We start from the raw sequence: 72,089 nt of genomic DNA, 5'->3' as shown, positions 1-72,089 counted from the left end.
ATTGCATCCTTGAAATACAATGAAAGATTAAGTTCAGAAGTTTTTCTCTGTAGTCTAGTGTCTTTCTGCAGCTGTTTGTCCTTTCTCATCAGCATTAAGAAAGTTTAATGCTAATAAAGCATTATGTAATCTGTGTTTGGGGGTCTTTGCTCCCCTCGCTTTTTATGGAGCATTTCTTTTTTATTGTCTTTAGATCTCTCAACTACTGTTTGGCCTGTGGGGTTGTAGGGTATATCAGTTACATGCTTTATGTTATTATATTTGAAAAAGTATTCCAATTTGCTGGAGACATAGGCTGGAGAATTGTCAGTTTTTATTTGTGCAAGTATACCCATAACAGAGTGATAACAGAATCAGCCTTTTCGGAGCTAAGAGTAGTAGCCCATTGGAACCCTGAAAATGTGTCTATGGTATTGTGTACATATTTTAAACTCCGAATTCTGGAAAGTGAAACACATCCACTTGCCAAATTTTATTTCTGTCAATACCTTTGGGATTAATGCCTGCTCTTAATGGCATTTGATTATAGAATGAACAGTTGGGGCAGTTTCTTATTACTTCCATGGCTTGTTGTCAAGTGATAGAAAAATTCATTTTTAAGCCCTTGCTATTAATTCTGAATCTTCTAGTACACTTCCTATTAATAAAAGATCAGTCTAATCATTGCATTGAGCTAGAGGACCTGGCAGACCTGTATGAGATCTGATGTGTGTTATATATATAGGATGAGTTCTATTTCTGATAGTTTCCTGCAATTGTTTAAACAATGATATTAATTCAATATCATCAAGAATAAATTCGGTGTTCTCAATGTCTAAGTGACTCTCTCTGCATACTGAGAGTCAGTAACTATATTAAGATGCTCTGTAGAATCCATAAGTACCATGAAACTGGTATACAACTCTGCCTTTTGTACAGAGTTGTAAGTGCTTTAAACTACTTTACTTATATTTCCTGATTTATAACCTGCCTTTCCTGATATAATTGCATGAGTTTAGAATAGGAACTCTAGAGATTGCTGTTTTTCTTACAATACATGGAAGGATCCAAATTATTTTCTTTATGAATTTGATTCTCTCTGTTTTGGGGTAATTGTTATTAATTGTTCCCAAAAAGTTACTGCAAGCCCTTTACCATTATCTTTCCATAATGGAGAAATTTCTTCATTAGTTAAAGGTACAATAATTTCTGTTGTGTCCCTTCAATTAGTTGACAAAGCGTTAATATTACTTTTAAAATCAAATCAGGGTTCTTTTCTATACATGTCTTAAGCTTTTTATTCTGTTTATGTGTCAGAAATATCCATTCTAGTATGATATCTTCCATCTGCATCAAAATCCCTGAGGGGTATTCTCTAGATGGAAAAATAACCAGAATGCAGTCTAGTTTTTCCATACAATCCACATGTGCTTCTAGTATTCTTTTTTCCAGCCATTCTAATTCTTTTTCAACCTCAGCTAATAATATTCATGGACCATTCAAGTCCTCGTCTCCTTTTAGGACCATTTTTAGGTGTTTGAAATCATGCCCTTTTAATCCAAAAATTGTAGTTGAGAAATATCTCCTAGTAGTTTTTGAAGATCACTAAGAGTCTGGTAACGATCTCTACTGATCTGTACTCTGTGTGCTCTAAATTTTTGTAGATCTACTTTATAACCCAAATAGTTAATAGAATCTCCTCTCTGTATTTTTTTCAGGGGCAATCTGTAATCCACAGTAAGGTAAACTTTCCTTCAATGCCTCAAACATCTTTTCCAACATTCCTTTTATCAACATAATGGTAAATTATGGAGTGTGGAAATCGTTTGCAAATTAGTTCCAAAGGTTTTTTTGCACAAAATACTGGAATAAAGTAGGACCATTTAACATTCCCTATGGCAAAATCTCCCATTGAAATCTCCTAACTGATTGAGAACTGTTATATATAGCCACTATGAAGGCAAATTTTTCCCTATTTTTTCTGGTAAAGGTATAGTGAAGAAGCAATCTTTTAGATCAATTACTTTAATTGGTCATCCTTTAGATATCAGAGAAGGTAATGGCATCCCAGGCTATAGAGAGCCCTTAGGTTGAATCATTTTACTGATGGCTCTTAGATCAGTAAGCATCCTCCATTTACCAAAATTCTTTTTGATAACAAATACAGGAGATTTCCACAGACTTGTAGATTCTTCAATATGTCCAGAATTTAGCTGTTCCTACACTAGCTTTCCTAAAGACTCTAACTTCGCAGAGGTCATAGGCAATTGCCCTAACCAGACAGGTTCATCTGTTAGCCACTTCAAGGTTAGGACTTTTGGCTCTCGTATCCTGTTTCTATTCAGCCTGTATTGTTGGCATCTGTTTTATGTAGTGCCTTACAATATTTTGTCTACTACCAAGAGCTTGTTTATGATTCATATCTAATACAGGAGGAATGCTAATCTGGGTATTCCATTTCGTAATAGATAACAACCCCAGAGATTTATAACAATGTCTGTGACATATGGCCTCAGTCTTCTTCGTTGTCCTTCCGGAGCTATACTGTCAACCCATCTTGTTCTTGGTTTTACTTGGGATAGGGTTCCAAATCCCTAAGAATTGAACGTTTACTTCTTGTAGAGGCTATCTGGACGGTCATGATTTTTCAGTTATTATGTGGACATCAGTTCCAATATCTAAAATTCCAATAATCACCTTAATATTCACTTTAACTGGCAATTTGGGCCTGTGATCCTGTATAGAAGTTTGCCACAATATACGTTTTTTTGTTTCCTCCAGTTACAATTGGTTCATCCTCAGTAACTAATCTATCATCCAGAGTGGCATTTGTCTTGACAATAGGCAGTGGATCTTCTAATTATCCTGGGAAAGATTGCCTTCCTCTGTGACTGGGAATGACACGACCACTTTTGACATGGTGGCTTTCAAGAGACCCCTCAAGGAGTTTCCCAAATGTAAAGGGTTACCTCGTTTGTCTGTGGTCAACCTACATTCACTGATCCAGTGGCACAGTTCGCAATTTCTCCTACATAATCCAGAAGGCTGAGGCCTTCTGTTTGAAATTTCCTAGGAGCATTTTTTCTAGAAATGCTTTGCCTACAATTCCTTCTTAGATGCCCTATTCTACCACAGTTAAAGCATCTGGAATTTTGATGTCTTTTTAAACCTCTGGAGTCTGCCTCTCCTACCCAAGCTTCTGTATCACCACAGTTAAGGAATTTGGCATTTTGGTGCCTCTTCAAACCATTAGAAATCTGTTCTCCTACCCAAGTTTCTGTATCTTGATCTATATACTCAAGGGTAGCTATATACAGGACCCATTCCGATTTTATTTTTAATAGCCAAAGTACCTATTTGCATTGTGGATTTGCATTCCCATAAGCTAAAGATTCCATAAGTATTCGCCTAGAATCTGAATCTGTTACCTGTAATTCTACTGCTCTGGACAATCTTTCCAAAAATTCAATGAGCCTTTCTCTTGGACCATGTACTACTTAGGTATAGGATTGTACTATCTCTCCTGGTTCATGAACCTTACCCAAAGCATTCACAGCTGCTGTATGGCATAAAGACAAGATGTGTTCATCATATGCAGCCTGAGCCTGTGGCTCAGAATAAGCACCCTCACCAAGAATCTTATCTTGGGGAGCGCCATAGCCTTTTTTTAATTCTTGAAGCTCTAGGACTTAGGCTTCTTTCCTCCATAAAGATCTCCATTGTATTTGAGATGAATTTTCAAGCACCACTGAAGCCAATTGGCTCCAATCTTTAATAATTACTCTTTTTGTGGTTGCCCTTAGTTCAGGAGCTCTCTAATATAGGACAAATGAAGACCACATGAAACAATGGCTTCTTTGATTCTTTTCAGGTTCTTCATTTATATCGGTTCCCATTGATAATCAACAAAACCATTTTGGCGTTTCTTTGTTGCTGGTTTTTCAGTCATGGATAATGGAAAGACCATAGGAGAGGGCATAACAAACTTAGGGAGTTCTACCCGGCATCTGAGAGGTATAGGTAAACTTCTGTCATGACCTGTTGCTTGTATGTCTGATTCTAGTTATAAGATATGAGTTCTTCTGAGACCTGCAATCTATTTATCCCTAAGCTCTTGAAATTCTTGGATCAAATAAATTTCTGAGGACTTCATAGAATCAGTCAGTTATTTTGGATTCATCATTTATACACAATTCCAAACATTTAATATTCTCATCCTTATATATTACCTGATTGGCATGTAAGTTGCCTTCCAGAAACTGAGTTCTATCTGTTAGCTTGTCATTATTCTGAGGAATGGAACAAATTCTTTCTGGTAGTATTTCAATCATATGTTCTAATCTTTGTATTTTGTTAGTGAAATCATCAGACATGGAGCAGGTTTTTAGTTTAAGTATTTCAACATTATGTTCCACTTCTATTCTGTCTGTTGAATCAACAGATATGGAACACATTTTTCCTGAAAGTAATTCAAAGTTATGTTCCATATTTTTCAACCTGTTTATCAGATCTTCATTATCATTTTGAATATTCTGAATCTTTTTTACCAACCCTTCCTTACCATTCTGTAAGAAATTTTCTATTGTCTGAATTCTTTGTACTAGGTTTTCATAACTATTCTGTGATGACTATATCATTTGTATAAATTTGCCATTTTTTACCCTATTCTCGAACCATTTCTTTAATGAATTATGTGGATTACCAAACTGATAACCACTACAGCCGAAAGAAAGTATATTCCAGGTAGGTCCTCATCCCCTTCCAATATCTCATCCATACAAGAAACAAGAAAATTCTGAATATTCTGCATTGTAATATTATCTGCCATAGGTATACAGTAGTTAATCTTATTACCAGCCCGAACTACCAGAATACAAAGTTTACCTTCAGAGATTTCATGCTGGGGTGTGGATTTTACTTGCAGTAACTGTGGTTGGCCAGTAGGTGGTGGAGGCGTACCACCAAACACAGTTCTGTTGCGATATTTTTCCCAGAAGAATCTGAAGAATTCTAAGTAGCTTTTACAGAAATTTAGCTAGCAGGATTTTGTTAAATGGAAGGGAAAGAGCCTCATGCAGATTTTGGGGACCTGTGAGGAGGGAGGGTCAGAGTTCGATAGACTGCCAGTAAGGGAGATAATGGCTGAGAGAGAAATCTCCAGAGACCACAGAACCTTACCAGCAGGCAAATGCAGCCGCTTCTGGGAGCTCATTCTGGCCTTGAGCAGCAGGGGAATCAGGAATCGTGCCTTGCCTAGCAGTTAAGCTTCAGAGTGGGAACATACAAAGTGGTGGGGAACCGTCTGTTTGCTGGATGCAGCTCAGTGATATGTCCGGAGCCAGAGAGGCAGCCAGTGTTCAGGCTGAGGAAGAATAGCTGCTTCCAGGGAAGCTTCTGAAGCCAGGTTCCCATACCAGCTTCTGATTCCAGAATGATGCTGTAAAATAAATCGCACATGTGATGAGGGTATAGGTAAATATTTATTGTGGAAGGTATTTACAAGAGAAACTGGAAAGCAAGGTGAGTCAGCAGCTTTCCGAGACCGGATTGGAACCCCAAAAGAGAGCCTGCATCTCTCCTGTACAACATTTTATTCCCACATCTGTATGTTCCTCTAGGCACGCCCAAAGCAGGCATAGTCAGAGGCACAGGTATCTAAGATCTCTCCCTACACCCATCCCACAGCTTGTCTTTCCCTCTTTGGAAAGTAAATATTAAAGTCAACACTAGAGATCATGTTGGAAGTTGACCAAATCAATTAGACAACAGTGCTGCTGATTGAAAACATTACTTTGACAAACTAACCAATCATTTCCCCTCCTTTCATTTGTTTTATATGTGAAAATGTTCCCATATGTAAAAATATCTGACTTCCTTCTCATATTTATTTCAACTGGAAAAGGCTATAAAAGTAAGGATCAAACTCACTCTGAGCTTAAAATGTTCTATAAATTATTCTGTGATATGATCATTTATTAAATTCCAACTAACTTGGATCAATGTAATTGAACATACTGTTCTAACTCCAGATGCTCTGGCCTATAACTGAATGAACCAAGCAATCTTGCCTGGGTTTTAGGATTTCTGAAGAAACAGAAATGTCAGGAATTCAAGATGCGGACTCATTTCAACACTAGTAAACTTGGATTACAGTAGTTTTGCATTTATTTAGGAAGCAACTATGTTTTCTCATAGAGTGCAAGTCTGAGAAGCAGGAATATGTAAGTTCAGTTATAGTTTAGACTCATTGTAAGGGTACAAACTCAAGATCCAAGTTTCCCAGAAGAAACAAGACAGAAATATTACAGAAAAGTTGTTAATTGTGCATTAAAGGACAAATGGCATATTAGAAACACAGGTCAATATATCAAGCAATGGACTCTGGAGTGCAAGAATTAGAGGGTAAGGAAATTGTCCCATGGAGTTCTGTAGGTCACAGGCTCTTGTCTTCATTCAAACTGACTGCCCCTAGGTCTTCAAATCTTTTCTTTTCAGTCTGTGGTTGAAGAAGCCAAATATTACCAGGGATTTCCTGTTAATACATCCAATGTAACCTCAAATAGTTAACTAAGAAAATGTTACTAGAATTCTGTTACCATACCCAAAAGAGATGAGGAAGATTATAACAATATAGAATCATTTACAGATTTTGATATTCTTTTTCAGCATGCTGGACATGAATTTCAAATAACCTAGCAATGTAAAACATTGTGCAAAACATGATATGTTATACATCATTTTATTATATAATTCTCATTGTTAGTATTTTCAGTACTCACCATTGTTGCACTAAGTAGTTTATATGTAATTAACATTCAAGAACTCTGAGTCATGTTTTCTGAAAAGTATAATTTCATATTATGTAAAGACTATTATACACAAACACACATTTATTCCTGAACATCGTGCTTGTGGGATATTGTGTTTGTGAGTTTGGATCCAGTACAACCTACTCATCACTTTGCTTCATTTGATTTGTTCACATTTATACAATCACTGGGCTTTGAATTACAATCAACAGCAACTATTGTTTCAATAAAGGAGCATTGCTCCAAATACCTTAATTCATTCAAAATGTGAATTTGCTACAATTCTGACTTGATCTCGATGAAAATACATGTAAGACTGTTGCAGGTATCTTGGTCTTCCTGCATTCAATGGTAAAAGTTGTCTGTAGACTAGTTACAATATTTTAATCAAGCACATGAAACTCTCTAAAATTACGTATTGTAATCCTACTCTGTTTCTGTAATTTCAGTATATTCATCATTTCAGTAAAGAATGTAGAGTATAAAGGGCCCTGTGTCAGGTTCTGGAATTTTTGGCTTTTAGTTATTACCTACTTACTTGAGAACTTCCACTGAGACACAAGGATATCAAGTGAAAGATACCAGAATGAAGGAAAATCACTTTCCAGTATGGCCCCATGGCAGTATCACAGAGAACTAACAAAACAGCCAAAGTCCCGGAGAATCATACACCAGGTCAGATGCGTAACCTGGAACTAAGTCCTGTTTGGATTGAGAACAGGGAAGAAGCATCAAGAGATTGAGGTAAAGTCCTCTTTGGATTTATTTTCTTTCTGTTTTCTTCACTTAAATATCTTTGATTACCATGTATTTGTCCTCTGGTTCAAAATTAACTTAGAACAAAAAAAGTTCAACGCTGAAAAATAATAAAGTGTATAATGTGAGATAATATGGAGAACTTCTAAAAATATCCAAATATATGACTGCATGATGGAGATCTTAATGGCAAAAGAAACAGGACTTCTTTATCTGGATGAAATATTTGTTAATCGACATTTTTTCTTCCATTCCTTCTCTCCTCTTACTCCTTTGGTCTCTAGAGAACTGAACTGTCAGACCCTTATTGTTTTTTTTTTAACAAAAGAAAAGTGTATTTCAACTTTATGAGGAGAACAGCTACATAAAACATCAGGAAACGTAAGTTCTTTGAACATGAACAGATCCCAGTAAACATATGCTTCCCTCAGTGGCGTTGGCCAGAAAGTCTGCTTGTGCAACTAAAACAGGCTTGCCATTTAGAGCAGGTGGGTTCTGCTATCGTTTTTAGATTTCTTCTTTTTAACAGTTTTCAGGAATAAGAAAGTAGGTGTTGCCAATTTCCCTTCCTTAGACAGTCATTTCAGTTCCTTTTTCAAGGCCTGTAACCATATAGAGAAAACATCTCAAGATGAGTTTATTTGTTAATGAACATCACATTTTTAACACAAATATAAGGACTTGAAAAAGCAAATAAACTAAGCAGTTGCTTCCGTAACACAGGCTAAAAGGGCTGTTCATGGATATGTCACAGCTTTCAAAGCTACATTGACTTTTAGCAGAAATTTCCTGAAGAAATATGTGGTGAAATAGATTGCCCAGAGGATAGATGTTGTTTGCTTTTGGTGTTTGGGGTGTATAGTGTGGGAGAGTGGTCCTATCAATGGTATTGTGGGTAATACAGTCATCTGAGCACATGGCACTGCATGGCTTTGAAGTGTTTAATGTCCCTCACAGGCATATAAAATCATTACCTCATCATAAGGATTTGGAACACTTGCATATTGACCACAACCCTCTTATGCACTTGTGCAGGTCTCTCTACCCCTTTTCGGCTTTGCCTTCATCTTTGACAATCTTCTGTTGTTACCAGAAAATAAAGTCCCAAAGCTCTAGTGTTTGTCAACTTGGTAACGTTGTTCCAATCTATTTTTAAAATCATTTATTAGTCAGACTAAAGCATGTAAGTAAAATCCATGTCAATATTGAAGCTTATAAGCTTATTTTTTATATATGTGTGTGTATGTGTACACACATATATATATACATATATTTGTGAGGCACTATATCAAATCTTATGTATGAGGAAACCAATTTGGGGTAAAAATAATTTAAGTAGGCAGAAAAGCAATTCCCATTTATTATCTGTTCAAAAGTTGAGCTCCAAATGTACTTCACTCTCTGGGTCTCCAAACAAGCTCCTTACAGTTTGGAAATGCTAAAATTCAGATAATATAACAGTCTGTGTATGATAAGACTTGAGGAAAATAGACAGTTGTACAGAAATTATTGCTTTGTAAAGGACAGGGAATTTATGTTCTGGACAAGGAATTTGTATTCTGGTAAGATAGAGCTTGTACAACTGGGGTCAGGGATTGGGGAGACATGAGGGAGACTTGCAAAGAATAGGCAAGCCTGTGAGTACAATGCCAGGAAAACGGGATATGTCTGTGATGGATAGAATTTCATACTGCTCTCAGAATATTCTAGAAATTGTTAACAAAGATTAAAAAGTAAGGAAAGCAAAACAGTGATAAGACGGAAAACAGCACTTGTATTGGAGTAGTTAGAATGTCATTTGGGCATTTAGAGATGAGGATATACCTGAAGGATCAGGTAGTGTTTACTGCTGGGAGTAAGACCACACCGTAAAGATATGAAGTAGGTTCAGTTCTCAATAGGATTCCTTACCCTGCTTTCAGTGCTTAATACTTCCACCTCAAACATTCTTGGTGATTTTCCCAGTGAAATAAGGCAAGGAAATGAAATAAAATGTGTAAACCATATAGATAATGGCCCCGTATTTTCTTAATAGAGAACCCTAATGAATTTACAGAAAGTTACCAGAAGTAATAAGTCAGCTGAATAACTACAAGGCAATTATATAAAAATAAATTATATTTAACATTTAAAAACAAAATAAGAGGCTTTATAAAAAACATAGCAAAAATACAATGCAGTTGTCCCTGCTGCTTACCCTCTCCCACAGACCTACTCCTCCTCCATTTCCCTTCAGAGAACAGCAGACATCCCAGGGATATCTACCAAACATGGCATAACAAGTTACTATAAAATTAGACAGTAATTAAATTTTCATTAAAAATTATAAGCACTAGAAGCAAGAAACATTGAAATTGTTAAATATGATGTTTTGTGCATTTAGATTACTTTGTTTGATACTTCTTGCATTTCCCTTAATTGACCTTTCTTTTGTGTTAACAGCATAAATGTCATACATTTAACCTGTATCTAGTATCAAATAACCTTTATCACATGAGAATTATCTCAATATTGTATTTATTAAAAACCACCTAGGAATTTTATAATTTCACTTATTTAATGGCAATAAATACATAAGTTGTGCGGGTCATAACATTAAGGTGTAAAGACAGACTGAAATGTTAAGAAATATCCACTTGTTTCAAGACTACAAAGTCAAACTGCCCTTATTCATGCATATTTTTGGTCAAAAAAACCACACAAATACTGTAACTAGTTGTAGCCACTATTTAAGACACCATAAGAACATTGAATGTGTTACTGAAAGTGAGGTGACAAGATATTAAAATGTTATCTTTTGAAGGCAATTATAGCATTGTCCCTAAAGGACTGCATATATAGGACTTCGCAAAATGTGTGATAAAGTTTGTCATAATTAAATAGCTTCCCTTTGCCTGAATCAGCATCTGGGTTAATTCTTCTAGAATCATCATTATCTTTAAGCAGATAGGCTTACATTCAATAATTTATTCATTGGCAACAATGAAAAAATACCATTTAATTATTATGAAGTGGACATTTCCAGGTAAAATTTTTACAATTTTGAGAGAAATGTTCTCCAGTAGATTCTTAATAGTATTTGAATACTTACTTCAACACATAGAATTAAAACTTAAGTAGTGCAAGGTCAGATTCTCTTTGCATGGTGGATTTATTTGATGATATCCTCAGCATTATCAACTTTTTATGCTTCATGAATTAAAGGAGACTTGTCCATTTTTAAGAAGATGGGATTGCTCCAAGGGAAAAGTGGTGTCTAGAAAAAGCATGTTTTTAAACACTGGGCTGCAGCCATTAATCTCATTCAGAGTGGTCTTGAGCAGTTCTCATTAGATTTCCTCCCTACCCCATGGCCATGATGATTCCCAAAGATTAAACTGAATCACAAGCCCTACCCCCCAGAACTTCATCAGAGTCTGCTTCCTCGCTGTCATAACAATGTCTTTCTCAACTAATTAGGTCTCTGCTGTGCATCCTATTTTTAATTCATGGATAATATGCAGCCTTGCCTTGGTAACCTACACTTCTTTCCTATGATCAAAACTTCCTTCTCCCTTTAGGCCCAGGAATTATTTCTACTCACTGAACCAAGCAAGGCCTCTTCACTTCTCTGACCTCTACATATCAACTCTTTATCTAGGACTAAACATGTCATTACTCTACTGTATCATGAGTATCTGTCACTCCCATCTTGCCTATCACTGGAAAAATGATACCATTCTGTAATGTCTAGTGGCCAGGGCATCTCCAGTGCAGATCTATCATGTGTTCTATTATATCCTAAATGAAATCTAATGATAGATTACATTGTGCCTTTACATTCCATTGTTGTTAGTGTTGATCATGTTAGCAACTCTAATGACTATGTAGAAACATGCTCAAGCAGACAGATTATAACAAGATTATTGTGAATGTTTACAACAAGATTATAATCTTTTTTCCAAGAATGTCTACTACAGCACTACAAATATCTGTATCAACAAGAACTTCTTAGTAAGGGCTGGAGAGATGGCTCAGCAGTTAAGAGCACTGGCTGCTTTTCCAGAAGTCCTGAGTTCAATTCCCAGCAACCATATGATGGCTCACAACCATCCGTAATGAGATTTGGCACCCTTTTTTTTTGGCATGCAGGCATACATGTAGGTGGAACACTGTATACATAATAAATAAATCTTTAAAAAAAATAAAAACAAAACAAAAGAACTGCTCAGTAATCTCTCGCTCCCTGGCAGAGCTGTCTGTCAGTGTGAGAGAACTAGGAGCACATGATTCTAAATCAAAGCATGAATCTTCAAAAAGACATACAGACAAATGACAAAAATCATATAGCATTTAAAGAAGGTGATTATGTTAGATTTTATTTGGTTTCTATAGATGCAGTGGGCTTGGAGGAATACAGTAGAAATTTTGAAAAATAAACTTCAAAAATCTAGATTATGGGCAAAATTGATGCTCACTTTTACAACATGACCAACAAAGACAGCTCAGGTAAAAGAAAGACTTTGGCTTAATTTGCGTGTTTTGAAGAGGTGACATAGGTTGGAACTTCCTATATGCATTGATAAAGGTCTTGCTAGTTTCTTTGCCTCAGTGAAAACTAGTTTTGCAGGAGGTGTGTGACCAACCCAGTATTGAATAGAGAACTGCTAAGGACTAAGGAAACCAGACAGAGGCTGACAAAATTTATCATTAAATATAGGCAGATATAAAAGAAGCAGCAAGCTTGAGGGCAAGGAATAAAGGTTAGAGCAGGTTATAAAACAGTTATTACTGGTTATGTCAAGTTTTAAATATTGCAGGGCTTTCAGGTAAGTGCTGGCAGGCAAGTCCAACCTTTTGGCCTTACGACATGATATTGTCATCAACAAAGTTCACACTTGAGAACTGTATTATGGAGTTATAAAAGAAAATCCGCCCAAAAGTCTCATAAGGTTTTAAGTATGTTTATGATTTTGTGTTGGGTCATATTCATAACTCTTTAGGAGCTGAGGGGACCCTGCAGACTGCCAGTTAGACACACCTGTATGAAAAAGTGATATCATGAATGTGGATTTCTCGGAAACCAGGTGGATTAGATGCCGTAGTGTCATGGTACAACAGCAGAGATGAAGATTTCAATGGGAAGTGAGAGGCAGCTGTGTCTCACAAATTTTAGTGGTTTCAAGGCATAAAGCACAAAGGCCAGCCATTTGATTGATAAGCAAGAGGTCCCTGGTGGCGTTTTAAGTGCTGCTCCTACGGTATGTTGGGGTAAGTAGGAGACCAACTCTGAATACTAAGAAAGGATAATAAAAATCAAATTGACTCAGTCAATACTTAGAAGAAGTTTCATACCTTGTAAAAATTCTTAAAGATTCTTAAAATATTTTTTTAGATTTGAGAAACAGGAAAACTAATAAGCTATTTTGTTAATAATTAAAAAGTATTCAATCTAAAAGTAACTTACTAATATGATCTATACTTTAAATAGCATTTTTACAGTACTCCCTAGATCCACTCCTAAATATATATTCTGATCAGGTCAAAGAAAAGACATATAAACATGTGTACAAGAATGTACTGTCAGTGGACAAATTGGAAACAGCTTTAAGAGCCGTGATACCAACACTGAATTATTTATGTGTGGACTTTAAAAGCAAGCTCAGTAAAAATAGAGAATAGACTTGAGGTTACTGGAAGCAGTTTGGGCAGGGATTTTGAGACCTTGATCAAAGATACAAATATTGAGTTAGAAGGTCGTACCAATTCTGATTATGTATTCTATGATTATGATACAGTCTAGTGACTGTAATTAACAATAACATATGTTCCAAAATTGTTGTGAGAATTTCTGTATCTACACTGTCTCCATAAAAACAAGTTTCTTAAAGGATTGACAGGTCAACTTATAATAATCTAATCTTTAGAGAGAGCGCATTACAATATACCTAATAATACAAATAATTAATTTGTCAAGTAGAAATATAATTAATGTTTTTAAAGTTAGATACAGTTGATTTTGAAGACCAAGACTTATAAAAATTATTCTCATATATTCTCATATATTTCACCTAAAAATGAAAATCAATATATATAAGTTATGAGAATTGATCAACATAAGAATGTTTAAGCAATCCTTGTATGCATTTTTATTTTAAAGAATTAATTTGGATGCAGCCGAGATAGAGCTTAGCAGGAAAGATTCAGAAGCATGCTGAAAACAGTTAAGAGGGCACTAGATACTACATATTTCTGGGATTGCCATCCTGGTAGTAACAATAGGGAAGAGAATACGAACTTTAAGACATTGAGAAGTAGGCATCAAAGAAACTCGTTATGGAGTTTGCTTTCAACATGGCAAGAAACTGCACTTGCCTAGACTGATTGTTGCTGTATAAACTGGACATGCAGGACCCACAGGAAAGTGACTACTAATCTCAAGCAGTCCTTCAGGGTTCCTGCTTCACGGAAGAGTCTATGAGACTTTCTGCAGGACAAAGAAAAATGAATGACAGACTGCCAATGCAGATGGACACTTTGAAATTTCCTGCTTTGCTGATAAGTCTTCTGGACACATTGTGGCCTTATGGGCTGAAGATGGATGCCCTAACATTACAGAGGAACTTCGGGTGACTGTCCAGGTAGCAAGATGTCTCTGTCAATTCTAGTGTTTATATATTATCCTTCTGTGGTTTTTGATGGAGTTGAAGACTGATAGTTATAATCATAGTTTTTCTTAGTTATGATAAAAGATCAGTTACATATAAGACTTTAGACTCACAAAGATAGGATAGATGATATTTTCTTTAAATCTTACTAAATGTTAATGAACAAAATATTCTAACTATGTTCTTACTTGATAACTGTTCTGTTATATATAATTTGACTATGTTAAAGTTAAAACCTTTCTTTTTATTTAGACAGAAAAGAGGAGATGATGGGAGATGTCATTCTGAAATCTGTCTCTTATTGGTTGTTGAATAAAGCACTGTTGGCCAATAGGGAAGCAAGATAGGTGGGACTAGGAGTTGAGGAGGATTCTGGGAAAGAGAAACACAGGGAGTCACAATGTAGCCTCCAGAGGAGTAAAAGGTCCAGACCCTTTCTCCGGTAAGAGAAATACGCAGATTAACAGTTATGGGGTAAATACTTAAGTCAGTGATAGCCAGTAAGAAACCAAGCAAATGCCCAACAGCTTCATAAGTAATATAGCGTCATGTGTTATTTGGGGACTGTAACTGTGGAAGGGCCCAGGTGGATGGCGGGGAAGGGAAGGCTGCACTCTACAGAGAGGCTAACAGAATTTCATGTAATGGAGTAAATGAGATGGAGCTATCAATTATACTAATTGTTTTGGCTCTTGAACAATAAAAACAATCAGCTAATTGTGATAACCTAATGCAAACACAACGAATATCCCTATGCTTCCTTCATTGTGTGTGTACTGTTCTTGTATGTATAAACATATTTACATGTATGTGCATGTGCTTTTGCTGGTGCACATGTGTGTGTGTAGAGCCTGAAGGTCTACATCAGGTGTTTCCTCAAACATTCTCTCCAGATTTTTTTGAAACAATGTCTTTCATGGGACCAAGAGTTTGGTTACTGGATTGGTGAGCTAGGCAGCAAGTCCCACGGATATTCAGCCTAATACTGGGGCTCAGGCATTCGCATCTACTCTTAGCTTTGCACATGGGTACTGGATATGAGAACTCAGATCCACAAGCTTATTCACAAGCACTTTACTGACTAGTCATCTCCCTAGCCTCTCATATTTCCTGCCTAAGTGTTCAGAAGTAGCCTCAAGATTTTGCATAGTTATTATTAGTGGTTATATAATTTTAGGATATCATCTTCTTATTTGATTATTTCTTCTCAATCTCCTTCAGTATCAGTAGAATGTGGTGATATTTATTATTTATTAAAGCCTGTCTGAGGATTCAGAAAGTAAAGCCAGCCTCAAGCTATAGAGATCTGGCAGTGATGATACACACCTTTAATCCCAGAAGTGGTAGAGCTAGGTGATGGTGGTACACACCTTTAACCCCAGAAATCAAATTAAGAGGTAGGCAGATCTTAAAACCACAGTGTCTACACTAAACTGATTCTACCTAAAAGAAACAGCTCACACAAAGGTGATCTCAGCACTTGGGATCACATGCCTTTAATCCCAGCACTAGGGAAGTGGAGACAGGAGGACATGACTGGGCAGAGAAAAGAATATAAGGATAGAAGTCAGGAATTCAGAGCCTTTTGCCTCTGAGGATTCCTGGAGACAGGATTGCCATTTCAGCTGGGTAGAGGTAAGATCTATTGGCTGCTTTGCTTTTCTGATCTTCAGCTTGAAGCTTGAACCCTATTATCAGTCTTTTTTTTATGTTACAGTAGAGTAGCTTCCATAGTCAAAGTCATTAATTGATACACTCTCTCCAAGTCATTGGCTTTAAAACTTTATACTGTGACCAAGAGTAAAATCATTTTAAAACCTGCATTGCAGCATAGAATATATGCATGTTTTATATATAATTAAAACTACTTATAAGACAATGCTTATATTACATGTAGTATTCATATAGTGTATGATATTTGCTTTCAATTCAAAGTATATTTTTAGTCCTTTCATTTTCCTTATCACTTACAAAGAGGTATTAGTCCACTATGTGAAATTACAGTTTAAGAAGTTCTTACCCACTTCAGCAACTTCAATTTTATGTTCATTAAACACAAATTTGAACCCCTTATAAAAACTGTCTTCTCAAGATCAGAATTCATAAACTTCCCAGTTTTACAACTACAGCAGAAGACATTACAGATCATTCAAAATCATTGCATATAAGCCTACACATCCCTGAAACCTGTCCCATGCCCAGTAATTCCCACCTCAGCAAGTAGGTAGCATCTGGACATTGCATAGAGAATGGGGAGTTATGTTTGTGGCATCTGACACATCCTTCTTTATATTCAACTGTTTGAAGGTCCCATCTACTGCACCTTTTTAATATTTCCTAAGTGTATGCTCATATTCAAACCCCTGTTAATGGTGTCTTTAACCCCACAACAACTTCTCAGACTACTTCTATGGATTTTCTAGTTAAACTAAACCCATGTTTCAATATCCAGATGAATTCTGAAAAAAATATTTTTTCATCTTTAAAATACTGAGCTTGTTCATGAGTCTAATAATACCATTCTCTTCATATGAAGTTCACGCCTCCCATTATCACACTTAGGTTTTTCTCTCTTGATCAACAAACACATTCCTCCCTGTCCCTTTGTCCTCGGATTCTGCTATGAGTGTGGATTCCACAGTCATGGTCATGTAACTACTCTTCCTTCCCAATCATCACTCAGTACTGAGGAACATAAATGAAAACTTAGTCATTCCCTTTGTACTAGGTAAAAGCGTATTGCACAAATTCCAATCTCCAACCTTCTTCTAACAGAACTAAATATACTGCTGAAGTTGTCCATTATTAAACATCTCTTCTTTAGTACATATAATCATTATTTCAAGGGTCTCATTCATCACAAAAATATTCCTTGGCATATCATAAAATAAGTAATCAAAGAGTATTGAAATAGTGACTTTTTATGTCTAAGAAACACATGAAATTAATGTCACATTTTCCCAACACTTTGTTAACATACTCATGACATAGCAAATCAGAAGAGGGATCTAATTTTGCATGTCTCTTAACACTGAGTGTGAGACTGATAGAGAAGTATGTACACACTAGCCTTGGTAATAATTATATTTGCATGCTTACGAATGTATGAAAAAATAGTGTTAAAATGATGCAACACATATTTTTTTACTTTTTTTACAAGACATATATTAAATGAAGCCATGACATATTAAAAAGTAATGCCATATAAAGTTAATTCATAAGACATGAAATACATGAAGATATAAATAGAAATCATTATAATCATGGCATATTTTATCATGTCCTTCCCTTTGCTTAATATAGATGAGTGTGTTTTCTGTTATGTAATTTCTATTTAACTCTTGGTTTTGCAGGGTAGTCATGGAACACTCCTTTAGCCCTGCACTCGGGAGGCAGAGGCAGGCGGATATCTGTGAGTTTGAGACCAGCCTGGTCTACAAACGCTAGTTCAAGGACAGTTTCCAAAGCCACAGAGAAACCCTATCTCAAAAAAATCAAACAAACAAATTAAAAAACAAACCTCTTGGTTTCCTATTATCTGCTGAAAATTCTCATTGTAGCATATATTTCATTGTGCCTATTAAGCATTCAGCTCCTTTTCGATAAGCTCCATTACCTGAATTCCCCATGGTTCTGTTTCAATTACCCACTATTTGTTATGGCTTAAAATCACATTGTTATATCTCTTGACATGTCTGGTTAATTTTGATTGACTGGTGAATATTGTATGAGAAAATGGAGAAAAAAATAAGACTTATATAATGTTATTTTCCTCAATAGAGAATTCACTTGGCATTTGCCTGACTCCTGGGAAACATAATTCTGGAAGAGCTGTGATCCAGCTTAGCTCACTAAGATGATTTAAAGCTGAGGTACAGTCCCAGTTAAGTCATTTCTTCTCCTGGATAACCATTATTCTAAGAGAGCTGCCTTTCCATCTCAACACGCAAAGAGCATATTTGTGAGGATATGACACCTGATAGTGCCTTGACTTCACTATCTTATCTTTAGCAATATGAGATAGTCATCTCAGAATTTCAGTGTCCTCCAAAACAGACAAGTCCAGGATAAAAGTCAACCCTGGTGGGCACCTGGTGAACTCCTGGTCCTGGGTCTGTCGTACCTTGATCAAGAGTTTCTCCACTATCACCCCACATCTTCACGTAAGAGGTGCTTCATCAACAGCAGGCCAGATCAAGGCAAAATCTCCATTTGTCCTGCTTTCTGATTTGTTATGTGTCAGAAGATTCATCAGGCTTACAGTTCACCATCACCAGAAGCATGAATTTCTTGAATTAATGTTGAAAAAAGTGATCCATGGGAAATCCTACAGGAACTGAGTTGATCCAATTCCCTTTATGATTCTTTATACTCATAAGGGTCTTGCTGGGAGAGATATATTTTACCTAATTGCTAATTTTCTTGCTTTGTAATCCATACAAGTTTGAAACGCAAACATTTTCCCTCTGAATTTGAATCTAAATAGAAAATTGAAAAGCATCGTTCTGCTGGCAGCAAGAAATTAATACCTGGTGTTACTTTTGTTTTCTCCATTACAGTCTGTGGATTCGAGCCATGCTTTTTTCATTCTTCCGAGAAGACATTAAAAACCAAACCTGTTATTATCAGACAATGACTGGGTAGAATGGCATCACTTTTTATATCAGGTACTCTACCATTCACATCCAAGCCCTTTATTTTATCTTCAGACTCAGAATTATCTTGAGCTCTGTAGTGGTCATTATGAAACATTTCATAAAATGTATCCAGTGTTGTCCAATATTTTATAGCAGACACACATTCACTTCAGTTTTCTGAGACAGTGAAAGAAATCATTTGTATTGAAAAGTTACATGAACAGTATTGCTTTCATAACAAAGCGAACAGTGATAACTACATAAAGAGCTATGAATATTGCCAAATATCATGAGTTAATTAATATGTTCTCAACAAGAAATTCCTTCAAGAACTTATCTGTGACCAATCCCTCCTTTAACCCAAAACTTGAATATCTGGGTAAAACATGCTTCATGTTGAATTTATACTGATCTTACTGTTAAGTGGGTCAAACCTGTTCCGTGTTGTCTTTATACTGTTCTCGCTATTACTAGGGACAACGATGCAATGCATATTGTTAGAGTCACCATGAGTTTAGTTCTTTCTTAAGACTGCTAACTAGAAACTCTAAGAGCCATTCTAAATTATGAAAACAGCGATCATTCCTCTCTCTGTGGGTACTCTCTGGCTGCTGTCTACTCTTTCGTTTTGACCACACATTGAATCTACCACTTCTTATGACTACTTAAATGGTTTAGGTGCTTTCATCGCCATAAACTTAAGAGATCCAGCATTCAGGATTTACTACATCTGAGTGAGTCTAATGGGAGTAAGAAGTGCTCATTCTTCTGTGTCTGCAGTAAAACTTTTGTGTCAGTGAAGACCAAGACTGTCAACTATAGTATTTTCACAAACTCATTTTAGTAATAATAGAAGTAAGCATTGCATCTTATTACACAGTAATTGTACTTTTCTCAGAAAGGAAACCAGAATTTGTTGAGTGTTCAGACATGCCTAAACTACACATTTTAAAACTGAAAAGATTTCTTATCCCACTCAGCCTAACATTAATGTGTATCAAATAGAATTTACATTTTGTTCATGGGCCAACATCAATCTCTATGTAGAACTCTCCTACTTTAGGATGAATAAATAAGCAACAGCCTGGCAACAGAGAGGGAAAAATCATAATCTGCAATATGAGAAGGAGAATCATCTGAGAGAAAATTGTACAATTTTAATAAGTACTTTTACAGGCAATAGAATAAATATTTGGAAAGTTTGTACTTTATTCAGCTATAAGACAAATATTGTGTTCACCGTGAAACATGATTAAAAAGTCTTTCAAGATATATGAATAAAGGGAGTTCAATGAATATAGAAAAGGAATGAAACCTAGCTAAAATGAGATTTAAGAATTAACATCTCAGTCAGTTTTCATTAAAAAGAAAGTTGAAATGAATGAGTGACAAAATGAGGAGCCTTCATAAGAATCTAAGTAAGATAAAACACAAACAAGTGAAAAAATTTAGGACAGTAAATAATAAATTTTTAATTTCTTTAAAAAATCTGACTGAACCAAACCCTCTGAATGTGGGTGCCAGTTAAGAGGCCTGAGAAGTCTATGGGACCTCTAACAGTGGAAGCAGTATTTATCCCTAGTGCACAAATGGACTTTAGGATCCCATTCCCTATGGAGGGATACAATTGCAGCCCAGATACATGGAGGAGGGCCTAGGCCCTCCTCTAAATTATGTGACAGACTTTGATGATCCTCCGTGGAAGGTCTCACTGTACTTGAGGAGAGGGTGGGGGTTGATATGCAAAATGATTGTTTCTAAATAAAAAAATAAATAAAAAAGTTAAATTTGAAAAAAAATTCAAAACTCCACTTCAGAAGTCATTAATTTAGAGAGGAGATGTTAGATATGGTGAGGTAGGAGCTATCTGGAGATGACAGTGATGAAGCTACACGCGTTACTTCTGGGGAAACAGAGCCTGAAACTGAGGTGGACTAATGTCTCATGCGAAAACCAACTTTAGTCACAGAACCAAACCACTTATACTCTGAGAGTTAAGAAAAGTCACATAAGCAAAAAGCACACCATCACAGGAGCAGCATGCTGCAAAAACATGTTTTCCCATAAAGGCATATAAACTAACAGCAATAGACAGTTATAATGAATAATCTGAAGTAAACTCACTTCTATCCACTACATCTGAGAGCAGCACCAAAGCAGTCTGAGAACAGTCCTGTGTTTTTTAAGAAACTAGTGTCACAAGGCTTTTCTGGTTTTCTTGAAGTTTTCTAACAAACACCAGAATTTTCAAGTGACTCCATTCTTGGATAGTGTACCAACACTACACAGTATGTATGTAAGAAATTTTCAAAACTAAGAGAGTGAAAAAAGTGCATAAAGAAGATAAACAACCCATGAATTATAGATTCTGTTGAAGAATCAGAATAAATAAATCAAATGTAATAATCATCAGTACAATATAAATAATATTTACTATTAATATAATAAATTGTTCCCTTGGGGAGATTCTTTTTGCAGACTGTTCTGACCACAATAGTATGAGAAATTGCACTTAGTATAAACTTAAACAGAAATAACCTTAGAATTAAAAAAAACTTAACCACATTCGTTAAAGAAACATTATTATAACTTAAATCTCATCTAAAGCCCCACACAGTTATAGTGGGAGATTTCAACACACCACTCTCACCACTAGACAGGAATACCAGACAGAAACTCAACAAAGAAGCAAAGGGTCTAATAGAAGTAATGACCCAACTGGGATTAACAGATATCTATAGAACATTTTATCCACATAAAAAAGAATATACCTTCTTCTCACCACCACATGGAACCTTCTCAAAAATCGACCACATACTTGGCAACATATCAAACCTCAGCAGCTACAAAAAAATTGGAATAACTCCATGCATCTTATCAGACCACCATGCTTTAAAATTAGAATTCAACAACAACACAAATTGCAGAAAACCTACAAACTCATGGAAATTGAATAATGCTCAACTGCACCATCCCTGGGTCAAAGAGGAAATAAAAAAAGAAATTAAAGACTTCCTCAAATTCAATGAGAATGAAGACACAACATACCCGAACCTATGGGACACTTTGAAAGCAGTGCTCCAGGGGAAGTTCATAGCACTAAGTGCTCACATGAAGAAACAGGAGAACAGTTATACCAGAGAATTAACATCACAGCTGAAAGCTCTAGAACACAAAGAAGCAAACTCCCCCAGGAGGAGTAGACGCCAGGAAATAATCAAATTGAGGGCTGAAATCAATAAAGTAGAAACCAGGAAAACAATACAAAGAATCAATGCAACGAAGAGTTGGTTCTTTGAGAAAATCAACAAGATAGACAAACCTTTGTCCAAACTTACCAAACAGCAGAGAGTGAACATGAATATTAACAAACTCAGAAATGAAAAGGGGGATATAACAACAGACTCTGAGGAAATCCAGAGAATCATTAGGTCATACTTTGAAAACCTGTACTCCACAAAATTCGAAAATTTAAAGGAAATGGATGACTTCCTGGATAGCTATCACTTGCCAAAACTAAATCAAGAACAGATAAGCAATTTAAATAGACTTATAACCCCTATGGAAATAGAAGCAGTCATCAAAAGTCTCCCAACCAAAAAAAGTCCCGGTCCAGATGGCCTCAGTGCAGAATTCTACCAGAAATTCAAAGAACAGCTTATACCAATTCTTCTCAAAGTGTTCCACACAATAGAAGCAGAAGGGTCTTTGCCAAACTCTTTCTATGAGGCTTCAATAACCTTGATCCCCAAGCCACACAAAGATACAACTAAGAAAGAGAACTTCAGACCAATATCCCTCATGAACATTGATGCAAAAATACTCAATAAAATACTGGCAAATCGGATCCAAGAACACATCAAAACAATCATTCACCACGATCAAGCAGGTTTCATCCCAGGGATGCAGGGATGGTTCAACATATGAAAATCCATCAATGTAATCCACCATATAAACAAGATGAAAAACAAAAATCACATGATCATCTCACTAGATGCTGAAAAAGCCTTTGACAAAATCCAACACCCCTTCATGATAAAGGGCTTGGAGAGATCTGGGATAACAGGGACATACTTAAACATAATAAAAGCTATATACAGTAAACCAACAGCCAACATCAAACTAAATGGACAGAAACTCAACGCAATTCCTCTAAAATCAGGAACAAAACAAGGCTGTCCACTCTCTCCATACCTTTTCAACATGGTACTTGAAGTTCTAGCTATTGCCATACGACAACAAAGGGGGATCAAGGAGATACAAATTGGGAAGGAAGAGGTCAAACTTTCACTGTTTGCAGACGATATGATAGTTTACATCAATGACCCAAAGAACTCTACCAGGGAACTCTTACAGCTGATTAATACCTTCAGCAAAGTGGCAGGCTACAAGATCAACTCAAGAAAATCAGTAGCCCTACTATATACAGATGATAAAAGGATTGAAAAGAGAAATCAGAGAAACATCACCCTTTACAATTGCCACAAACAACATAAAATACCTTGGGGTAACGCTAACCAAACAAGTGAAAGACCTGTATCGTAAGAACTTTGAATCTTTAAAGAAAGAAATTAAAGAAGCCCTCAGAAAATGGAAAGATCTCCCATGCTCTTAGATAGGTAGGATCAATGTAGTAAAAATGGCAATCCTGCCAAAAGCAATCTACAGATTCAATGCAATCCCCATTAAAATCCCAGCACAATTCTTCACAGATCTTGAAAGAACAATAATCAATTTTGTATGGAAAAACAAAAGACCCAGGATAGCCAAAACAACCCTGTTCAACATGGCAACGTCAGGAGGCATCACCATCCCTGACCTCAAGCTCTATTATAGAGCTATAGTCCTGAAAACAGCTTGGTATTGGCACAAAAATAGACAGGTAGACCAATGGAATCGAATTGAAAACCCGGGTATTAACCCACACACATACGAACATCTGATCTTTGACAAAGAAGCTAAAAATATACAATGGAATAAAGAAAGCATCTTCAACAAATAGTGCTGGCATAACTGGAGACTGGCATGTAGAAGAATGCGGATCGATCCATGCTTATCGCCATGCACAAAACTTAAGTCCAAATGGATCAAAGACCTCAACATAAATCCAGCCACACTGAACCTCTTAGAAGAGAAAGTGGGTGGTACCCTTGAACGAATTAGTACAGGAGACAGCTTCCTGAACATAACACAACTAGCACAGACAGTGAAATCAACAATTAATAAATGGGACCTACTGAAACTGAGAAGCTTCTGTAAGGCAAAGGACACAGTCAGCAAGACAAAAAGGCAGCCCACAGAATGGGAAAAAATATTCACTAATCCCACATCTGACAGAGGGTTGATCTCCAAAATTTACAAAGAACTCAAGAAGCAAGTCTCCAAAACACCTAAGGACCCAATTAAAAAGTAGGCTGCAGAACTAAATAGAGAGTTTTCAATAGAGGAGTCTAAAATGGCTGAGAGGCACTTGAGAAAGTGCTCAACATCCTTAGCCATGTGGGAAATGCAAATCAAAACAACTCTGAAATACCATCTCACTCCTGTCAGAATGGCTAAAATCAAAAACACCAATGACAATTTATGCTGGAGAGGATGTGGTGAAAGGGGGACACTCCTCCATTGCTGGTGGGAGTGCCAACTGGTTCAGCCACTTTGGAAATCAGTATGGAGATTCCTCAGAAAAATGGGAATAAACCTACCACAAGACCCAGCAACTCTACTCTTAGGCATATATCCAAAAGATGCCCATTCATACAACAAAGATGTCTGTTCCACTATGTTCATAGCAGCTTTATTTGTAATAGCCAGAACTTGGAAGCAACCTAGATGTCCCTCACCCGAAGAGTGGATAGAGAAAATGTGGTACATCTACACAATGGAGTACTATTCAGCAGAAAAAAATAATGGAATCATGAGATTCGCAGGCAAATGGATGACACTAGAAGAAACCATCCTGAGTGAGGTAACCCAGTCACAAAAAGAGAAACATGGCATGTACTCTCTCATATATGGATTTTAGACATAGATCTGGGGAGTGCCAGCCTACAATCCTATGGCCAGAGAGTCTGGGAAACAGAAACTTCATTTAGTGCCTGATCGAAGAAGAGGCAGACTCCCTTGGTTAAGTACTGAGCTGAACTCAAGAAAGCCAGTAACAGAGAGGGAGGACTGATGATCAAAGGGATTAAGACTGGGCTGGTTTAACCCCCAGAAACAGCTGACCAGACAAAGGTTAACTCTTGAATCCCAGGCATCAGCCTGGGAAGCCAGCATGGGACTGATCAAGACCCCCTGAATCTGGGTGTCAGTGAGGAGGCCTAGGTAATCTATTGAGCCTTGGGCAGCAGATCAGTACCCATCCCAAGTATACACACGGATTTTGGATTCCCATAGAACAATGTGAGGTGCATTCTCACCCTGAACTCTTGGGGAAGGGTCTAGGCCCTGCCCTATATGAAATGACAGACTATGGACACCCCCATTGAGGGCCTCACCCTCCCTGGGGGAATGAGGGGATAACGGGGGGGGGTTGGGGGGAGGGCACGGGAGGAGGGGAGGGAAAGGGAGAGGGACCTGGAACTGACTTGTGAAGCAACCTTGTTTCTTATCTAAATTTAAACCGGAAAATAAAATTTAAAAAAAAGATAAAAAAAACTTAAACACAAGCTACTTCTTTTTAAGTAGATAAATAAAAAGTTCTCCATATTACAGAAAACAGAATGAACATATTTCATAACAAGAAAAAAAGGAAACATTATTAGTTCCATGTGTATTCACTTATGTGTTTCACTATATTCTGAGAACTTTAAACATTGTCATACAGCTTCTCACAGGAAATCAGGAGATAGGGGTTCTCAGTCCTTTTGAACCCAAGAACATTAAGTAATGACTTCCCTCACTCTGCAATGAAATGATGAAGTCAACATTTTAAAGTTAGCCAGACAGTGCCTGGAACTGCACCTAAACTAGTGTGAAGCATCATCTGAATTTATTTTGAAATATCATAAAATATCTCAAATAAATGTTATAGTTGACATAATATAGGCAAATACTGATCACAAAAAAAAATTGAAATCAATTCCCTCAGATTGAGAATTTAAAATACATCAACACACATCATCGTTTGGGTCAGGACTCAAGTTTCCCAACACATGCAATGGAAAGGGAAATGTAATATGACTGCTTCCCACATGAAAAGATCCAGGGTTTGGAGGGTGCCCGGGAAAATGTGGTTTTCAGCCTCTTACCATTATCTCTTAGTGTTTACTTTACCCATTCATAATCTTCAGGTGGTGACTAAGATGTGTTAAACTATGGCCATAGTCATGAAGGATTCACAAAAAAAAAAAAACAGTGATTATATATCTTTCTCTGAACCAATCACTAGTCATATCTGGGGGATCACAAGTGCCCTCCTGTGGCTAAGTAAATAAATAGATACGTAAATGAATAAATAAAATTAGCGTGTGCAATTAATGGCACCTGAAGGTGAAAAGAATCACATCCAAAAACAGACAAAGCCAAATCAATAAAAGATGTCTTTAACCATTGTTTACAATGGCAAGAAAATATGAAAGTTAAAATAAAAAAAATAATCAAAACACATAAAGCATAGACAAAATGTTTCAAAACTAACAAGCTTTTAAGCAAAACCTACCAGCATAATAAGATATTTGTATTGGTGAAGGTTAAATATATAAGGAAAACATAACATTAACCCTGTTGAAAATATAAAATGAAATATTGTTAAGGTGAAATGAGAAATTGCTATAACAACAATTATAATAAGTGAAGTGATAACACAATAATTTTCTAGTAAAAATATCCTGTGAAAGTATGAAGATCAGGAGATATCTATCACATGATAATAAAATGATATGTTTAAACTACATAGCCTAGCAAATTTATATTTAAATTCTTTATAGCATATTCAGAAGTTAGTCATAAACTTGATCATATAATTAAAGACAACTTTAAATTTCCAGAAAATGAGTTATACTGGCTAGAATTACATATTAACAAAAAGTTTTATATTAGTGAATTCAAAATAAATGAGAAAATGTAAAAATCTTAAAATTACCAACCTTATATGTCTGTTTCTAGGATTTGCTGAGACGAATACTAGGAAAATGGATACATTAAGTTAATGAGTCCTGTGATATTTGATTAAGTGAAATAATTATTCATATTTAAAATTAATGACCAAGTCAATAAAGAAAACCATGAAGTAATTGTACTAAGTTTAATAAAACTTACCCTAATCAACTTAATTGTGTGCTTTTAAGATCCTAATTCAAGTTTCATTCTATACCACATCTTCAGCACACAAAGTATTTCATCACAACTCTTCAAATAAGATTGATCTCATTAGAAGATACCAATCATACCTACCCAATGACACAGACAATAAAATTTGGCTAAAAGCCTGCATCCAATTTGACTTCATGCTAATTGGAATTTATACTAATTATTAAAATGCAGAGGATGTAAATTTTTATCTAAAGTCATCCTCAACTTCAGCGTATTTCAATTAATCTTTACTCTTCTATGATAACACTTTTTTTTTAAACTTCTGAGATTCACTGAAGTTCCAAAATACAATTAGTTTTCCCAAAGAACTTGGCAAAGCCTGTCCTAGAGGGCAGTGAAGGCTGGCTCTGTGCCAGAAGATCACCATCACTTTTAGCCCTAGCAGTACCATGTGCCATGCTGCAGGATGCAAATTTCAGCTTCGTTTCCTGCCAACGACTGAAGTTTCTTTGCAAAATCTATTTGGTTTTATTATTTGCACTTGAAGCAAAACCCAATCATTTGAATCAGCTCAATAAATACTAACTAGCAAGTCAACCACTGAAATTAGGGTAAAAAATGGGTGAAAGTGGTCTATTCTTTCCAAAGTATCCCACGCTGACACCTTCCCCATAAAACTAGCTGCTCAATTTACTTGAAGATTTCCATAAATGATCCCAAACAAGTTAAACAATGACCTCATTTAAGATATCCTGAACATTTACTATAGAATCAGCACATTTTTAATATTTAACTATCCATTACAAAGGCTCAATAGAACTATGGTACTCCAATGAATGTATGCAAAACGAATGTTTTAGTTGCCTAGCAATTCGAAAAAAAAATAGATGAGACGCTTTGTATACTGTTCAGACATTTTCGTTAAACGTATTCCTGCCGTGCAACGTATTAGGCCAGTGAGCCTTGTGAACAGGATTTTAAGAGTCGGGAGATGTGACTGTGTTTAAGATTCCTTTTTCCAGTCACTAGTTCATTGTCGGCAGCAGCTACAGAGCGGCTTGCTGTGTATTCAGAGACCGCCAGGAAGTTAGTTCTGCATGACTGAGTCAGCACTGTAACCCAGAGAATGCGGATCGCCTGCTTCCTTTAAGCAATGGTGTATCCCTTGTTGTGACAATTTGAGATAGTGTAACTGATGCAAGTAATTGTCTTGTCACTGTATTTCATGATAAGACTAAGTTACCTGTAAAAAGTGACCCATGTTATACATACTATGGGAAATTTAAATGAAACCTGCAGGCACTTTTCTTCATGGTCCCTTCCAAACAGCTTATAAGACAGTTGGTGGTTTGTATAGCGTCGGCAAGTCTTCTCAACTACTAGAATAGAGAAATAATGTCTGCATAGCAACTACAAGGATAATGGACCATTCAAAATTCAAGTAATTGTTTTAAACTAACTCAAATGCTTTTGTTTCCATGTCTTTCAAAACAACAACAACAAAAAACTACATTGTAAATATTTTTCAGTAGTCCCAAATTAAATTAACAGTAGTCTCATGTTTATCTATTACCCCACTGCTGTTCACAATCTCTTCCCATCCCCTATTCCATAAACCATTCATTTCTGATCATTTATTTAAAAGATAATAAAAACTGTTCCTATGCTCAGCCCTATATATTAGGTATTTTTTATTAAAGTTCTTTAAGAATGCTCTTGCACATGGTTAAGATTGGGAAGGATAAAATTCTCATTATTATAACTATATGAAATGTATTCAGAAATAATCCTGAAACTATCTTAGATGTTTCCTATACTTCCTAAAGATATAATATGTGTCTATAATTTTGGAAAATTTTATTTACAGAGCTATGCACAAGGGCATATGAACTTACCTGAATTTATAGATAAAATTAAAGCCTAAACAATTTGTGAGTTGATTCTAGATATTTTAGGGCCAGATTCTTCTTTTCATTTTTCAGTGTGCACCAAGCACACATATGCATTCACATACCCGTGTGTGTGTGTGTGTGTGTGTGTGTGTGTGTGTTTATACGGTCTATAACACACAGGTATGTAAGTACAAATGTACTTGAGCATATTTCTGAAATTCCAACAAATATTTAGCTGTCAATTTGAATCCTGGGGAATCAGTATGAAAATATAATCAATAAAATAGCTCAAATTTCCAGTTCTAAAGAAGCTTACTTAGCATATACTTTGTGGATGAGACAATTGCTAATTCCAGTGATGAGAACAGAAGTTGATGACCCTGCTCATATTTTGAAAGTTGTTCCCATAACAACATGAGAGACATCAATTTATCTGTCAGTTAAAATATTTTGTATGAAAGAACATGACAAACAAAGCAATTCATAAAAATGTTAGCAACTTATTGTACACTTTCATATTTTTTCACATTGATCAAATTCCAATTCATGATGGGATTATGAGCTTCTTAATGCAGAAAAATTAGACATATATGTTTGTAAGAACCAGTGACCTTTTCACCATATTCAAACTGTTTATAGTTTCTAGAGCTAAAGACACAGAAGGTACCATATGTTACTCAGTTACACTCCCTCCTGTAAGTTGTAAGTACTCAACTTTCTTTGCCCAAGAAAGGCTTGATACTAAGTCTACAAGCTATAAGCTCATGTGAGTTTTCATTCACTATCCTATTTTGTCTTTGTTAAGTGAGCTAAAGTTCCTGTGATAGGCTTATAATCCTTGAGTCTGCCCCAAAACTGGTTGGGAAAATGATCTCTTGATGGTTTTAAATGACACCCATTTCCTTATTAAGAATTAACAGGCCTTAGACTATTCTGGAGTTTTTACTCAGAAAAAAAGACAAGACTGGGAATATATCCTAGTGGTGCAGTGCTTGTCTAGTATGTGTGAATTTAATCCCTATATCTGGCAAAAACAGTAACAACAAAAATTTTAAAACTCCAATACAAGAAAATAGGGCCGTCAAAAAGAATCAGTTGGTAAATGCACTTACTACAAGCCTAGTGGCCTGAGTTGAATACCAAGAATCCACAGTTAGAAGTATCTCTATTGTAATTCCTGAAAGTTGTCCCCTGACTTCCATACAGGTATGACAGCATGCAGTCACCCACAGATAAAATAATTTTTAAATATTACATAGTAAAAAGGAAAATAACTTTCTAGCTAACTGAACAGTTTGACCACAAAGCTGCTCTGATCTAAATACTGGATGGTCCAGGACCAATCATGAATGTTTTATTCCTATGATAAATCATGCAGATTCTTATAGCCATGATTGCAAATACAACACAAGAAACCATACTTAATAAACACTATGGAAAATGTTTAGTGTGTCTAAACACTTTCAAATGTGTCAGCAAAGTGGTACCCTACTGTCTCTTCATTTTAGACAGCTATAAAATCAGCAAGGATAATCATTACTCTTACTGAGTCACACTGTACGCTCAGGCTTCATAAGCTCTCATGTTTTGAATTATACAAAGACTTCAATTCAGATTTAGAGTGCAATAATCCCTCATGGAACAAATGTCATATATTTTATTACCAAATATTTGGCCTGTGAATGGTTGGCTAAGTTCTTTTGTGAGCCGTTAACAGAAGAGAAAACATATAAGGCAATTCCGCAAGGCATATTTCCTACACCTCCAGGGAAAATTGGAAGTTTTCTCTTAACTTCCTCAACTTAGCAATTATAATTTAATGATTTGTTCTTCACACACTGCCATATTTCTTATTTTTCTCAATTATTAACATTTTCTTTTTAATGGTTTCCTAAACATGACATAGGATGTTGTATCTGCGATCCAAATAAAACCCACTGTCTCACAAAGTAAATTGGAAAAACACATGTGTCCATCAAAAAGTGACAGAGCAGCAAAGAACAAACATATTCTATGTTCAATGGGCCTGCAAGATTCAAAATGAGACTACAAGGCACAAAGCGTCTCTGTTCCCAAAGTCATTTTCATTTTTCTTCATAACACTAACTTTCACAGAACTAAAAATTGCCATGACATTGAAAGCTAGAATAAGTGACTTTTAGAAGATCAGCAGGTAACAAAAAAAGGAGTCAGGCGATGAAGCATTATAGTGTAAGAGAAAAAAGAACACCTTGAAAGTTGGTAGTGGTGTTGTGGACCAGTGAAGAGTATGATGAGAGAATGAGTGAAAGAAAAATGATTTAGGACTTTGCAAGTGCATAAATTAACAGCAGAAGCATCCTTGCTGTTTCATTATCAGTGTCCCTCAAAAGTGGGGAGGAATCATAGGAACTTATAGCTGTTTGAGGAACCTTTGTATGACATTTCTATTTACTAACTATTAATTATAGCACCATCAGGAGAAGAAACAGTAGAAAATTTGGGACAGAAATATGTTGAGAGTCAGATATACTATAGTAATGACTTTTTACTACATACAACAGTGGGAACAAATGTGTTTTTGACAGAGTAATATAGACCAGAATCTTGCTGTTTATTTAATTCTTGTGAATCTGTTATAATTGAAATAATGGTGTTTACTTAGTCATGGTATTGTAAACTAAGTGCTTATAAAATTACAGCACAGTAGAAAAGTGACACTTGACTATAACTATTATACAATTTTGTTAATAACTTTCCTTGGGCTAAAATTTTCTCTGTCAGAACATAAATTCTGCCTCATTCAGATCTGCCCCGGTACTTCATGAGCAATCACCAATGGGCCTGCACAATGGGATAAAGGGCATGCGGTCAAGTAGGCTTGAGCCATTTTTAACCTTTAGAAATCCACGGAAACTACTAACATGACTAAATATAGAGAAGTGCAGAGGATAGTATGGGTGTAGACAGCAACATTAAGAAAGAAGATCAAGAAGAAGCTGAGCAAAACGATATTTAAAATGTGAGGAACCACAGTAGAATTGCAAAAAGATGAAATCGGGTGATGTGGTATCCCCGATTTTGAGATTTCATTGTTTAAGATTTGTTTTATGTGTTTGACTGTTTTGCCTGCATGTATGTCTGTGCATTGTGTAAGTGCAGTTTCTCTGGAGGCCAGAAGAGGGTGTCAGACTCCGTGGAACTGCAGTTACAAATAATTGTTAGCTACCATACGTGTGCTGGGAAACAGACTCAGGTCCTCTGTTAGGGCTTCAGTGCTCTTAGCACCTGAGTACTGAACTGCTTCTCCATCCCCATTATCCTAGTTTTCATAGTTTCTGCTGAAAAATCTGTTCTACTGATCCTGTTTTTATTGATGGGTTGGTGTTTTTATCATGCCACTTTCAATATACTTTCTTTATTCTCTACATTTAGTGGTTTAGTTATAATAACATAATGACCTAGGGACATTCCTTTTTGAGAGAGTCTGAATGCTTCCTTTTTCTGTATTGATGTCACTTTACCTAATTTTGGGGACATTTTCTTATGTGATTTTGTTTTAATATTCTCACCTCTTTTCCTAACTGTGTGCTGTTATTTCATTCTTCAATACGATTGACGCCAAAAAGCTGAAATTTTAGGTTCATACCATTAGCACCACCAGCCAGTGGGAGATGATGAACTCTATCCTTTCTTGCTACTGAAAATGTCTCCATTATTCTCTGGTTTTCCTTTCCATTCTGATGGCTGTGGCTGACTGGGAAAGCTGACAGAACCAATGATGATACAATGTTACCAGCTCTTTGAAATGTTGGCCTTTACTTCCCCGCCACAATGAACTATCACTTGCAATTGTGACCTAAGTGAAAGAAAACAAGAAAGCAAACAAAAAAAGCAATTAGACATCATCCTGCTCCCCTTGACTATGGCTGCTTCTCCCAGGAAAAAGAAGGCAACCACAGAGAAGTAAGATGAAGGAAGGGATGCTTCTCTGAGCCAATGATAAGGTAAAAGCAGAGTATGCACCCAATAGATTTGCTATCATTCAAAGACTTCTTTCTTATTGACTTTCAATTGCTCTCCCCTGCACACAGTTTTTCTGCTTACTCAACCTCATCTGTACCTGATTCTAGGATAGATGAGACTTCCTAGATTTTGAGACATCAAACAACTTTTAGCATCCAAGAGTAAAAATGTCATGTTTGGCCATTTGAACTAAGGTTCAAAGTGGTGGTGTGGTTTTTTGTTAAGGGTTCTACAAGGCAGACCGGCTGATAAGAACATCTGAGGGCACAGAGAGCTAAACTGCTCCAGGTTTCAAGTCAAAATTTATTCTGAGATGTTTTTGACCCTCTAAAATATCCATTATTTCATACTTTTGTTTGTGACCTAACATTTGTAAGATTACTATGTAAATCACTTTATGTTAACAAGTCTAAAAAGGCACAACACAGTCTAAAGCTATCAGATTCAATTGACATCCTGACAATATACTTCTAGCATTAAAGACCTGGATATTGTCAGTAATATTCTCACCTCTTTTCCTTGGGGAATTCCTGTGTGCTCCCTCATTCTCTTGGTTATTCTTGGTCCTCTGGATCTCAATAGCTGGTCACACCCAATAGACCCATCTATAAGTAATCTTTTACCAATAACCACCACAAGAAACAATAATAAAGGACATTCATATGGCTGTTTTCAGGAGAAATGTCTCATACACCCTAGACCAGAATACTGAGTTGTTTCATAGATGTTCTTCAGTGAGACCCCAGGAGATATCACAGCTTAAGGACAGACCAATTTTAAGTGATACAATTATTTTCTCATAACCAGTTCTATGTCCCTACTCAAAATGAAGCAATTCCAGGGAGACTGGTCTTATGCCTTCGACAACCCTAACAATTAGGGAGAAAAGCCTCTCCAGAGAAAGCCAACATAGGCTCAAGTGGGGAATAGTTCAGCCCCCTGGGACTCTGCTTGGATTTGGTTATATATAAACCCCTTTTTTAATAATGCACTTGGCAGACTGAGAGCCTTACCTGCAATTCTACACACATACATATGCATCTTAACAATGCACCTAGCAACCTGTTATAGACACCTGCCTGCATCAAGAGACTCATGCATCTCTGGACAGTAGACAGTCCTCCTTTTAGTGACCATCCAATTTAGGGTATGTTTAATTGTACTCCACTCATGTCCAAATATAAGAATTGGAAAACCAACATAGTCTAATCAGTACTTTGTCTTAAGCACAATAATGCCGAATTGTTCCCCATAGTGAATTTTTAAGACAATCTCCTACATACTATCTTTGAACATATATCAGGCAGCTTGCCTAGAATTAATATCCGGTTAGCTATAAGAAGGGAAATACACAACACAGAAATATTTGTATAACTTAGTCTATCAAGCAAAATGGAGAACCATCCAAACTAGGCCTTTACTTTTAAAAAAAAATTCTTCCTTTAGACTCCCTATAAAAAAAACCCTGGGGCCTTATGTGTCTGTTCATGTGGCCCATTGTTAAACATTAGTACTTTGCTTTGAATAAAGTTTCCCTGTTACTTTGAAGTTTGTGTGCCTTTGTTTCATTCCTGAACAAGGTACTAAGAACTTGGAAACACATAACCATGACCAATAGAAACAGATTGACAGAGAAAAAGTGGAGGGAAAAATATATATTGGAATGGAAATGACAATAATAATAAGAGTAATGACTGAAGGATGACTACAGAAGAACAGGTAAGAAAATACAGTGAAAAAACACAGAGCATTCCCCATTCTCAGAAGACTGAGAGGACAAGATTTTTGTAGCTGGTGAGCCTATGTTCTATGGGACAAGGAAATTCAAAGAGAGAAATATAGTGGGTCTGGGAGGGGGGAGATAGGAGAAGAATAGAGCAGAATGGAGTTGGCAGGATAACTGAATCCTGGGTATTGAATAAATGAAGAATAATTGTAAAGGAAAGAAAGCTGGGTGGTGTTGTAGTGTAGAAATGCCGCTCCTCTGTCTGGTACTTTGCTTGACTCAATCTCAAATTTGAGTTTCCAGTAATCTATCCCTCACCAAGAAAATTTGGTTCTCCTCTCCAGGCTCCCTGCTTTGGGAGATAGTCTACAAATGTGATGGTTAGTAGGCTGTGTTCATAGGTGGAGATGCAGGGGTCAGCTACATTTCTGGGTGGTCTTTCTGCTGCTGCTGCTGATGATGATGATGATGTCTCCACCCTTGCATGAGCCTTCCACTCTGATGGACTTCTTGGAACCTGTCTTTTGCTCTTCTGAACACTGCAGTATCTGTCAAATTTTCATTTCATGAATTGCCCACTCAAGGACATATTGAAGCAATGCAACAGACTTCTGGTGACTGAATTCCCATTGTCATTTGCTCTGAGTTTCTCAAAAAAAAATGCAATAACTTTTTTATAGGATCCAGAGGCATGTACTAACTCAGCAGGATTCTTTTCAAAAATTGACACTGACAGTTGTTCCAACCAATTGCCTGGGTATCTCCTTCTACAAGGTCCACTGGCTTTACTTATCCGGATTATCACTCTTTACAGTCTTCAAAAGAGCCCTTGCTGGGAGCTGGATAAATGGCTTAGCAGATATGAGTCCTTGCTGCTCCTACATAGGACTTGGATTCAGTTACCAGCACGCACTTGGTGGCTTATTACTCCCTGGAACTCTGGTTTGAAGGGATCTGATACCTTCTGACCTCCACTATACACACATAGTACACATTGGCACACATAGGCAAACATTCACACATAAATAAAAACATAGTTAACACAGAATGTCCCTTACTGAAAGTGCAATACTGATTATTTGAACCATTCCCATGTCCAGGAATTTGGGGTTTACACTTCTCTCTGGGAGCAAGGAACTCAAAAACCAAGCAGACCTCTCAAGGAAAGACTGAATTTTGTCACTTGCTTTGGAAGATTTTTGCATATTTGTTATTAGACCGAGAAATATTCTATCTCTTTCTGAAAACATTTTTTTATCTTTCTCAAGATTATTCTTTGGAAATTCTGGCAGCCTATTCCTGGTGCCATTCACTAACTTCCTTTGACCTCAGGGCTTTTTTGTGTTATTGATTTTTTTTCTTGTTTCTCTGTATGTTTCTGAATTTCCTGTTGTCTCAACTTTGTCCTCCACTCCTGAAATTCACCATTCTCTTTGCTTTGACTATTGATAATTCTCTCCCCTGTGTGTTTCATTGGGTTCATCAGTTGTTATGTTTCCAGAATTTATGATGCATTGTTTTTCATTACCTCAGTTTTCTTGCTCTATGCTTTGAATTTCGCTGCTAAGTTACTGATTACTTCCTTCACTTTGGTAACATTTCTGTCCATGTACTGAATTCATTTCCCTACTTCCTTCTTCTGCTTCTTTGAGTGCTGTTTATGGTCGATTATTAATTCTTTTTAATACAGAACTCTAAAATCATTCTCTGATGCTTCAGTTTTGTCATTATTTTTGGCTTCCGGTTTGAAGGATTTATAAGTTGAAGAGCTGTGGTAAAGAATTCTTGTTTTTTTATATTTGGTAGGGTTTTTTCTTGCCTTTTTTGTTGTCTATAAGGATAGATATATTCTGATTTATGTCTTCCTCTTATTCTCTCATTCTTTTCCTTTGTTTTTTGTTGTTTTTGTTTGTTAGTTTGTTTTGGTTTTTTGAGACAGAGTTTCTCTGTAGCTTTGAAGCCTGTCCTAGAACTCAAGGCTGGCCTGAAACTCACAGACATTCACTTGTCTCTGCCTCTGCCTCTGCCTCCCAAGTGCTGGGATTAAAAATGTGAGCCACAACTGCCCAGCTCCTTTGTTTTATTTTCTATAAGTTTTCCTGAAGAGTTGTCATCTCTTGAATTTATGTTCTGAGCTGGTGTTTAGAGAGAAGGTTACTATGCAACGGGTAGAATGATTTAACAGCAGTCTGATGCTGAATTACAATGGAAGGTAATTGTCTATTCTACCATGTCTTAAACAAAGTTTAGGAGTGGCACTTTGGCAGTTGGTAGGGAAAACTTAGCTTATCGGTCATTTATAGAGTTAAGATTATCAGTGTATAAACAATGAAATGAAGAAATAATAAAAACAAGGATGTAGGGAAGTAAAATTAGAATTAAAGAGAGCCTATATAGGTTATGAATACAAGAAATGATGCAAATAAAAAATATATTTTCAAGTGCAGAAAAAAAATCTTAAGTGAAGAGAATAAAAGTACAATGCAAAAAAGGGCCTTCTTGCATATGAAGTGTTTAAACACAACCTGACAAAGTAAAACTTGCAAATAATTAATTCATAACAATAATAAATGAAACTGAGAAATATCATGAAATAGAAAGTCTTATACTCTTGTTACTCAAATGATACATTTTCTCCCTCCCTGGGGCTGTCTTTTGTGTCTGTCCCCACAGTTATGATTGCTGAGGGTACTAGTCTCAGTAACCCAAAATTTAAGTTAAAGCTCCCCTCTAAATGACAAGGATTTCTATGACCAAAGTCCACTTTATCTAGAATTTCCTGTTCTGAGCCCCCTCTATGCTCTTATGGCCTCTTTGTTATGTGGTGGATCTCCTTGCCTAGGACTTTCTGTGACTAACGAACTAAAGTATGTGGAACACACATACAGAAACATGTGCGTGCGCACACACACACGCCTGCGCACAACTGGAGTATGTGTTATCTGGTGATACTCCAAATTTGCAATACATTTCTATTGATCTTGTGAGTTTTCATGTGTTGAATCTGAATCTTATCCAGAAGTTCCTTTTTTGTTGTTGTTGTTTTTTGTTTTTTGTTTTTCCAGACAGGTTTTCTCTGTGTAGCTTTGTAGACTAGACTAGCCTCAGACTCACAGAGATCCACCTGCCTCTGCCTCCTGAGTGCTTGTATTAAAGATGTGAGCCACCACTACCCAGCTCAGAAGTTTCTTTTTATATCTCATTTTCATAAAGTGTGTTAAGATCTTCAACTTGACCCATTGGGGTATGCAGAACTTCAGCTGTTTATCATCATATATTGAAAACAGGGTACTAACACCATCTTATCATTATTGTTCCTTTGTCCAAAAGTAATAAGCTTTAATTTTATGAGACTGTTTTGAACTTTATTTCACTCAAATGATGCAACTGTCAATTATTCTGTCAATATTGTATGGTATTGAGCACTGTAACTTTATATTACATCTTCAAGTGAGGTAAAATTACTTCTTCAATTGTTCTTCCTTTTCAATATTGTCTTGGCTATTCTGATATTTTGACTCCTCATAGGAACTGTAAAATGAATTTGTTGATATCTAAAAATAAGTTGCCATGGTTTTCAGTGACTCTGTGGTTTACACAGACTCTATTCATCTAGTTTGAAAGAACGGACATCTTGGTATCACTGAGTCTTCTAATCCATGAACTCTGATTTATGTCATACCATCTTTTCAGTTAGAGAATATTATTATCATAATTTTTATTTATATTCTCATGGAGATCATATAAATATTTTTGTTTGGTTTATAACTAAGTACCTTTGGAAATGTTAGCATGAATAGTCCTGTGATTTTAATTTAAATCTGTATCTATTTATTTTTAGTATGTAATAAAGTGTTTGCCTTTTGTATATCTTTCTACTATGTCATACATATATATGCATATATATATATATATATATATGCAGACATTTATCCATGTATTCATTTGGATTTTCTACAGATACAATTGCTGTTTCTGGACCATCCAAAATTCATATTGGGACATAATACTCAATGTGACAATGTGGAGAGCAGTGTCCTATTGAAGTGATTAGAGTCTGTTGAAATGGTTGGGAAGGATTAAGCTGATTTTTGTACTCTTCCATGTAATGTATGATCTGGAGACCCAGTAGCATGCATTCTCTATTGAGGTTGTACTACAAGGTAGATGCTTAGAAGGAGAGATTTGGTCCTCACTAAACAGCAACTTTCCACCATTTTAGCCTTTGACATTCAGCCTCCAGACGTTACAAAGTAAATTTCTATTGTTTAGAATTTCCCTAATCTGGAGAGATTACTATAACATCAGAAGCATGTATACCTTAGTCACTGTTCTATTGCTGTGAAGAGACACTGTGACAAAGGCATATCTTAGAAAGGAAAACATTTCATTGGAGCCTTATCTACTATTTCAGAGGACAGGGAACATGGCACTGGAACAACAGCTGAGAGCTATATCCTGATCTGCAGGAAGAGAGAAACTGGACCTGGCATGGGTTTTTGGAACCTCAAAGCCCACCCCCAGAGACACAGTTTCTCTAATAAGGCCACACTTATTCCAATAACACCATATCTTCAAATCCTTCTCAAATAGTAACACTCCCTGATGACTGAGCATTCAAATATATGAATGTATGGAGGCAATTCTTTTCTTTCCTCTTTCTTTCTTTCTTCCTTCCTTCCTTCTTCCTTTCTTTCTTCCTTCCTTCCTTCCTTCCTTCCTTTCTTTCTTTCTTTCTTTTGGTGTTTTGAGATAGGATTTCTCTGTGCAACAACCCTAGCTGTCCTGGAACTAGCGCTGTAGATCAGACTGGCCTCAAATGGCCATTCTTACTCAAACCACGACAAGGTGTTATGACATCTGCAAATACTTTTATTTATGCATTTTCCTTATACATATTTTCATATACATTTCCACAACTTTTATTTCCTTGGCATTACATATGTTTTTCTGTTGACATTGAAAAGGAGTGATAAAATTTAATGTATGGTTTTTATTGTTAAACTATGTAAGAACATTACAGTTACAAGGTTTTATATAGCATAACTATCTTCTAAAAATAAACATTATTTCCTAAGGACATTTATTAGGATAGAGTTTTGTGCTGAGAGAATACCATCACTGAACCAGACTAACGAATGAACCCAGTGTTCTAATAAGCTTTTAATGCTGTAAAAATGAGCGGCAGTGTTTCTATTTACCAGGCACTGGTGTATACAAAGGACAAGAAAAGGTTGAAATGACAAATGAACTAAAGGGAACAGAATATATATGCTCATGTATAAAAATACAATGGAATGCATGTGAGGGGAATCTGACTTAGACATCTGTCACCCCATTGATCGCCAGGGTTGATTCTACTGATCTGGCTGGCTAGGCAATGCGCACTTGGCTGAAGAGGACTACCTTCCAGAATAGAGGAGGATGGATCTTCGTGAAGAGTATACAAGAAGCTGTGCTTCCCTGCTAGACCCTCCAAGCAACCTCTCAGTAATACAAGGGAGTCAGTAGGTAAACACCTGCTTTAAAATTGAAGTGATTACTTGTAAGAATTAATAACTCATTATTGATATAATAGCAAGTGTTAAAAATAAAATGATTTTGTTTCCACTCAAAAACAAACTTAAGATGCTGGAGAGATTGTTCAGTGGTTAAGTGCACTTGTTGTTCTCCCAGAGGACCCAAAATCAATCTCCAGCACCCCCTCCCCCCCACCCTTGATGTATCACAACAAAATGTAATGCCAGTTGCAGGTGCACCAGAACACTTCTGGACATGTCTGGCACCAAGTATACACATGGAACTCACACAGACATGAAGAAAAAATATTCGTACACAAAAAAGTAAATAAAAAAAACACTGCAAACTATTTTTAAAGAAATACAAATTAAGGGCTGTTTTTACTTTAGTATACCTGCTTGTGAAATATACTCATAATGTCCCATAATTTTTACTTTTCACATCAAACAAGTAAGTAACTGTAATTTTTTTTCTTGCACTTTTGGATACATGATCAAAAAATACATCACTAAAATCCACCCTAAATGCCATTAATTTAAGGAACTTTGGATTAAATAGTAAGTATCAAAGTCTATCTTAGATTAAGGTCACTATAAGACCCTGGATGGAAGCAGTTACCATGTGATTTATTCAAAGCACATTCTTAGCAGGAACCTCTAGGGGAATGAAGAAAATTATAGAGGAATATAGCAGAGCAAAGACATAGTTTCTAGTGAAATCTAGACTCACCATGATCCCACAACGTACCAAAGAACTCAAGTGTTTTACAGTCTTTCTCAGCAATGGTTGACCCTATGCCTGGTGGCTGGTGAGGTGGTTTCAGGAGCCTAAGATAGATCTTAAGGGAAAGTTTAAGGAAATGGAGGCTTTAAGGAGCATCCAGAGTTAGTTTCCAAGGTATCATCATGAATCTGGGTAAAAAACCAACTGTTGTCAGTTACAGACCTCTGTCATTGGAAATCTTTCCCTGAATATTAAAGTGAAATCATTTTGGATGCATTAGAAACAAGGGGAGCATCAAGAGTAGAAGCGGCATCTATCTGGTGTTCCTGAGGGTTTTTTCCTTCCCCAAGCTGATTTCTCACAAATCTAACTTAGCAACTTCTGTTAATCTTTTAATAAGTGAAGAGACAAGATACAATCTGTAGACTTTCTCTCATCTGTGGAGAGATTTTCAGGCCTCTGCATCCAGCTCTAGATATTATATCTCTAAGAATATGACTCCAAATGTTCCTGAAGCAAAGCTGGAAGAAGTACTTATCACAACTTTGTAAATGAGCAAGCCGTGATCGAGGAAGGATGGACTGATGCCAATCACATTTTCCCCTTGATCCTTTCAAAACTTGAACCCAAATTCAGATCCTGATTCAGGTCCAATTAAAAGAATAGCTCAATTTCTCAACCTCTGAAAGTTTTTCTGTTTAAAATGTTCCAGTATGTAGACATATCAAAAATATCAAAAGTGCATCATTCTAAGTACTTATAAGATGACTTTTAATGACATAAAGAAAAGCACTTAGAATCTGGAACATTTAAGATCTATGCATTACTTACTAGGACATTTCATACTGAGTTTCCACTTTCTCCCTTGAAAACTGACAGGTGTTAAGAACACCTTAGCTGTGAATTATATGCTTATATTTGCAAGAGATTAAATGTGTACATATTATAAGTATTACAAGTATTCTCATTATTGTCATCTTAACTTGGCAAGACAAAATGATATATAGTTATTCACAGATGACCACTATTCCTAAGATTTACATTTGTCACTCAGAAGGTTTTAGTATTCACAAATAGTAGGTTCCTAGACATTAATTTATGATCAGGAAATGATCATGTCCATCCTAATGCCTGAAAAAGTTCACTCTCCTTTCATTGCCTAGAGCTTAATGTCATTTTGATGTCAGGTGCCCTGCAAAGCCTCAAAATGTATGCACACTTCCCTGATGAATTTGCCTCCTTTTTATGTAAGTGTATCATTTACTGCCTGAGTAGCACATTTTCTTAGTGAAGTGATGCTGTTTTGCAAAAGAAAGGCTTTAAACTCTACTATTTCCATTTCCCTGTGACCTCAATTAAAACTTTGAATAGAATTCACAAGTGCAGTTTGATCTATAAAATATGAAACACTGTATGTTTTTCTTACAAAGGAAAAAGGAAAATTCCACGGTTTTAAAATGAGTCTATAGCTACTATTTTTGAAGTGTGTGCCTAATGTAGATTATTTTTCACCCTGGACACTGAGTTAATTGGAGTCTCTTTCAAGAGCTGGATTACAAAGTGAACCATCTGTGTCTCTGTAACATGTCCACCAGAAGCTCTGGAGACAAGAGCAACCACTCATCATTCTAAACAATATTAGTCATTCCACCATAAACACAGGATTCTATTCAAAGATAATCTAAGGCCTTGAGCTCTTATTTTTCCAAACTGTCCCAATTTAAAGAAGGTACCTAAAATAAACTCCAATATGTATATGTGATGTACTTGGCAATAGAAAAGAAAGTTCCCCAAAGATGTAGCCATTGACACTTGAAACATAATTATCCTTTTGTTGTTCTATTGAGCTGAATTTGATCCAGCAAGAAGTGGCTGTGTGTAGGCTAATGAAGTAAAGGGCAGGTTCGTGCTAAGTGTCTGTGATGTTACACATAATTCAACAGAAAAGGAAATAGCTGGAAAAAGACGGGAGAGAAGGAGAAAAAGATGGAAAGGGAAGATAGATGTGGAATGGAGAATATGATAGCCTGGGGATCTTAGGACAGACCTTCTGCCACAGCTTTTTGAAACACTTAGTGCATATAGCTCCTCCAAGAGAAAATACTTCCCACACAGTAAGAGTCACGTCCTTCAGTTTAGTTTGAGAACAGTAAAAACAAAGCAACAGGAATTTCATATTAAGTTGAATTTGTGTCTTAATAGTGGTATACTTTCAAAACTTTCATGTCAAACTGTGAGAGAAAACAGCACACTAGGTCAAGCAGAAGATTCTCATTTCTTCCCAGTTATTTCAACACAGGCTCTACCTATAATCACAGAGTTAGCTAATTATTCTGGCTTTCTAAAATGCCATAATCAAACAACTGTGTGTGCACTGGCCTCACTGAAGTCTAAATCGATTCCTAATAAGACTAAAGCCACTATCCTAGAAAAACTAGCTTACAACGTGTTGATTCCTTAACCGTGATGCACTTTAAACATTTAAAGTCCCTAGTGGCTATTTTTAATTAATGTATAGTTCTAAAGTATATAGAATTTTATGTTTTGATTATTTCCATAAATCAAAAATAAGTATTTCGAATGAGGTGGCAACTAGTAATTCCTGATACTATGGGAATTGTATTCTTTTCTTTCTTTCTTTCTTTCTTTTTTCAATTAATTTTATTTAAATTTAAACAATCTTATTTTACATACCAATCCCAGTTCCCTCTCCCTCCCTTCCTCCCATGTCACCACCATTCCCCATCACATACCCCATTCATGCCTGGGGAGAGTGAGGCCTCCCATGGGGAATGATCAAAGTCTGTGATATCATTTGGGGCAGGACCTAGGCCTCCCCAGTGTATCCAGGCCAAGAGAGTATCCCTCCATAGGGAATGGGCTCCCAAATCCCATTGTACACTAGGGATAAATACTGGTTCCACTGCCAGCAGCCCCATAGACTGCCCAAGCCCCAGGGACCTGGTTCAGTCTTATGCAGGTTCCCCACCTGTCAGACTGGAGTCCATGAGCTCCTACCTGCTCAGGTTAGCTGTTTCTGTGGGTTTGCCCAGCATGGTTTTGACCTGCTTTGCTCATCACTCCTCCCTTTCTACAACTGGATTCTAGGAGTTCAGCTCAGTGCTTAGTTGTTAATCTCTGCTTCTGCTTCCATCAGCTACTGGATGAGGGCTCCATCATGGCATTTAATGTAGTCATCAATCTAATAAGAGACAGGCATTTATGGTAACCTTTTCATTATTACTTAGATTCTTAGTTGGGATCATCCTTGTGGATTTCTGGGAATTTCCCTAGTTCCAGGTTTCTCATTAAGCCCATAAGGGCTCCTTCTATTAAGGTATCTCTTTCCTTGCTCTTCTCTGTTCTTCCCCCAACTTGACCTTTCTGATCCCTCATGTCCTCCTCCCCCCTCCCCTTCTTCCCTCATCTTTTTCCTTCCCCCACCCCCATGCTCTCAATTAACTCAGGAGCTCTTATCCCTTTCCCCTTCTCAGGAAGTTCATGGATGCCTCTCTTAGGGTCCTCCTTGTTTCCTAGCTTCTCTGGGGTTGTGGATTATAGGCTGGTAATCCTTTGCTCTATGTCTGATATCCACTTATGAGTGAGTACATACCGTGTTTGTCTTTCTGTGTCTGGGCTACCTCACTCAGGATGGTTTCTTCTAGTTCCATTCATTAGCCTGCAAATTTCAACAGGTCATTTTTGTTGTTGTTGTTGTTTTTACTGCTGAGTGGTAGCTTATGTTTAAGAGGCCATGGTGCCACAAGAACTGTGAGATCTATTTAATATTCTGTCTTGTCTTGGCCACAAAGATATTTCCTTCTTATTTTATCTTATTAACTGTATTCCTTGTATCACACATGTGCATTTTCAAAGCACCCATAACACTCATCTGAGCGATTCTATGCATCAAAAATAGTGCATTCAGCTCTCTGAAGAGAACAGATAAGTGTAAAATGTGGGAAGGTGGCATTTTAAAAGCCCAAGTGCAAGTTATAATAACTGAAAAGAGAATTCCTTTACATTGTGAAAAAACCAAATTGGTGATAATTATTTTTAACAAAGTCACCTTCTAAAGTAAGTCTATTTTCATTCTTTTACCGATATGCTTTCAAACAGACACAAAGATGAAGTCATTTTGCAGGGACTATTTGTGAATTCAAGCAGGTGTGAGCAAATTCTGCTTAAGAATTCTATTGATGGTAGGTTCATTATTACAACCACGGGTATGTTCATTGGTATGAGCACAGAATCAGACTCTCTGGGAGTGCTCTGAATGATGGCCCCAGCACCACTTTTATCTGGAAAATGAATGTTGTTTAATTGAGAAATTAATGGCATTGTAGATCTGTACTATGCTAATTTTCTTTAAAGTGTTTTTGTACTGAAAGAAGATGGATCCTAAAGAGATGCTAAGTATCATGTCTGAGTAATTCATGAGACTTGAAATAAAATGTGGATATCGACTTACTTTTAAAAAGTAGCACATTACGTAATTAACCATGTCATCTATCAACAAGAATTGTAAATTTATTATGGTCCTAAAAATTCCACATAAATAAAAGACAATGAGAAAGCACTTGGTTGGCTACATATACTCAAACAAAGGAATGTTGCATTCTAAATGAACTAAATGCTTTCAAATATTTTTATTAAGGATTTTTCTTAAAAGTTCTACCTCTTATATAACCTCCTATTCTCAGACAAAAATATACATATGAACACATAGATAATTGTAACAGATTAGAGAGCCCATAAATAAATCTGCATTTTTATAAATTGCTGATAATGTGTTCTTAAACATGAATTGAGCAAGGAGGAAGAATCTTTAAAATTGGTACAAGTAAAACTGAATGCACGCAGAAGAGTAAAATTCAAATTATCGCAGGTTTTGTAAGAATCAAAGATAAAAATGATTAAAATATTAAATTCAATACCTGAGAGTATGGAGCTACTAGAGAAAATATAGGGAAAAACCCTAAAATCTTTGAACAATGTCTACCATAGTCTATTAAAATTAAAGTTTGTGAATGAATTCTATTTGCCTGAACAACTTTCTTGATATGGCAAAAAATTAAAAAATAACTTGAACAACAAAAGCAATTATAAACAACTGGCCTATTTAAATAAAATCTACTGTGTATAAAAAAGGCATTATCAGTAGAATAAAGAAATCCTACCACAAGACCCAGCAACTCCACTCTTAGGCATATATCTGTTCTACTATGTTCATATCAACAATATTTGTAATAGCCAGAACTTGGAAGCAACCTAGATACCCCTCAACTGAAGAGTGGATAGAGAAAATATGGTACATTTACACAATGGAGTGCTATTTAGCAGACAAAAATAATGGAATCCTGAAAGTTGTAGGCAAATGGATGGCACTAGAAGAAACCATCTTGAGTGAGGTAACCCAGTCACAAAAAGACAAACATGATATGTACTCTCTCATATATGGACTTTAGACATAAATCTGGGGAGTGCCAGCCTACAATCCCATGACCAGAGAGTCTGGGAAACAGAGCCTTCATCCAATGACTGATGGAAGCAGAGGCAGACTCTCACAGCTAAACACTGAGCTGAACTCAAGGAACCCAGTGACAAAGAGGGAGGACTGATGAGCAAAGGGGTTAAGACTAGGCTGGTTTAACCCCCAGAAACAGCTGACCTGAGCAAGGGGTAGCTCTTGAATCCCAGAGTGATGGCTGGTAATCCATCATGGGACTGATCAAGACCCCCTGGATGCAGGTGTCAGTGAGGAGACCTAAGCAATCTATGGGGCCTTGGGTAGTAGATCAGTATTTATCCCTGGCATACAAATGGACTTTGGGTGCCCCTCCCACAATGAGAAACACACTCTCACCCTGTACTCTTCGGGGAAGGTCTAGGCCCTGCTTTGGATGAAATGACAAACTATAGACACCCCCATGAATGGCCTCACCCTCCCTGGGGAAAGGAGGTAGTATTGGTGGGGGGAGGTTGTGGGAGGGCGTGGGAGGAGGGGAGGGAAAGGGAGAAAGACTTGGGATTGACTTGTGAAGCAACCTTGTTTATAATTTAAATTTAACAATAAAAAATAAGAATCTAAGCAATAAAAAAATCACCTACAAAATAGGAGAAAAGTTGAGTAAGTGGTAGCTCATGCTTATAACCATTTTATCTGGAGGCTAGTCAAGAGAATTCTTGCAAGTGCAAGCCTATTTGAACCTCAGAGTGTGACCTCATCTCAAAACAATAACTAAAAATGAAACAAATATAGATAAACAAAAATAAAATATTTTAAACAGTGTAACTAATAATGGATTGATATTTAAGATATGAAACAGGCTCAAGCAATTCACTCACAAGAACACAATCAGACTGAAAATTAGCATAAGGGCAGCATAGACACATCTCAAAGAAGAAATATGTATGATCAGTAAGCATAATAAAATTGGCCAGTGTCTTAAATCACCAAAAAAATGCAAACTAGGTCACAAAGGATTGTGAACTCAGACCTATCAAATGGCTACTATGAAATGTAAAAGGTATTCACAGCTGTTGAAGATGCAGTGAGAAGGGAGCTCATAGGTACTATTTGTGGGAATGCAAATTAGTAAGTTCCTCATAGAAAACCTCAACACTAAAGCAAAAGTAAAAATAAAATGAAAAATCATTGGATGATCTATCAAGTTCACTCCACATACATAAACACACATACAAATGAGTTGAAATTAGGCTTTTTTATATATACAAATGAATTGAAATAGCCAAAATATGGAGTAATCAAAGTGTTCCTCCATGGGTAAATCAATGAAACATGTTGGATATAAACGTAAATATTATTTGACCATAAAAGAAGAAGATTCTGTAATTTGCAACAACATAAAAAATCTGGAGGGCATTGTGCTGTGTGCAATAGGCCATGCACAGAAAGATCAATGCTCCAGTAAGTTATTTACATGTGGAATCTCAACACCATTGGACTCATATAGATGAATAGCTCAATGGTGGTTAGCAGAGGGTGAAACGGGGATGGGAGGTGGAGAAATTGGAAATAGTGGATGAAGTACACAGGGTTTCGATTGGACATGAGATGTAATTGATGACCTCCTGCTCAGCATGATGACTGTGATTAATTCTACTCTACTGTATATTCCAAACCTGCTAATAAATTCAAGTATTGAGGGAGGGACTTGAACATACCACTATCAACACAATCTCTTTCTAGCTTGGACAACCACAGATCTAATGATATCTGGATATATGTATATATATATATATATATATATATAATGTAAAATCTCCAATGCCCAATTTTAAATACTAAGTACCTATTGTCTAAAGGGGGAATGAGAAAAGGTTCACTAAAGAATTAAGAAAATCTGGAATTATACTCTTCCAAACACAAGTTAAGGGACTGAGAAATGGCTCAGCAGCTCTAGCAGAAGGGCATTGTGCAACCACCTGTAAACCCAGTTCTGGGGAATCTGACACCCACTTCTGCCTCCATGGGCATTGCACTCACATACACAAACCCACACTCAGACACAAGCATATGCACATAATTTAAAATAGTTTTCTTTCAGCACAAGTTTTAAGCCTAGAATATACAGTTGCTATGCAACAAGTTCTTAACACCAGAAGACAAAAGATAGCTTGAAGGGATTCCTCCTGATGGTCTGGTTTGGAACACACTGAGAACCAAAAATAATGACTGTAATGGATCACTATACATTGAATACATGCCACAAAGTGTGCATACATGGGTATCGAATGTGTGTGTGTATAAATTGATTATTAAAGGTAACAAAACACAGAGGAATACACAAGGAAAATTGTTAAATGTAGAACATAAAAGAACGTGTGAGAAGGGAGGTGAGGAGGATCTTTTTTTTAAGACATTTTTTTATTTTAGAAACAATCTTATGTTACATATCAATCCCCCCATTCCATAGCCCTCCCATCCTCCCATGACCCCACCAAACCCTCAACCCACCTCCCAACCCACTCCCCAAGGATGGTGAGGCCTTCCACGGGGGATCATCAAAGTCTGTCACATGATTTGGGGGAGGGCCTAGGCTCTCTTCTATGTATCTGGGCGGCAATAGTCACAGGGAATGGGCTCCCAAAGTCCATTTGTGTAACAGAGATAAACACTGGCTCCACTGTTAGAGATCGCATAGGCTGCCCAGGTGTCCTAGCAGGTACCCACATTCAGAGGGCTTGAATCGGTCCAATGCTAGTCCCCCAGCTTTACACCTGGTGTCCCGGTGCTCTCACTAGGTCAGGTCAGCGGCTTCTGTGGGTTTCTCCAGCACCATCTTAGCTCATTTGTTCATCTCTCCTCCCTCTCTACAACCAGATTCTGGGAGTATGGCTCAGTGCTTAGCTGTGGGTGTCTGCTTCTGCTTTGATTCCATTCTGGATGAAGGCTCTAGGATGGCTATTAAGGTAGCCATCAATCTCGTTATAGGGAAAGGGCATCAAAGGCAGCCTCTCCACTACTGCCTAGATTCTTAGTGGGAGTCATCCTTGTGAAACTGAACATTTCCCTAGTGCCATAAATTTTCTTTAAACCTATACTGGCTCCCTCTATTAAGGTTTCACTTTTGTTTCTCTTCTCTATTTCTCCCCTGTCTCAGTCTTCCTCATCCCACGTGTTCTCCTTCCCCTTCCTTTTCTTCCCTTCTCTTTTTGTACCTCCTTCCCCTTTCCTCTGCCTGAATTTGCTCAGGGGTTTTTGTCCCTTTCCCCTTCTTGGGGGGACCATGAATGTCTCTCTTGGGGTCCTCCTTGTTTCCTAGCTTCTCTGGCAGTGTGAATTACAGGCTGGTAGTCCTTTGCTCTATGCATAATATCCATATATGAGTGAGTACAAACCATTCTTGTCTTTTTATGACTGGGTTTCCTCACTTAGGTTGTTTTCTTCCAGTTCCATCCATTTGCCTGCGAATTTCAAGATTTAATTTTTTTTTCCTCTGAGTAATAATCCACTATGTAAATGTATCACATTTTCTCAACGCAATCTTCAGTTGAGGGGAATCTACGTTGCTTCCAGGTTCTGGCTAATACAAGCAACACTGCTATGAACATAGTTGAACATATGTCCTTGTTGTATGAATGTGTATTCTTTGGGTATATGTCCAAGAGTGGAATTGCTGGATCTTGGGGTAGACTGATTGCCATTTTCCTGAGAAACTGCCATACTGATTTCCAAAGTGGCCACACAAGTTTACACTCTCAAACAATGGAGGGTTTTTCCCTTTCTCCACATCCTCTCCAGCATAGAGGCAGGGTTTTTTTTTTTGGTTTTTTTGGGGTTTTTTTAGCCATTCTGACAGGTGTAAGATGGATATAGGGTTAGGCTTAGGGTTAGGGTTAGTGTTAGGGTTGTTTTGAATTGCATTTCCCTGATGACTAAGGATGTTGAGCACTTTAAGAGTCTTTCAGCCATTTTAGATTTCTCTATAGAGAATTCTCTATCTAGTTCTGTAGCCCACTATTTAATTGGATTGTTTGGTGTTTTGGAGACTTGCTTCTTGAGTTCATTGTATATTTTGGAAACCAACCCTCTGTCAGATGTGGGGTTGGTGAAGATCTTTTCCCATTCTGTGGGCTGTCCTTTTGTCTTGTTGACTGTGTCCTTTGCCTTACAGAAGCTTCTCAGTTTCAGAAGGTCCCATTTATTAATTTTTTATCTCAGTGTCTGTGCTACTGGTGTTATGTTCAGAAAGTGGTCTCCTCTACCAATTCCTTCAAGGGTACCTCCCACTTTCTCTTCTATAAGTTTCAGTGTGACTGTATTTATGTTAAGGTCTTTGAACCATTTGAACTTAAGTTTTGTATATGCCATAGATATGAAGCTCTCTGCAGTCTTCCACATGTCAGCCTCCATTTATGCCAGCACCATTTGTTAAAGATGCTTTCTTTTTTCCATTGCACAGCTTTAGCTTCTTTGTCAAAAATCAGGTGTTCTTAGGTTCTTAGGCTGTCAGGGTTTTCAATTCGATTTCATTGGTCTACCTGTCTATTTTTGCCAATACCAAGCTGTTTTCAGGACTATAGCTCTATAGTAGAACTTGAAGTCAGGGATGGTGATGCCTCTGGAAGTTCCTTTATTGTTCAGTGTTGTTTTGGCTATCCGGGGTTTTTGTTTTTCCATACAAATTGAGTATTGTTCTTTCAAGGTCTGTGAAGAATTATGTTGGGATTTTGATGCGGATTGCATTGGATCTGAAGATATCTTTTGTCAAGATTGCCATTTTTACTGTGTTGATCCCACCCATCCAAGAGCATGGAAGATGCTCTTGGTTTCGTTGACTTTTTGTATTGATTTCTTTGTTTCTACTTTATTGTTTCAGCCCTCAATTTGATTATTTCCTGCTATCTGCTTCTCTAGGATGAATTTCCTTCTTTTTGTTCTAGCGCTCTCAGTTGTGCTGTTAATTCTCTAGTGTGATTATTCTCCAGTTTCTTCCTGTGGCACTCAGTGCTGTGAACTATCCTCTTAGGCTTTCAAAGTGACCCATAAGTGTAGGTATGTTGTGTCTTCATTCTTATTGAATTCTAAGAAGTCTTTAATTTCTTTTTTTTATTTCTCCCTTGACCCAGGAATGGCACAATTGCACATTGTTCAATTTCCATGAGTTTGTAGGGTTTCTCCAATTTGTGTTGTTACTGAATTCTAACTTTAAACCATGGTGATCCAGTGGGTTATAGGGGGTTATTCCAATTTTTTTATCCTTTGAGGTTTGTTATGTTGCTGAGTATGTGATCAATTTTAGAGAAGGTTCCATGTGGTAATGAGAAGAAAGTATATTCTTTTGTGTTTAGATGGAATGTTCTATAGATGTCTGTTAAGCCCAACTGTGTCATAACTTCTGTGAGTTCCTTTGTTTCTTTGTTAAGTTTCTGTCTGGTGGTCCTGTCTAGTTGTGAGAGTGGGGTGTTGAAGCCTTCCACTGTAAGTGTGTGAGGTTTTTTGTGTGATTTGAGCTTTAGTAATGTTTCTTTTATGAATGTGAGTGTCTTCTCCTTTGGGGCGTAGATATTCAGAATTGAGAATTCATCTTGATGGTCTTTTTCTGTGATGAATATGAAATGACCTTTTAAAATCTCTTTTGATTGATTTTAGTTTGAAGTCTAATTAGTTAGATATTAGGATTGGTACAGCAGCTTGTTTCATGGATCCATTTGATTGGAAAATCTTATCCCAACCCTTAAGTCTGAGGGACCATTTATCTTTTAAGGTGATATGTGTTTCTTCTATGCAGCAGAAGGATAGATTCTGTCTTCATATCCATTCTGTTGGGCGGTGTCTTTTTATAGGCAAGTTAAGACCATTGATATTGAGGGATATTAATGACCACTGATTGATAATTCTTGTTTGTTTTAGATTTGGTGGTTGTGGTGGTATTGTGTGAGAGTCCCCCTTTCTTTTCTTTTGGTGTTTGGTAAGGTAGGATTATCTATTGCATGTGTTTTTGTGAGTGTACTTACCTTCCTTGGGTAGGAGTTTTCCTTCTAGTACATTTTGTAGGGCTGGATTTATGGATACATATTGTTTAGATCTGGTTTTGCCATGGAATATCTTGTTTTCTCCATCTACAGTGATTGAAAGCTTTGTTAGGTACAGTAGTCTGGGATGACATCCATGTTCCCTTAGCATTTTTAGAACATCTTTCCAGGACCTTCTGTCTTTCAGAGTTTCCATTGAGAAGTCAGGTGTAATTTGTATAGGTCTGCCTTTATATGTTACTTGGCCTTTTATTTTGCTGTTCTTAATATTTTTTCTTTATTCTCTAAGTTGGGTGTTTTAATGATTACGTGGTGAGAGGAGTTCTTTTTGTGGTCTTGTCTATTTAGTGTTCTATAAGCTTCTTGTATTTTCATAGGCATATCCTTCTTTAGGTTGGGAAAGTTTTCCTCTACGATTTTGTTGAATATGTTTTCTGTACCCGTAAGCTATATTTCTTCACCTTCTTCTATACTTATTATTCTTAGTTTTGACCTTTTCATGGTACCCTGTATTTCCTGGATATTTTGTGGTAGGGATTTGTTGGACTTGAGATTTTCTTTGGTCAGTGACTGTAGGTGACTGAGCTGCTAACCTAGAGGTACATATGGATGTGGTAATAAAAGGAGGTGAACTGTGCCGATAACCACGCCCACTTCGTGTATCCTCTAGTGAGTCTTCAACACCTGAGATTCTCTCTTTCATCTCTTGCATCCTATTGGTGATACTTACATCTGTAGTTCCTGATCATTTACCCAGCTTTTCTATTTCCAGCATTCCCTCATTCTGTGTTTTCTTTATTGTTTATATTTCATCTTGCAATCCTTGAACTGTTTGAATTATTTCCTTCACTTGTTTGGTTGTTACCCTTGGCTTTCTTTGCATTCTTTAAGAGATTTGTTTTTTTCTTGAATTTTATTGGTTTGACTTTTCCTCCATTTCTTTAAGGTATTTTTTGATTTCCTCTTTGAATATTTCTATCATCTTCATGGAGTTGTTTTTGAGGTCCTTCTCTTCTGCTTCATCTGTGTTGGGATGTGCAGGTCTTGCTGCTGTAGAGTCCCTAGATTCTGGTAGTGTCATATTGGTCTTTCTATTGTTGAGTGTGTTTCTATACTGTTGTCTTCCCATCCCTCCCTTAAGTGGGTACAGGTGGGGTCTTTCCCTCTCCTCTTGTCTCCTGGTGGGCATAGGTGAGTCAAGACTTCAATGACAGCAACTCTTAATAGCCCTGCATCTCCTGATTTTCTCCTCAGTCAAACTGAGGGTGTAGGGGGGACAAGACTTAAGTGAAGGGCAGAGGGCAGAGGGCAGAGGAGGCCCAAAATTGAAGTGTGGCCAGACTCAGAGTGATCTGTCCTGCCAGGGCTGGTCCACTACACTCGGAGAGAACCCAGGAAGTTCTATGGGTGGGGGGAATGGGAGGACTTGGGCCTGAGGAGGAGGATCTTTTAATTTATTTATTTTCATACAATGTATTTTAATCATGCTTTCCCTTCCTCCAACTTCTCCAAGATCATCTCTGCTTCCCTACTCACCCAACCCCATGTTCTCTCTCTTTCTCTAAAAGAACAAAAACAAAACATAGCAAAAGAATGAAAATCCAAATAAACAAAAATTAATGAGGGACAAAACTCCAAAAACCACACAAAATGACTCAGAAAGTCCACAAAAAAAAAAAAGCAAAACTAAACTGAAGCTAACCCTGTGTTGATCTGCTATTCTTAGGCATAAGTCTTAGTACCAGTGACCCAAGACAGTCACTCTGTTAAGCAGCGATTCCACTGTTCATCTCAGTGTCTCTCACTTTGTGTCATATAGATAAGCAGTTTGGTGCATGTATATATCAATCCCAGGTATATTTATGGCAAGTACATAGCCTGGTACAAGAATGGGGGATAAACATATCATGGTGTAATTACAGATTAGAGCAACAAATAATTTCCCCCCAGCGAAGATTAGTTGCATTTAAGTAGATAGACAGGGTGAAAAAAATGATGAAACATCTGGAAAGATTAGTCTGTTTAATATTGTATGTAGTTAAAGTTGACTTGATGGGAGACTGATCCTCTAAAATAATTCATTGATACAAACACTGTGGGGAATATGAACAGAATTAATTAGAGAGCTAAAAAGAGGAGGCCTTCAGAAGCGGTGGCATTATCTAGATATGCAGCCGTCTTTCAGTCCGCCAGCCTTCTGTCATTCATTTCCTTTGCCATTTTCTGGGTTTTCTTCATCAGAGGCTGAAGATTCTAAGTATAGCTCAATTCCAGGAAACTTGTTCTTCGGTAAAATGAGAGCTGATTGTCTTTGTTTTTCACCAGAATTTAACCCCTTTACATTAGCAACTGACCTTTTCTCTTGTTTATATTTGAGATCTTATTGTTTTATATAGTATAACTCTTTATTCATTTTCTGAGAATGTGCATCCTTCACCTCCCAGTTCCTCCATATCTGCCCATCACCCCTGCAGCATGCCTCCCAAAAAACCCTCCCCAAATTAATTAAAAACATAACAAAGAACAAAACTACCTTGCTCCTCCATCTTTTCAACACTTCTTCATTCATCCTAGTGGTACTGGAAACTGAGGGGTGTCAAACAGTGTATACCCTTTTGTTCAATCAAGTCCACCAGCAAAATGCTAATTGCAATGAGTCATTGGTTTGGTTCAAGGCCTCTGGCACAACATCATCACTGGACTGTTACCAAAACTCCTCCCGGATACTGAGTCATGAATATACTGTGGTTACCATTCCTTAGAATCAGTCCCTTTCAGGCACTCCAGAAGGCAAAGATGGGATAGATGTTATGGTGGGCCAACTCAAAGCCCAGGATGCAGGTCTAGGTGGTAGCTAAGCTGGTCAGTCAGAGCCACTGGGACTGCCTCCTTACTCAGACAACAGGCAGAGACAGTTCTAGACTGGGCCTTGGGGAAAACTCTCTCATGCCATGGTAGGAGACAGGGCCAGAAAGGGGTGGGGTCAGCTAATAGCACTTGATTTCAACAGGCATGGTTCCCATGACTCTGCCCAAACAGACCCCAGCTGCCAGTTGCAACAGGAACAGGGAGCCAAACAGAACCCTTGGCAGCAGCTTTGATAAGATGTCACCACAGTCCATCCAGATCAGGATTGACTGGTGGCAGAAAGGCCCTCAAACACCAACATGATTTGAGATAGTATTTTAATTACAACATTTTCCCCTGCTCTTTCCTCCCTCCAAACCCTCCCTCACTCTTTTTCAAATTTATGGCCTCTTTTTTTTTTAATTTATTTTTAAGTTTAAATTTAGATTAGAAACAAGGTTGCTTCACAAGTCAGTTCCAGGTCCCTCTCCCTTTCCCTCCCCTCCTCCCGTGCCCTCCCCCCAACCCCCCCCCATTATCCCCTCATTTTCCCAGGGAGGGTGAGGCCCTCCATGGGGGTGTCCATAGTCTGTCATTTCATCCAGGGCAGGGCCTAGACCCTCCCCCAAGAGTTCAGGGTGAGAGTGCATCTCACATTGTTGGAAGGGAGTCCAAAGTCCATGTGTATACTCAGGATGAATACTGATCTACTGCCCAAGGCTCAATAGATTACCTAGGCCTCTTCACTGACACCCCCATTCAGGGGGTCTTGATCAGTCCCATGCTGGCCTCTTTTTTATCAATTGTTGTTGCACACAGATATGCATTTATATATACATATTTATTCATAGATATAACTTATTCAGTCTACAAATATTATTTTTATGTTTTTTTTTTTTTATTTTTCAAGACAGGGTTTTTCTATGGCTTTAGAGGCTGTCCTGGAACTAGCTCCTGTAGATCAGGCTGGTCTTGAATTCACAGAGATCTGCCTGCCTCTGCCTCCCAAGTTCTGCAATTAAAGGCGAGAGCCACTACTGCCTAGCTGTATGTATGTTTTCAAGGCTGACCATTTGGGACTGGGCAACTGATTGGTATGCTCTTCTCTGGAGAGAGCCACCTCCCCCACTTCCAGCTTTACTCTGTAACCTGTTGGTCTTTGTGTAGAGCTGAGGCCTCGTGTACCTTTCCCATGTAGTTTGGCATGTTCATTGGTGTTCTTGTTTAGCTTGCGTTTGATCATGTTGGTGAAAACTCATGCGTGTAGCTTCTAATGTTACTAGGAGACACATGCTCACAGCAAACTCCCTGATCCTCTGTCTCCTATAGTCTTTCTTCATCATTTTCTGAGACTTTCCCTGAACGTTAGGTGCAGGAGTGTGTTGTAGAATATTAATTTAAGATGTGTTACATTCATTAATGCTAAGGAATTACTTACTTAATGATGCAAAAACAAGTTACATTTGTTTGATTAAATAAAGCCAACCTGAAGTCAGGTGGCTGAGTCAGCAGCTAGCTGACAGGAAGTGGTAGGGAGCTACCATGTGTAGCTAGGATTCTTAATGGGTGCTGAGCAGAAGGATGCCCTGTTTTGGGGGAGGCATGGGCTAGGGGAAAAGTTTAGCTACTTGCTATTCAGTCTCTCTGAGCTAGTAGAGTTTCACTTCAACCTTTGAATCCTGAGTTCTGTAGAGAGATACAGATCTAGATAAAGTTCCTTTTAGCAGCCAAGATAGAGTTGGTGCCCTAGGGAACAGAATTCCTGCCTGGCTAGAGCCAGTACGGCTGAACTGCTACTGGTATCTGCAGAGATGCAATTGCCAATCAGGACAGCAATTGCTTAAAGGGCAGTTACTGAATTTAATGAAAAACAACAGGAGTGTGTTATAGATGTGTTCCTGGAACTAGGCTCCACAACTCTGCATATTGATAGGCTAAGGTTATCTATAGTTCTTTTTTGCCTCTTACAAAGAGAAGTTTCTTTGATGGGTGATAGAAACTACACCTATCTGTGTCTAAAGTCAAATGTTTTTAGATTGTTATTAGGGATAATGCTGATTTAATAAATTCATTACTGCAGATTGTCCTTCCATTACCATGATTGCACTAGCAATGTTTAGAATCGATATTTCTAGTACCAGGTATGGTATCCCTCTTGTTGAGCAGGTCTTAAGTCAAATTAGAGAACTGTTGGCTACCAGTAAGATATATGTGCCTAAAGGTTATCATGCCATTCTGTTGCTGATGTAGTGGTTCATTGACTCCAGAACTGAGTAGGATTATTGGCTGCCTTCCTCTCTTTTAAGTTTGCCTGGTGCCCTCTGGTACCTGAAAGCTAGCCTTTGGGAAGGGGGCATTCAGGTCATTTCAAGCTCAGTGACCTCTGGGCCTTTTGTCTGAGTGTATGGAGTCTTCAGCGACAGGAACTTACCTTCCACCTCTGGCAGGTATAGAGGAAAATAACAATAGGCTGTATGTTTGGAGGAGTTTCTCAAGCAGCTCTGGCTAACAACTCAAAAGAGAGCTTCTCATGTCTGGTTTTGGTGTTTTTGTTAGGTGGTTTTTGGCTCCTAGAGAAAAGTTCATTAAAATTCAATGTCCTTTTTCAAGCTCACTTGTTATGGGCACAAATCCTGTGCTTGGCAATTGTACTAGTGGGAATGTCTTCTGCTAGGGACAACCTACTATTCCTTACGCAAATTTCTTATTCAAAACATTTCTGTTTCTTTGACCCTTATTGTTTTCTTTCACCGTTGTCTTCTAGGCTTTTTATCAAAGTACTCATTTGATTGGGTTAGTCCTATTCAGGATAATCACTCTTAAGTCCAGCTGATTGCTCATAAAAATTGCTCCTTGCCTCATTACCAACATAGTGAATGGAGTGATATCATCATGTCTGCAGGTAATGTAATGCAGGCTATGGTAATATACGTTATATACAATAGTGAATAAGAATTAATTTTTAAGGTATTAGATAAACATGATATATTTTCTTTATCCCAGTGTGAGTTTAACTATCCCCTATAAAAAATATATCAAAGGAGAGAGAATACCAGGGACACAAATATGCAAATCTAGTCCTCATTGATTCAGCTCCACAATTCCAAGTACTTCTTTAACAGTCCCCAGAAAGGGAAAGTGGCATTGATGTTGAATTTCTACCCTTTGCAGCTGTGCTATGATAAATTTATATTTTTAATCACCCAATACTTTTATGATTACAGCCATCCCAAACTAATAATTCATAAAAGAACACATGCATATCATAGTTCTCTAGATTGCATCTTCCATCAACTCTTTCTTTCCCTAAAGCTTGCTTGTTTTTACAAGTATACAGCAAGATTATTTTTATCCCAGGTCTTGGTAATTGGTGTCCATGTATGCTAAAACTTTTGGTTTCAGGTATATGGTTGACTCGGGTCCTCACTGTGTAGCAGGTTTACTGTACATGGTCTCACTGGTGTCAATCTACTGACTTTAGTGCAATTAGACAGAGTATATGAGTCAAAACAGTGTTCAACTCACAAAAAAGCATTAATGAACAATGAAAGTCAAGGAATCATGGAAAACTGGTTCTCTAATTCCTGAAAGCTGTCCAGGGGTTATTTAATCTGTCGTATGTACAGTTTTCTTTATAGTACAGCTTCCAGATCCCAAAACTTTAAACCATGGAATTTACACCACAGGAAAACTTAATATGTAGACATGGATATCCTGTTCTGGGGGACAACAGGAATAGAATAGACTCTTCCAATGAGTTTGACCTCATCGATGGGTGTTGCTTTCATTTCATAGTTACTCTGAGAACAACAAGCAATAAAGCATGGAAGAAAAAGTTGGGTTATCCAAGACTCCTTGGAAGCAATCATACACTCAGTAAAGACGTTTTGGGTTCTTTTCGAAGAATAGAGACTCTTTTCTTGATCACTTATGTCAATGAATCTCTTGCTCCATCTGCTACATCCTTCTTTATTTCTGTGGCTAGGTTTATTTTAAGTCATGAGACCCCTCATTACATCTTATAAGCACTTGAAGAGAAAGGAATTTTTCTTGTACTGCTCAATGCAGCATCTTCAGGTCTATGAATAATTCTTAGAGTATAGTGGGTGTTCAAATGGTATTGCCAATTAAGAGAATAAATGTGATAAACAACGATAAAGAGCATGGGACTCTAATTTAGATTTCAAGCTATTTTAATACTGTCCTTCCCTCCCATGCCAAACTTGTTGTTTACAACAATAATTGCATTCCATTTTATAAAAGCATCGTCTTTATAATTTTAATTGTATAATGTAAATGCATAGTATAATAAAACAACTTGAAGCACTCCTTAACTTTTCATCAATGTGCCAACTATGTCAAAACAACAAATGTAGCATATTTTTTACTTTAGGTTTTCAAGTGTATTTGTGAATTGAAAAGTCTTTTTATTACTAAATCACAATTTCATGACAAATTAAGAGTCATATCAGTGCTTGAAGGAATTAGAATGTGACAAATGCAAGAGGTTGACTGTAACAACAATATAGTATTAACAACCCCGTTTACTTCACTGAATATAAGTGCTACTTCAATTATCTTATAAAGGACATTATTATCATTTGCATTTTTCAAAACAGAGAAAAACAGGTCTTTGGCAGATACAACAATGATGGGTTTTGTTCACAGTATAATGGAAATATCTGTAATGGCACTTATGATCTGAGCAGTCAAATAAACAAAATAAATTGGCGGAAGAGAAAGAATACAAAGTAAATCTTTGTGTTAGAGCTGTGCCACTGCCCATTTCAGGTGCTTACTTAGAAGCTGAGTGATACAGACATACATGGATCTCTTGCTGCATCATGAAGTAGAGTCCCAGAATACATTCCCACAGAGGTATTTCTTTCCTTGCTATACTTTCTTACCTCCAGCCACTATTCTTAAGTTTGGACTTTGACAAAGCTATATGTTCCAATAGAGAAAACAGCATAAACTGTAGTGTGATATACTTAGTCAGTCTGCTGTCTATTCCTTAAAGATTTTAAATAATAAAGTAGATGTACATTCAAACAGACTCTGTATACTAGCACCAATAAAAATATATATCATGAGTGTTTTCATTATTGATAGAATTGTTCCATGATAATATCTGCATGACACTAAGGGGGGAGAAGATAACCTTATATTTAAATTCTAAATACTTAACAATACATAAAAATTGGAATATTAACTGCACATGTTCTTCATGTTTTCATCATCTGTCTTTAATAGATCTATTTATTTTTATTTTGGATGTTTGTCTGCATGCATATCCATGTGTATACAGTGTCTGTAGAGGCCAAAAATGTGAGTCTCCTGGAACTGGAGTTACAGGTGATTGTGAATCTCTGTGAAGTTCCTGGGAGCTGAATCCAAGTCTTCTGGAAGAGCAGCAAACACATCCTTCCAGCTCCATCATTTAGGCATTTCTGATGAGAGTTGGCAAACTTTCTCTAATGAATCCAATAGTAAATGTCTGGGCTTTGTGTGCTGTCCAATTTCTATCACAAGTAATCAACTCTGCCCTCATAACTCTTAGGTAGCTACAAAACATATAGCTGCGATCCAATAAAATTTTATTTATACAAGTGGGTAACTGGTTAGATTTTTACCACAGATCTATTTTCCAATTCCTGACCTTTAAAAGGAGAATAGCAATGTCAATCCTGGCATTTTTACAGAGCTCACTAACTGATCAAGTACTTAGAAAGGAACAGTCTCACATACTATAAACTCTAACAGTTTTACATGTTATTAATATTTTTACACTCCATGAGATACAATTATCTAAAAACATCATATGATGATCCTTCAATATCACAGAAAATAACTGCACTGGCGTCCATCAGTAACCTGTTTCCAAAGCTGTCCTTACTACTGAAATGCAGAACTTCAGACAGAAAAAGTTGTCTTTAAGTGTCAAATACTAATGATTCACCTATGAAAAATATGTCACTGTATCTGATTTGGTTAATGAAAACTAATGAAAATACAGGATTAAATCATGAACAGAAATAAGAATGATGACACAAAATTAAAGATGTGAAATATGTCACTCTTTTTCAGTATGTTACCTTAAGGACATGGAATGTTCCAAAATGGATTTACATCAAGAGTACTAAGGGATGATGCTATCCATTTAAATAGATTTTAATTCATTTTAAATTATACTTGAAATACAAAGCACATGAGATGACCACATTAAAGAGTCATTGTTGAGCAAGACAGAGCTGGAAAGCAGTTTCCCTGTCTGCCTGGGAATGCTGAGCAAAGACAATGACACTTCTGCTAGGGAATCTGGGAGAACACGTTTTATGGACATCTCCAAGGAGCAATTAAACTAACTGAATTCAATTAAAACTTGGCCTTCAACCAAGAGGATATGAACTTAGCCAGGAGAATATAGCCATGTATTAAAAAAAACTATACTTGAAAGCAAGGCACAAGGATCTCTATGATTCTTTCAGATGCTTTCGTGAGTGAGATCGTGTTATTGCCATAATAGCAAATCATTTTAATAAGCAAGGACCTTCAGGAGTTATCTCCAGGTCACTGCTTCAGAAGCCAAACTACAGAACTGAGTAGAACTCTAGCCACATTATTTAGATAGAAATTGCTTTTATAACTATCTTAGTTAGGATTTCTATTCCTTGAAGAGACACATTGACTATGGCAACTCTTTTTTTTTAATTTATTTACTTATTTTACATCCTGGTCACACTTTCCCCTCCCTTCTCCTCCCTCTCCCCCCAATCCCTCCCCTCATGTCCCTTTGCTATCCCCAATACTCTCCTCTGTTTCTGTTTAGGAAAGGGCAGGTGTCCCATAAGTATCAACAAAATATGGCATCTTCGCATGTATTAAGCCTGGGCAAGGTGACTCAGTAGGGTCACAAAAGCCAGAGTCAGAGACATCTTTTGAACATATGCCCAAGAGTGGTATTGCTGAATCAGGAGATATATTGATTCCCAATTTTCTGAGAAACTACCACACTGATTTCCAAAGTAGCTGTACAAGTTTGCACTTCCACCAGAAATGGAGGAGTGTTGTCCTTAATCCTCATCCTGTCCAGCATAAGCTATCATCAGAGTTTTTGATATTGGCCATTCTGACAGGTGTGTCACAGAGTCATTTTGAGTTGTATTTCCCTTATGTCTAAGGATGCTAAGCAATTCTTAAATGTCTTCCAGTCGCTTGAGTTTCTTCTATTGAGAATTCTCTGTGTAGATCTGTACCCCATTTTTAGATTGGATTGTTTGGTATTTTGGTGCCTATTTTCTTGAGTTCGTTATATGTATATGTATATATATATATATATATATATATATATATATATATCAGGCCTCTGTCAGATGTGGGCTTGGTGAAGATCATTTCCCATTCTGTAGCCTATCCTTTTGTCTTATTTACTGTGTCCTTTGCCTTACAGAAGCTTCTCAGTTTCAGGAGGTCCCATATATTAATTATTGTTCTCAGTGTCTGTGCTGTTGGTGTTATATTTAGGAAGTAGTCTCCTGTGCTGATTCACTCAAGGCTACCTCCCACTTTCTCGTCTATCAGGTTCAGTGTATCTGGATTTATGTTGATCCATTTGGACTTGAATTTTGTGCTTGGGGATATGGATATGTTTGCATTCTTCTACATGTCTATATCCAGTTATGCCAGCAACATTTGTTGAAGATGCTTTCTTTTTTCCATTGTACAATTTTGGCTTCTTTGTCAAAAGTCAGCTGTTCATAGGTATATAATTAGCATCAGGGCCCTCAATTTGATTCCACTGATCCATATGTCTGTTTTTATGCCAGTACCAAGCTAGTTTTTGTCAGGGCCCGGAAATGAGATTTCAGTATAGGCCTCAGTTTAATTCCATGAGCTTGAATCTCCTATTATCTTTTAGATGTCAGCTGTTTACCTCTGGATGGCCTGGCCACAGTGGAGAATGGGTTCTAGTTTGTATAACAAAAGACCTGGGCCCTGGGTGAACATACACCCATCCTGAGGATTAGAGAGACATGCCTGGGGATGAGTGCCAGAAGGCTAGTGAGGACATGCAGTTTTATGGGTGTCTTGAGGATTAGAGGAAATAGTTGATATCAGCTCTATACATGATAATAGATGCCTTCTGCCCTTCCCTTGCTCTTGGAAAGCTATTTAGGAGGATGCTTGAATAAACCTTGGTCTCCAGAATGGACTGAGAGCCCTCCTGAAATGACAAGATGTCTCTGTCTCATCCTTATGGTCCCTGGGTAGCATTCCCCATCTCAGGGTCGGACCCGGGGCTGTTCACCTGGTTCCAAACACAGCCTTAAAGACATCAGTCCAGGATAGATGACCCCTGTGCAGACCAGGCTCCAGAAGTTTTTATTATTGTAGCTCTGTAGTAGAGCTTGAAGTCAGGGATGGTGATGCCTCCAGAAGTTCTCTTATTGTACAGGATTGTTTTGGCTATCTCAGTTTTTTGTTTTTCCATATGAAGTAAGTAACTTGCTCAACTATGCTCATAATAGCATTATTTGTAGTAACAAGAAACTGGAAACAACCTAGATGTCAATCAACCAAAGAATGGAAAAAGAAAATGAGGTACTTTCAAACTACCACACCACTCATGTTACTCTTTTTTCTGATTACATTTTAAAAGATGCTACATATATCTTAATCTTCTTACATGATGTATGCAAGACTATGTATACTTATTTAAGATAAATATTTGAGGGTGTGTGTGTGTGTGTGTGTGTGTGTGTGTGTAAACTTATTTCTGGTGTTTGCAAGTGTACCCCAAGCTTAAATGCTAGACAAAATTTCTACCACTGAGAGAGATGCCTGACTCATGACTATTTTTTTGTCTTGTTGATCTTTATATTAGCTTTGTCAAAAATACATTCCTAAAATATAGTTAATATTTTTGTGTTATATATTATGCAATAATAAGCTATGAAAATCATCCCCAAAGGAGGAGCATTCTGTAATAGTTACTTTGGTAAAATAACATACATCATAAATTATCTGATTTGTTCATGAAAGTTTTGCTATTAATAGTTTGAAACTCTAATTTATTGTTGTTTTTTTTTCCAGACAGGGTGTCTCTGTACTGTTTTGGAGGCTGTCCTGGAACTTGCTTTGTAGACCAGGCTGGCCTCGAACTCACAGAGATCTGCCTGCCTCTGCCTCCTGAGTGCTGGGATTAAAGACGTGCACCACCACTGCGAGGCCGAGACTCTAAAAGTATGAAATGGAGGGTATGTTTTCCTTCAACAAATATTTCTGCTTACATATCTATTAAAAAATGCTAATGTTTTGGTTTGAACATGATGACACAATAGAAAGACAGTCTCACTTTTAGGGTGGTTAATTATAAACTGTTTTTTTATTTGTTCATAAAATATTGTTTGAAACTATCGTAAATAAGTATCATTTATTATAACTAATTGGTACATTTAAATAAACATCATATGTGGAAAATATGTTGAATTGTTGTTAATTATAGCAGAAATAAGAGATGTTTCTTACTAACATGTTACATGAAATGTACTTAACAATTAGAGTTTCATTTTTTTAAATTAAACATCACAATAACTTCATGGAGAAAATACAACTATTATTCCTATTTTATATTTAAGCTATCTAAGTGCCTTTGATGATATACAGGCAGTTAGCAAGGTCAAAACTTTTTACAGGAAATATAGCAAATATCTAAGGACTGCATTATCCTTCCATTTTTACTGGTGAAGAGACTGAGGCTCAAGGAAGTTAGCAAAGCTAAGTAAGTGAGAGTACAATCAATTCAAATTAAGTCCAGTATTCTGATCACTCTATTAGCCAATTCAATAAGCAAAATAGAATTACCAAAATCAATAGTAATGTTGATATCAATCTTGCAATTGAATATTTAAGTAATAATTAATCATAGAAAATGTACTTATATTAACTATACCAGGCACCCACACATTTCTCAGAGAGGACTTGTACCCAGAAGCATATATTAAAACAATCTTGAGGTGAGGCTTCATAGCAGGGTGCAAAGAATCACTAAAATACAACATTGTGCTCATAGTTTGTAGAGACTGGAAGAAGCTCGCAGAACATGGAAAAGGGAACAAGCTTTTGGTGTCTAATAGACTAGACGGTTTTGTGAAAGAATCACTCCTGGGTATGAAATTAACATCCTAAAGCATTATTCTTACACAGTCAAGGTTTTGGAATCAAGCCTCTAACTACCTTACTTAACAGATTTCCTTAACATTGTAACTCATCCTCACTGCTAAGAGTTTCATTCACATATTTCACACACATCAGTTTATTTTGAATGTTCTTGTAATCTTATCCAACAAGTCCATCTCTGATATAAGTTCATAGCCAAGCAAATTAAGGAAAAGATCAATGTCTCGGTCTGTAAAGTGTTTGCCTTGCCAGCATGAAAACTTGAGTTCACTAATAAGAACCCATGTTAAAATAAAGGCAAACATGAAAAGATGGTGTGCACCTGTATCTCCACTTCTGTGGAGGCAGAGACAGGCAGATCCCAGGAGCTCACTGACAAGTCATCCTTACCTCCTTGGTGAACTTCAAGCCAATGAATGAACAGGTTTCAAAAATCAAGATAGTACCTGAGGGATAAAATCTGAGGTAATCTGCCTTTAATCCCAGCACTCAGAGGCAGAGGCAGGTGGACCTCTGTGAGTTCGAGGCCAGCCTGGTCTACAGAGTGAGTTCCAGGATAGCCTCCAAAGCCACAGAGAAACCCTGTCTCAAAAAACCAAAAACATAAATAAATAAAAGAATCTACACATGTGTGTGTGCACATTCACACAGGAGCAGGGACACACAAAAGATCAAAGTAAAAATTAATCTATACAAATAAATACCACATATTTCTTTTACATGTGGAACCTAACTTTAAAAATACATGCCTTTGACATGAAAGCCAAAAGGAGACTATTTTAGAGAAGAAAATGGTTCAGTGGGAAAGGAGCAAGGAAGACAGAAGGGGATTATGGGAATATGAACAAAGTACAGTGATAAATATGAGGCCCGTTAATTTGTACGCTCGCTTACTTAAAAGAGTTTTGTTTGTTTGTTTGTTTTTCGAGACAGGGTTTCTCTGTATTGTTTTGGAGGCTGTCCTGGAACTCGCTCTGTAGACCAGGCTGGCCTCGAACTCAAAGAGATCCGCCTGCCTCTGCCTCCTGAGTGCTGGAATTAAAGTGTGAGCCACCAATGCCCGGCTAAGAGTTATTTTTTTTTGAAGAAAGAAAAAGTGTCAAAAGTGACCAAGAGATGACACAATAGTTTAATAAAAACTTCAATTTTTAAAAATCTAAAACTTGTTTCCAATTCCCCATCCAACAGAGATGAGTGGAAAGACAAGTGTTTCAAGAGGCTCCATGATTGTTGAATTAAATCTGACATACCATGCAAGCATCAAACCCAGTTATTATTATGTAACAGGGATCTAACCACAAAATCCAATGGAATTGTCCGATGACATGAACTCTTTCATCACTGGTATAAGAGTCTGATCTTTTGCTAATGCTTATTTATGAAAGACCCCAGGGAGACTGAGAATACAATAGTTTGCCAATCTGCAGAATGTATTACATTCAAAATAGTGCATATATCACCCTTCCAGGGAGTATTGTATAAAAGGATGCTGAATGATTGTAAGAACCAAAAGTCAGTGAGAATCAGAGCAAAACAGTGTCTTCTGGATATGATGATTCCACCGCATACATGAACTCACAGCCCCTGTGGGTTGGATGTGGAAGATCTGTACAAGATCAATCAGGCCAACATTCTAACTTGGGAAGGGGATAACGATCCTCCACCCACACAGTTGGTAGTATCTGGGGAAGATGGAAACAGTTTTTTTTAGTGTGTTGACTCTTATAGTTGACTGTGCTCCAATGGAAGACTTCATACCCATGAGTATATTGGCAGCATAACTGGGTCATTTTTAAAAAAGCACGAGACGTTGGGGTGTCAGGACATGAAGAGTGAATAGGGAGGGGTTAGGAAAGAAGAGGAGAAGGGAATATTATCAAATTGTATTGTGTGAAATACTCAAGTAAGTGATTAAAAATGCTATATTTTAAAGTTCCCTTGGGTTCCTCCTCCTTTTTTCATTAAGGTAATTGATATACTCAACAATTTTCAGAAAATGAGAATGTTGGTGTTATACTAGAATAATTCAGTATACCTAGTAATTTCTTACAAAGAACATAGCAATTTAGAAACTCCTAATAATGACCCCCAAACACCACTAAATACCTTTTATACAACTTTAATTTCTGGTATCAGCTAGAGTTTAACCTCAAATTTTAATTCATGCAAACTAAGTTTCCAATGCATTTTACAATCTGCCTTTTACCGCAAGCACAGAATGGAAACTTAATTTCCCAATTACTTGTACCTTATAATGGAAGCGCTCAATTACCCTGACAAGTTCTGCTCTTTGAGTGGCTTTCATAGCCTGTATGTAGTGCAGCATTACCTGGAGATCCCTCATCTTCAAGTAAAACTTTACATCCAATGCTTCTGTCAGTAATTTTTTGTCATACAAATAAAAAAAATAACGAAAATTATTTTAGTTAGCTTATATCTTCTATTTTTGTGAAATTTTTAAAAATGAAATCATTACTGTTAAATAATCAAACATATAATGCGAGACTCATGCTGTTCAAAGTGCTGAGAATAAGAAACTGTGAATGTTCAACGCTAAATGGCATATCTGTATGTTGCCACAGGGAAGGAGAAGAGAGACAAGGTGGAAAGACTATATGAGCTGAAGGATGGGAGGACCACTGTGAAATTCTGCCTTCAGGGCGTGATATAGTTACTGTGCTTATGAACTCACATCAGTTGTATTTACCTACATAAGACCTGCAAGAAAAATCAAGCAAGCAAAAATTCTAGCCTAGGTGAGGGAAATACTCCCTGAAAAGTTCTTGGCAATTGATAACTGCCACAGAAGGGAGAGCAGTTTTCTTTGGGAGGGTGGCCTTTTGTGTGTCCATGTCCCAAAAGGTAGCCCTGGCCAATGCACATGTGGACCGTACTAAAAGTACTTGGTGGGTTATTAAGCAATGAGAGAGGAGGAGAAGGAGAAAAGGGAACAGAAGATAAAGTTGAAAGGTGAGCATGTGTGTGAGATGCAGGTGGGATTGAGGGACAGATATGGGATGTTATGCCATCATATGTCATTGTATGCACATATGAAGTCCCCAAAGCATCTCACAGAGAAATCCAAACACACACACACACACACACACACACACACACACACACACACACGTGAAGGGCAGAAATTTGAACTACTTTCTCATCATATAGGATTTTAACGTTTTAGTATGTATTAAATAGTTTAAAGTTTCTGCTGTTTTTATAGGCAAAAACTAAAATTTAAGGATAAATACTAACAGCGTTCCTGAATTGTGAACTAATTATTCATTGCCTAACTGACTTAATAAGATTGTCCAACACAATGAGGGATATATTCAAATACTGATTTTAGATGTCACAAATAGTTAAACTTTTTATTTATTTTTACATGAAGATAGATTTCTATTTTAGATATAACATGGAAAATAATTCAGCCATATGACACAAGTAATATTTTTGAAAAGAGGCTGAATTTATTAGTAACCAGTCAGACTCCAAAAGTTATGTCACTCACGGTATGTTACTACATCTAGAAAACCAATTTAAACAAGAAATCATGTTGATTCATGCTAGGACCGTGTTGATGCTCGTGGTCTATGCTTCTGCCAGAAATCATAATGAGGTCCATGGTCCCTGATGCTTCCAGAGACCATATGGTTGTTTGTGGTCCATGCAGCCCCAGGAAAACTTGTGCAAGTCTGTGATGCAAGCTGCCTCTGACTGTCGTGGGCAAAGAAACATTTGTTGCAGTGTTATCGATGACTTCAGACTCATAATTGAGAATGAGAGACATTGAAGGCTTCTGCAGTAACCTCTCCCTCACCTTCCATCCCTCCCTACCGCAGAGAAAAAAGAAACAGTCTAGCCAGGAAGCCACTGAGGAGAGTTCTTAAAAACTGAGATAAAGGTGCTGAAGTGCAGCTGTTGGCTTCTGGCGGTGGGATGGGAAAGGACTCAGATATCTTTAAGGAGCTGGTGGCTGGGAGTTTGATGATGCTCAAATGTGCAAGGCAAACTGTAATCAGTACATTTTGTGGGGAAAGAGGCAAGAGTGGGAGGTATTGCAAGCAGGCATGATAGGGATGCATTGTATGAAATTCCCCGATAATCAGTATAAACATTATGTTGAGGGGCGGGGAGAAAAGCGTGTATGAAATTCTTAAACAACAAAGAAGAAAGCAATAAAAAAAACACTGTGTTTATTTTAATGTTGTGTAGTTAGATGTCTAAACCTACTCCCCTCCAAATAAGTAAACTATTGTAACAGCTAAGCATTATTTTCATTGTTCCACATTTTCTCTACCGTTCTGTAGAAAACAGCTCCATGAATTACCACACACGCACTGTGCGGCATACTTAGACACACTGTGGTTTATCGGTGAACTGTTAGTCTCTTTAAACAGTCTAATGTTTGAGTCTTGCGTTCTAGCACATTTCAGTAAATTCATTATGTTATTACTCAAAAAAAGAAAACTGATTCAAACATTTTTCAATGGGGAAGAATATGTAATCAAATAAACTTGATTGACTATATTTTACAAGAAACAGCTAAAATATAATACAAAAATAAATCTGCATATGTGTATATGTGTGTGTAAAATATTCTTGGTGACTTTTCTTTGCTGGGTAATGGTAAAATATAATAAGTAAGTAGTCTGGACCAAGTATACATATATATATGTATACTGTTCGGCATGCAACCTATTTTCCTTTGCCCTATAACATGATTTATCTAATATTTTTCCAGTTTAAAAAACTTTTAAAAATGCTATATATTCTTTAATTAATTTTTATAAATTCATGCATGAATACTGTGCATCATTTCCAATCATTCTTCTCTGCCCTCCAACTCACTGCTCTCCACTTTTTCATAAAGTTGTGGCCTCTCCTTTCATTACCATTGTTATATAAATATACATACACACAGAACACATGCATTCTTATGTAACATATATGTTCATATGTACTTATGTTTACAGTGGGCAACTAGAGAGCTCAACCACGGGGACGATTTATCTCACTCAGAAGTCATTGTTTGGTTTTCTATAGACCTTCATCTATGGGTGGGCCTGTGAAATTTCTCTCATCTCTCATCTATATTGGCATGTCAGCTGGAGTTCTCATAATGAAAGTCTTGTTTAGGCAACCATATTGTCCAGATTCTATAGGTTTAACTTTCTTGTCAAGTCTAGAAAACACTGTCTAATAGCAAGTGTCTTGGTCCCCTGGCTCTTTTTTTAATTTATTTATTTATTATGTACACAGATCTCATTATAGATGGTCGTGAGCCACCATGTGGTTGCTGGGAATTGAACTCAGGACCTCTGGAAGAGCAGCTAGCATTCTTAACCTCTGAGCCATCTCTCCAGCCCATCCACTTGCTCTTAAAATCTTTGTTCTGTCGCTTTTTCCTACCAAACTCACTTTCCCTTCTTTTACCTCCTCCCATTCATGTTCTATGTGTTTTTTGTCATACTCCCCTTCTTCAACATGTCTTGTTCATCCTTAATGGTCTCTGATCTGGTTTCAAAGCCTGTAGCCTCACTTCTTTCATTTGCATATATGCAAACATTGAAATTATGATCCATATACTAGATAGAATGTGTTTATATTATCTTTATGAGTCTGGGTCTCGTAAGCTGATATAAACATTTTCAGACTTATCTGTTTCCTGAAAATTTTCAAATTTAATTTTATTTGCTGTTGAGTAAAGTTACAATGAACACACACATTTAATTATCCAATTCGTCTCCTGATGGATCTCTAGGCAGGTTCCACTTTTTTTTCTTCTGCCTTGCAAAAAAACCCCACTAGGTTGCATTCCTAAAGCTAGCCGCCAAGGTCCGTTCCCTTATTGGGCCACTTCCTCCTCCAGAGGCTGTCTACCAAGACCCAGCTATGGAAGTATTGAAGTCCAGCAATCAAAAGCCCCCTTAGGTTGCCCTAATTAACATGCCCAGTTAAAATTAAGCACCTCATCCTAGAAAGGGGTTTCCCCTGGTACCTTTATAAACAGTCATTTTCCTATGTGCCACATCTGTCTTCTCTCTAACCAGAGGCATTCCTTGGTCCCTCTGGGACAAACATCCCTGCCCCCTTTCCTTTGCTTCCTTCCCCTTTCTTCCTTGTCCTCTATCTTCGGTCTTTGTCTCTTATTTCATGCCCTCTGTCCCTCTAGGGCAAATAAATCTCCTTTGTGCTGAGAATGTGGACCTTGGGATCCTAAGCCAATACTTTTCCTTTTAGAGAATGTGTGTGTCTGGAACAAAAGCTGAGCAAGTATTCTTCAAAGGACACATTAAATATTTTATTAGTTCTAGGAATAGCTTGGTTTTATTTCCACGAATGTCAACAACGACTTTACTTAATTAATTACAATGAACTTACATTGCCTCCCTGAGTCACAGATTTAACCAATCAGAGCTCTTGATGGTTACAAGAGGGTTACCCAGTTCTCTGTCTAGACTCAGATAGAACAGGACCACCTAGGTAGCTTCTTACCCCAGAAAAAGTATACTGTTAGCATGCCTTACATAGTGGAGACTGGAAAGATAAATGTCACTGTTTTACCAAGTAAGAAGATATAGTGGCTTATGTTTTGTTGATGCAATTTAATA

This window comes from Mesocricetus auratus, unplaced genomic scaffold (assembly GCF_017639785.1).
Source record: "Mesocricetus auratus isolate SY011 unplaced genomic scaffold, BCM_Maur_2.0 Super-Scaffold_100021, whole genome shotgun sequence".
Lineage (NCBI taxonomy): Eukaryota > Metazoa > Chordata > Mammalia > Rodentia > Cricetidae > Mesocricetus > Mesocricetus auratus.
The sequence above is the reverse complement of the archived record's forward strand: the minus strand, read 5'-3'. Positions refer to the sequence as shown.